At 41.9% G+C, this 71,529-nt stretch overlaps 3 protein-coding genes across 10 annotated transcripts in view; 1 reads left to right on the top strand and 2 right to left on the bottom strand.

Moving 5' to 3' along the window:
* Positions 1-5,289: 5,289 nt before the first annotated feature.
* On the top strand, positions 5,290-15,930 carry DNAJA1 (DnaJ heat shock protein family (Hsp40) member A1). 2 transcript variants are annotated; one of them, XM_049624877.1, is made up of 8 exons: positions 5,290-5,378; positions 6,285-6,779; positions 8,554-8,658; positions 9,763-9,990; positions 11,754-11,868; positions 13,299-13,414; positions 13,705-13,805; positions 14,678-15,930. In XM_049624877.1, the coding sequence occupies exons 2-8, from the start codon at positions 6,722-6,724 to the stop codon at positions 14,894-14,896; spliced, it is 942 nt and encodes a 313-aa protein (XP_049480834.1). In that variant the 5' UTR covers positions 5,290-5,378; positions 6,285-6,721; the 3' UTR covers positions 14,897-15,930. The 2 variants fall into 2 exon arrangements, with proteins under 2 accessions (XP_049480834.1, XP_049480844.1); XM_049624887.1 differs by lacking the exon at positions 5,290-5,378 and having other exon boundaries at positions 6,295-6,468; positions 6,602-6,779.
* On the bottom strand, positions 15,559-43,466 carry SMU1 (SMU1 DNA replication regulator and spliceosomal factor). The gene is made up of 12 exons (XM_049624867.1): positions 43,092-43,466; positions 39,469-39,679; positions 37,545-37,697; positions 36,416-36,526; positions 33,159-33,287; positions 31,471-31,590; positions 29,815-29,931; positions 29,067-29,194; positions 28,423-28,549; positions 26,267-26,434; positions 23,470-23,622; positions 15,559-22,219 (listed from the first exon to the last, which is right to left on the bottom strand). Exons 1-12 carry the CDS (start codon positions 43,115-43,117, stop codon positions 22,121-22,123), a joined length of 1,542 nt encoding a protein of 513 aa, XP_049480824.1. The 5' UTR covers positions 43,118-43,466; the 3' UTR covers positions 15,559-22,120.
* Positions 43,467-60,689: 17,223 nt separating this feature from the next.
* Positions 60,690-71,529, bottom strand: part of B4GALT1 (beta-1,4-galactosyltransferase 1) — a 65,677-nt gene continuing 54,837 nt past the window's right edge. For 2 of the 7 annotated variants that reach the window (XM_049624927.1, XM_049624900.1), the window contains one exon: positions 70,116-71,529. This exon is cut by the window's right edge and continues 1,550 nt beyond it. The gene's annotated coding sequence lies outside the window, so the exon portion shown is untranslated. Of the gene's footprint in view, positions 61,355-62,808; positions 64,894-70,115 lie in introns of those variants that run through there. The other 5 variants (XR_007456564.1, XR_007456568.1, XR_007456565.1 and 2 more) reach the window with 5 other exon arrangements.

Genomic DNA, 71,529 nt, shown 5'->3' on the forward strand with positions numbered 1-71,529 from the left:
TAAAAATGGGGTTGCTGTAAGGATTAAAATATGACAACATTTGTGGAAAGTTTAGCACAGTGCCTGACAGGCACTCAGATAGATAAAAGTCAGATCTTAGAGGTTATATCACCATCCTCCCTAGGATCCTCCAGTATTTTTTCAAGATGAATTTCAAACTACTAGCATAGTGCTCAAGCCCTAATGACTTGGCTTCTGCCATGCCTCTAGCTATCGCCAGCTACCTCCTTGGATACCTGTATCCTGGTCACATGGTTATGGAAAGTTATGAAGCATCCCACTGAAATAAATCATAATGGTAAAACAAGAGACCATTCATGATAACAACAAAAAGACAATGTTTAGTAACAACTTCAAGAAGAAATGATCAAGGGGTGCCTGGGTGGCTCAAGTGGTTAAGTGTCTGACTCTTGATTTTGGCTCAGGTCATGATCTCACGGTTTGTAAGATCAAGCCCCACATCGACCTCTGCACCAAAAGTGCAGAGACTACTTGGGATTGTCTCTGCCCCTCCCCCAACTTGTGCCTGCAAAAATAAACATTAAGGAAAAAAAAAAAACAGAAAAACTAGCTCACCATTTGAAGAAAAATAAAATTCAGTTACTTACAAATAAGTAATCCCCAGAGTTTACACCAAAATCAATTCCAGATAGAATGAAGACTTAAGTGTAAAAACCGGAACCATGAAAGAACTAGAAGAAAACCTGGGAGAATACATTTATAATGTTGGCTTGGTGAAAGCTTCCTAAACATAACAAATGAAGGAGTGGGGAGAGGGAGGGAGGGAGAAAGAAAAGAAAAGAAAGGCAAAAACCAAAAGAGGAAAAGCGTACTTACTTATTACAATTTTAAACCTGCATTTACGTTGACCCACCAATTTCCATTCTAGATGTCCATCTCACAGCAATACTGGCATGAGTGTCCAAAGCTATATTTGAGAATTTCTCAGCAGCACTATTTATAAAACACTGGAAATTGCCAAAATGTTTATCAGTAGGGGAATAGTTAAATTATAGTGCCTGCATACTATATACTAAGAAGTCATGGAAAATAACAAGGGGCGCCTGGGTGGCTCAGTCAGTTAAGCGTCCAACTTCGGCCCAGGTCACGATCTCATGATTCGTGAGTTCGAGCCCCGCATCGGGCTCTGTGCCGATAGCTCGGAGCCTGAAGCCTGCTTCGGATTCTGTGTCTCCCTCTCTCGCTGCCCCTCCCCTGTTCATGCTTGCACTCTGTCTCTGTCAAAAATAAATAAACTTTAAAAAAATAAATAAACAAATAAAATAAAATAAAAATAACAAGGTAAGGGACTCCTGGGTGGCTCAGTCAGTTAAGTGTCTGACTCCATTACTGCTCAGGTCATGGTCTGATGGTTGTGAGATGGAGCCCTGCATTGGGCTCCTCACTCAGCATGGAGCCTGCTTAAGACTGTCTCCCTCCTTCTCCTTCTGTCCCTCCCCCCGATTGCATGCGAATGTGTGCACACATGTTCTCTCAAAAAACAAATACATTTTTAAAAATTAATTATTTATTCTGACACGATGACAATAAATTAAGTGAAAAGTACAAGTTGCAAATAGCATGTATGATATACCATATCTTTACCAAAAAAACTCACATACTAACTTACTGCTAATCTTTTCATATTATTTTATGTAAATAAGAATGCTTAAAAGTGCTGAGTTCTTTTACTGAAAAGCTAGATTTTTCATGAAGACATATTTTTATTTTTTTTTAAATTTTTTAAAGTTTATTTATTTTGAGAGAGAAAGAGAAACAGAGCACATGAGCAGGGGAGGAGCAGAGAGAGGAGACAGAACCACAAGCGGACTCCGCACTGTCAGCTCAAAACCCAATGAGGGGCTCAAACTCACAAACCTCGAGATCATGATCTGAACTGAAACCAAGAGTCAAACACTTAACCGAATGAGACACCAGATGCCGCAGGACATATTTTTAGCATCATTAAGTTTCTATGAAGGAAAAATATTAGAACACATGTGACTACAGTTTTAAGGCTACCAAGAATTAGCCAACTTTGCTACTGGGGTGACAAATTACTAGTTCAAAGCTTCAGTTGACAGGAGAGAATTTTACACTTTTTAAATTTTTTTAAGTTTATTTATTTATTTTGAGAGACAAAACTCAAGCAGTGGAGGGGCAGAGAGAGAGAAAAAAAAAATAGAAAATCCCAAGCAGGCTCTGCATGGACATGGGGCTCAAACTCACAAAACCATGAGATCATGGCCTGAGCCAAAATCAAGAGTTGGACACTTAACCGACTAAGCCACCCAGGCACCCCTTAAGTTTAATTTTTTAAATAAATACTACAAATAAACATTCCAAAGTTACAAAATGATAAATTGTGAAATATCTCCCTCCCATTCTTCTCTCCCCAAAGGCAACCATATTACAAGTTTTGGGATATCCTTGAGAAATATTCTATACACATACAAGCAAACAAGCACATAGTTTTCCTTTTCTTAAAACCAACTTTTATACCCCCTTTTTTTTTAATTTTTTAAATGTTTTTATTTATTTTTGAAGGAAAGAGAGACAGAGCATGAGGGGGGGAAGAGCAGAACAGGGGCAGAGAGAGAGGGAGACACAGAATCTGAAGCAGGCTCCAGGCTCTGAGCTGTCAGCACAGAGCCTGACGCGGGGCTCAAACTCATGAACTGTGAGATCATGACCTGAGCCGAAGTCAGATGCTCAACCGACTGAGCCACCCAGGGCCCCCTATTTTATTCTTAATAAAGAGTTTAGCTCACTTTGCTTGCAGGTTTTAGAAGAATTTTCAATATCACATTTTATAGCCTTACGTTGACTTCCATCTTTCTCAAAGTTGTGGGAATTTCAACTGAATCCCTGAGGCTAAAGGAAACACTAAATACAGTAATATTTAAGAAACACTAGACTTAGTACTATTTATTGGGGAAACTCAAAGTGATTTAACATATATACTCTACTTATATGCTTAACCAATGTTAGATTGACAAACACATAGTTTATGCCATGGTAAAGTCGGAATTTTAGAACGAAAACACCTCAAAACATATGAACAAAATTTATTGTTACTGTTCTCTATGAATTGTTCATATTTTTACACTTGCTGGTCTCTTGATCTGGGATACCCATCTGCATGGTGCAAAGTTCAGCACCTCAATACTCCTTTACTGGCATTTAGAACACAATTCGTCCTTTTTTGTGTGATGAGGTTCTTGAAGGCAGGGAACAGAATTTAAATGATCTTTATATTACCAAACCCTAGTACTCTGCCTGGCAGTATTAGACTTTTAATAAGTGTTGGTTAAAATAAAAAAGTTTATACCAGAGCTGATAAGTCGAGAAGGTAATGACAAGACCTAAAGATTAGGTCTTGTCAGGGGCACCTGGGTGGCTCAGTTAAGCATCTGACATGGACTCAGGTCATGATCTCATGGTTCGTGGGTTTGTGCCCTGCGTGGGGCTCTGTGCTGACAGCTCAGAGCCTAGAGCCTGCTTCAGATTCGGTGTCTCCCCCCCCCCCCCCCCCCCCCCCCCCCCCCCCCCTGGCCTGGGTCCCCCTCCCAAAAAAAAAAATTAAAAAAAAAAAAAAAAAAAAGATTAGGTCTTGTCAGCCAGAGCAAAAGCACAGAGAAGTAAAGCGTTTTTGGAAAACAGCAGATAGTTTGGTGTGACTGGGTGCCCAGTTTAAACAAAAGAGTTATTAAGTCTGAAAAGGTGCTTATCAGGAGGCCTCCAGAGTCAAGTTCAAAATCCTCAGCTTAGCAAGATACATCAAAAGGGTGTTCCCCCAAATAGCTCTGAAGACTAGCCTCCGGCCACCAGCAACCTTAGCTCTGGCAGTATCCAATTACTTGCAATTTCCAAGAAGCATCACATTCTTTCACCCCTTAGCCTTCCCTTGTGCTTTGTCCTTTGCTGGGAAAGCTCTTCTCCCTTCTTTAAAACTCAGCTCAACTGCTACCTTCCCATGGACGCTTTCCCTGTTCCATCAGATTTGATATAGGAGTCTCTCCCCTGCTGACCTCTATTTTGTGGTTCCCTTAAGTCCATTGACATGTCCGGTTCCCCACTAAAGTCTACGCAACATGAACCAGGTTTCATCTTTGCATCTCCATCTTCTTTGGTTGTAGATACTCCGATGTTTGGGATTACTGAATATAACAGACTCCGTTTTCCATTATGCCCCCAGACTCATTTGAAAGCGCATATACTCACTCTACAGACTGTAAACCCAAGTTTACAGACTGGTAGGGCTTAAAATTTAGGTCAATTAAAACGACTTGTTAGCCACGCTTGCTGCCCCTCTCTAGCCAACAGGGTGAATGCCAGGCCAGGAGTCCAAGGCCCTAAGTTTGCACCAAGGCATTTCCAACATTTCCCTGTGTCCAACGTGTAGGACACAGCCAGGGCCAAGGCAAATAACATGTGTACAGGAGACAGGACTTTCACAAAGAACTCCTCCCACTTGCAACTTGATGGATTACAAGGCCACGGGCTACGCGTAAAAAGGAGCAAGATCCAAAGCCTGTGAGGTTGCCCAGAACAAGCCCAAACCCCTTTGCTCGGCATTTCTTCCCCAGCGGGCTTCCAGAATCTCAAGGCTGAGGAACAAAGCCAGTTAGAGACGCCCAAAGAGGCAAAAGAGGGGCCGGCGGGGAGGAGGAAGGGAGGGCTTTGTTCTGAGAGGTTCTCGTTCCGAACTCCGCTCCCTCACGGGGCTCTGTTCCCAAGCCCTCCACGCCATCACAGGCCGCAGCCACGGCCCCGCGCATTTGGGATTCCGGAATTGGCCGGGTACTGCACCGCTCCTAAGCAATCCCCGCTCCCGCCCAAGACTTCCGCGCTCCCCGGCCCACTGGGTGGAGGAAGGAACTCCAGAAAGTTCCACGAGCGCCAGGAACCAAGGCTCGCGCCCACCCCCACAAGGCCCTTCGGCACAGCTCCTCCCAGTCCGAGCGCCCCCGCGCCGTTGCCTAGGTAACCGCGGGGCGGTGGCAGCGGCGAAAGGGGCGGGACTTCCGTCGAGTGACGCGCCAGGACTCGGCTACAAAAGACGACGGCTGCGGCGCGCCGGGCGGAACTTTCCAGAACGCTCGCTGAAAAGCGGAGGAGCGGCGGCTGCCCGAGCTGCGCCCAGCAACGCGCTCCTTCCCGCTCCCCCACACCGGCCTCGGCCCCCTCACCGGTGAGTTTCAGCTCTCGCGCTTCCTCTCGTCCCAAGGCCGGCGCCATTGTCGGCACGGGGAAGCCGGATGGAGCCGCGGTCGGAGGCGGTTGACTCCGCGTGGGCGGGAGGGTTGTCGGTTCCTGTATTCACGATTTTCTTTTTGGGAGGGCTGGTGTGTTGCCGCAGCAGTCCTCCGCACGCGGTGAGTGGGCTCGAGATGTTTCCTGAAGCATTTTCCACTCTATTTAGCCCGAGGTCCCCAAGGACTTGGAGCCCTCAGCTTTCCAATCGACCCCCCTTCCGTGCGCGCCCCCGCGTCCCCTCTGCTCCGGCTTGCTAGGGGTGGGCGACCATTCGCGCACGCGCGGAAGGAGCCAGGGGGCGAGGGGCTGCGGAGGGAGCGGGGCGGAGGCTGCGGTGGCTTCTCCGAGCTTCTCTTTGTTGAGGGCTGGCTGGGGTTCTCCCACCCCTTCGGTCCCAGGTGGGAGGAAGAAAACCGTAACGGTCTGCACCTAACGTAGGGGGCAACCTAACGCCATGGAAACTACGCTGACTCGTGGGGGCGAGAGGTGTTCGGTAGTGAAAGTAGAGATGCTATAAGTTCTTTGATTGAGAAACACCCTTAAGGTTGCCGGGGGGAGAGCTTGCTTTGTGGTGGCTTAAAATCAGTTTCATAAACCACTCCTTTCCCTCCTCCCCCGTGTCCAAATGTTTTTTTATCTAGGGAGTGTAGGGCTTATCCGATTTACCGGAAGATAAGGATAACGTAAGAACTGAGCCTATTGGTGCTCTTTTTGATTACTGCTGTCATACTGGGAAAGAGAAACAGGAAGAATCCGGATAATAGTGGCGTTAAGTATGGAGCTTTCCTGTGGGAGAGTGGGGACCAGCTGCTACAGAGAAAGGCCTGTGAATTATTCCCCGATAATTACTAGCCGACATTTAGTAAGAATTTATCGCTGAATTACCAAAGGATTTGTTACCTTCTCTGAAGTTTAGGGAAGGCAGTGTTCTATCAGATTTGGGAAAGGGAAGATTTCTCTGCCTTAATTCTGACTTTTCCTAATTAAAATTAATAGTTGAAAGTTAAAATCGCATTTTATTTCAGGCTGTAGAAAATGGTGAAAGAAACTACTTACTATGATGTTTTGGGGGTCAAACCCAATGCCACCCAGGAAGAATTGAAAAAGGCTTACAGGAAATTGGCTTTGAAGTACCACCCTGACAAGAATCCAAATGAAGGAGAGAAGGCAAGTGATGTACTCCTACTTTTTTTTTTTCTTACGTGTTCAGTCTTAAATGTAGCTGTGTAATTCTTTGCCAGGTATATACTATTTCCATTGCAGTCTGACAATGAGTATGTGTAATACAGTGATTGTTTTTGCAACACTTTTTTTCTGAAGGGAAATTTTCTTTCTCAAACAGTTTAAACAGATTTCTCAAGCTTATGAAGTGCTCTCTGATGCGAAGAAAAGGGAATTATATGACAAAGGAGGAGAACAGGCAATTAAAGAAGGTGGAGCAGGTGGTGGTTTTGGCTCCCCCATGGACATCTTTGATATGTTTTTTGGAGGAGGAGGAAGGATGCAGAGAGAGAGGAGAGGTAAGAATAACCTAGTCCACATGCAGCAAATTAAAGTAGCCCTTTGTGAAAGTAAATTGTTGAGAAATCACCTGTTTGAAATGCTTGTTTACATGTTGGTATAAAGTTGCAAACTGACAAAGTGCCACTTTGATGTAATTTTTTAAAGTGAGATGTAACCAAAAACAGCTAAGTCAATCAAGTTCTAACAAGTGCTTGTAAAGTTCTCCAATATGTATGACATTTGGAAGGTTAGCAACCCTTAGGTAAAGGAATAGAGTATAGGAACATAGTATTCAAAACCCTTTTTAGAGATATTTGACCCCTCCCCCACCCTCCAGCCCAGTTGGAGGTGGTGGCCTTGTTCAAAGTGAGTTAAAATTCAGAAATTTAAAATTTCCTCGGGGTCATATGTAGCAAGGCATCAGAGTCAGGATTAGCTTTTATTATCTCCCAGTAGCTTACAGTCTGTTTAATCTCGCTTCAATTTAAAATATTTTAAAATATGTACCCCTAACATTTAACAAAAATGTAGTTAAGGAACTTAAAACAATTTGTAATCAAAGTTAATTACTTAGGATGATTTGTCCCACAGAAAAACAGCTGGGTTTTTTTTGTTTTGTTTTGATTTTTTAATTTTTTTAACGAATGGACTAGCAAAGTCTGACTCCCATTAAAAGGTTTTTTGGTCATGAAACTGGAGGATAAGTCACACTTCAGGAATTGTTTGCTCTCCCTTCTCTGTAGTCTCAAATCTATAAAGGTAAAGAAGGGCAGTTTTTAGCATGCCAGAATCAACTACATGGACCTGTATTTGATACAGAACCAAAGGTGGAGCTAGGAGTTAAAGGATGCAGTTAATGGTGCTTCATTGGAAACTAATAATACTCTTTAGGCATGCTCTGCAGATAAGAGTGAGGGAGGTTTTTCACTGAGGCTTAAGGCAGTACTCATTCCTGGTGGATAAAAGTCATTGTGGAAGAATCATTAGCTAGGAACTTATTAACTATTGGCAAGTGACTTCTTTGTAGCCTTTGTATCCTTATGCAATCTCTATTTTCCGTTTCACATTTTGAGGTGAGATATGGCACTGCTTTATAGCCACTGGCCACATTTAAATAAATTTCTGTATAGTAGCCATTCTTAGGTGCTAAATAGCTACATGTGATTAGTGGCTACTGTATTAGATATCATGGATATAAAACGTTTCTATTGTTGTAGGTGTATTGAATAGGACTGTATGAGAAATACAGTCTTTACTGTTGCCCCAAAAGTAAATATGCCACGCTTCAGAAAGAAGTGGAAATTAATAGCCTTCTGTAGAGACTGAATAAATATGTCTGCTTTCCTTGCGAATTTTGTTTAGTTGGAACTCTGCTGAAGGATTTTTGGATGAAGAAATGGTTGGCCATGTTCAATATAATACTAAGTGAAAGGTTTAGAGTATATTAGGACAGAAATGCAGTTTGGATTAATTTATTGTGAAACCTATTTAAATAACATCGATTTCCCAAGTGATTTTGCAGTTGAGGTTTTTGATTAGCATGGTTTATAAGATGGCCACATATATGTCCTCGGGCAGATTATTCAATGTCACCCAGTTTTCCTCAACTGAAATTACATCATAGTTCGTGGATCACGTGTGATAATGTGGCCAACTTCTATGTATGTGATAGGTGCTCAACAGATGTGTCCTGTGAGACTAGTCTTTCATTATTCTTTACTATTTTTAAAGTGCAATGAACACAAACATAAGAAATGTCTTCGATTTTTAACGAGCTGTCATTCATTCTAGGTAAAAATGTTGTGCATCAGCTCTCTGTAACCTTAGAAGATTTATATAATGGTGCAACAAGAAAACTAGCTCTGCAAAAGAATGTGATTTGCGACAAATGTGAAGGTATGGTCTTTTCACACCTTTACTATAAGTGAAAATGAGACCAAAGCTCTTCTAGATAAATAAAACTGACAGTACTCTACCTAAATCTTGGAGAGTACGAGTATGAAGAAAACCTCCTGAATCTACCACCTTTTTCCACGTGTGTGTTTTATTCCATTTTTTTTTTTTTTTAACGTTTGTTTATTATGGATGGGAGGGGTGCAAGGAGAAAGGGAGACAGGATCCGAAGCAGGCTCTGCTGTGACAGCACAGAGCCTGATGTGGGGCTTGAACTCATGAAACATGAGATCATGACCTGAGCTGAAGTTGGACCTTAACCAACTAAGCCACTCAGGGGCCCCTTGTATGTTTTAAATACAGTTGGGATCAATCTAATTTGTGGTGTCTTTTTTTTCCTCAACATTATTCAGAGTTGAACACTTCTGTTCTCTTTAAAACTCTTATGTCATTCTAATGGCTTCCCTGATTTGTAATAATGGTTTAAACAGTGTCTTCTTTTTTGGACACTTAACTGTTTAGACCAGTTTCTGGGTGAGAACATGTAATCTTAAGTTACTTGTTTGAAATAAAGGTATTTTCTAAAGAGAATACATGCTTTAAAATGTTCTCATCTCACAGATAAAGTATTCCTAAAAATTGTGCTTTGGGAGCACATGTTTAAAACAAAAATCTGGGGGCGCCTGGGTGGCTCAGTGGGTTAAGCGTCCGACCTCGGCTCAGGTCATGATCTCACGGTCTGTGAGTTCGAGCCCCACATTGGACTCTGTGCTGACAGCTCAGAGCCTGGAGCCTGCTTCAGATTCTGTGTCTCCCTCTCTCTCTGACCCTCCCCCATTCATGTTCTGTCTCTATCTCAAAAATAAATAAACATTAAAAAAAATTTAAAAATCTGAAATGGTTCTTTGGAAAGACAATAAAAATGTTATCTATTAACTGAAGCTGGTGGTGGCTATATTTTGTGAAATATAAAAAGGCTGAATCGTAGATTTTTAGGACAGCATTCCATCAAACCTTGGAAACTGTAGTGTTTAAGAACTTTGATTAATATTAAAACATTCATCATATCCAATACTAAATTCCAACATTTCTTTTTAAACCGTTTAGGCCGAGGTGGTAAGAAAGGAGCGGTAGAATGTTGTCCCAATTGCCGAGGTACTGGAATGCAAATAAGAATTCATCAGATAGGACCTGGAATGGTTCAGCAAATTCAATCTGTGTGCATGGAGTGCCAGGGCCATGGGGAACGGATCAGTCCTAAAGATAGATGTAAAAGCTGCAATGGAAGGAAGATAGTTCGAGAAAAGAAGATTCTAGAAGTTCATATTGACAAAGGTGAGTTCTGAGTCACTTCCTTATTTTGATAGAACACTGATATCAGCAAATGATTGAATAATGTTCTAAACTTAATTTTCTTCTATTAAATCATTAGATCTTCCACTTGTAACTGAAATAACTATTTCTTTGGGAACTGCTAGATTAAAGGATATGCCTTTTTTTTTTTTCTTTTTTTGTAAAGATTTTAAGTATTCTCTACACTTACCAGTGGGGCTCAAACTTGACAACCCTAAGATTGAGTCATGGGTTCCACTGACTGAACCAGCCAGGCACTCCAGGATGTGCCTTCTTTTAAGGATAGGGGGGTTTAGGTGAAGAATTCAGGGGGTCTCCTATTTTCTTGAAATTGTTCTAAACTAATGAACATGTTTTAACTGGTAAACAAGAACTTATGAACATGTAGCAATGTCTTTCAGACATGGCTAATTTAAAATGAAACTATTACATAATGTGCATACTAATACGGAATTGTCGATATGAACCTCATTGCATATTACTACGTAAATCTGCATTAACTTAAGCCTCTGTAATGTTCTTTTGTGTGATTTATGGTACTGCCCTCCTTTCACTTTTTTTCCCCTCTCTCAGTTGGTCCATGTGTAGTCAGGTTTGGATTTTTTTGCTTTGATAGAACATCCCTTTTGCTACCAACAGTGTTTTTAGGAGAGCATTAGTTGTAAGTGAAGCCATATTTGCTGCTTTTATCCATGCTTTTTACAGTAGTGGAACATCGAGCAAAACCAAGTACAGTTGAATTGCTTCACTGCTGTAACAAGACAGCAACTTGGCCTCAAGAATAAAGACAAACTGTTCGTTTTCTCCTATGTAATACTGGTATTGTGGTTTAAGTTCTTAGTTTTTTAGAGATACATCCTCACGCATTTAGATTTTGCTTCAAAAAGGGATTGGGGGAAGGGTGTCTGAGTGGCTCAGTCAGTTAAGCATCCATTTTCCTTCAGGTCATGATCTCTTACGGTTCGAGTCGTGAGTTCAAGCCCCATTTCCCCGCATCTGGCTCTGCTGACAGCTCAGAGCCAGGAGCCTGCTTCAGATTCTGTGTCTCCCTCTCTCTCTGCCCCCTCCCCTGCTCATGTTCTGTCTCAAAAATAAGCACTGAAAAGAATTTTTTTTAAATGGAGGGGGGAACATGGGTGAAGGTACTATAATACATGAAGGATTAGTCATGAAATGATCTGCTGGATCTAGTTTGATGGATCTTCATTAGAGTTTTGGCTACATAATAGAGGTTTCATATCTTTCATAATATGTAAAACAGTGGCTCTTGTTTGGGTTCCCTCAGTGATTGGTTCAGGAGACAAGCTGGATATAAGTAATGTTTATTGTTAATTATTATGGTTATGTTTGCCAGTTAACTGATTTGGTGGCAGCATGGGCTTTTTTATTTAATCCTCGAAACAGTCCTGATGAGGTAGGTGTCTGGGAAAGTTGGTATTTTGGAATGTTATGCAACTTGATTCCCCAGGGTAATCCAGCTAGCAGTAAATAGCAGCTCTGAGATTTGGAGCCTCACGTGGGTTTGCGTCTATGGTTTGTGTTCTCCCCTATGATCACTTTCTTCAGTAAGAAATTGGCCTGATTGAATCATGTGGGCATTCTTAGTCATTTCGGTAAATTTAGAATCCACAAAGACTTTGAGCATTTTTTTCCAGGCATACACAAACATGCACCGATTTCTTAATAAAGATTCTGACATTGGTTGGATGTTAAATAAGAGTGTAAAACTAATCTTTTGTTTTTAGGCATGAAAGATGGCCAGAAGATAACATTCCATGGTGAAGGAGACCAAGAACCTGGACTGGAACCAGGAGATATTATCATTGTTTTAGATCAGAAGGACCATGCTGTTTTTACTAGGTAAAAACTTACCAATTACTCAAACTGACAAATTGCATTTTTTTTAAATGTGCTTTTCATTACTCTAAAAACTTACTGGAAATACTGTAGAAAAGTGTAGTAGAGTTAGGTTATATGTGATACCTTTTCTAAAAGGCTGTTAGCCATTGTTTCAGTAGGCTACAAACAAAAAAAGATCAGATTTTGGTTTTTGGGTAAATTTAGGTAAATCGTTACCTAAAGGATATGCTTTTTTTTAAGAAGTGTTTTGTATGAATATAAATAGTCTTTGTGTAAGCAGTTAATTTGAAATGACCTAAACCTTTTGCCCCTTTTAGTCCAGAGTTTGTGATAAGTTGAGTTGCTTTTAATTGTAAATAAATGTATAGAAACTTCTCTGTAGAAAACTAAATTAGTATATAAATTGAGGTCTGTTGCTGTGAAATGATACTGTTTATGATCTTACAGTTAAGAACAAGGATTTGTTAACCCATGTGTTAAATATATAGCTATTGCTAATTTAAAGCTTTGGACGAGAGTAGGGATCCTGTAAATCTGTTGGGAATGACATCTGAAGGAACTGGTTTTGAGTTAGTGAAAAAGAACATTCCTATAAGTGTCTTAAATAATGGGAAATGCTATCAAAGTCAGGATTTTGATAGGGTCATTTGAGGTGAATCTACTAGTTTTGTTTTTGTTTGTTTAATGCTTGCTTTTGAGAGAGAGGGGGAAACAATCCTAAGCAGGGTCTGTGCTGTCCCCACAGAGCCCGATGTGGGGCTCGAACTCAGGAACTGTTGACCTGAGCTGAAATCAAGAGTCAGATGCTTAACCAACGGAGCCACCCAGGCACCCCTGAATCTACAAGTTTTATTTGGAGAGTACTCTGTGGATAAGTTATTTTACTAATATGAACTGGAAAAGAAAGTCTAAGCCCAAGGAGGAAGTGGGCTATACAAAATACAAAAGGTATTTCATAATATGCAAAGCACTATATTAGTAATTCATGTAGGTCAGTAAAAAATTCTTTTATCATTTGGAATTGGTCATCCCCATTATTTAATTTCACAGAACCTAAATCCAGGACCCAGTTGGGAGTCTGTTCTGCCTCACACTATGTCCTTTCCTTCTTAATATCAGCACTTTTTTTTTTTTTTAGCTGCAGTTGTGGGAAAATTTTTTCCCCCTTGTTAAGAAACCAGATTTAAAATTAGGTAATGGGGATGGTAAGTAGTAGAGGCTACCTAGAATGAGTGGAAAGATTCTAAAGTCTTATCCAGGAAATGGTTGGCAGGGTTCATATATTTGCTGTTTTGAGAATTGGGAGAGAGGACTTTTTTGTGAAAGATACCCTTGCTTGCTGTTAAGAAAACGGATTTGCCTGTTGTGGTACTTCTAATCACTGGTGATTTGAGAGAATTGAGTGTATGTCATATTTATGTTGATAACAGGCGAGGAGAGGATCTTTTCATGTGTATGGACATACAGCTGGTTGAAGCACTGTGCGGCTTTCAAAAGCCAATATCTACTCTAGACAACAGAACCATTGTCATTACCTCTCATCCAGGTATGATAACTTAGATGAGCTTGTCTGTTACAGTATTTTCGCGGTCTGCTGCTAGCTAGTATATAGGCACTGAGAAAACTAGTATAATTACTTGTTCAATTAAGTCTCTCCCGTGAGCTGAGCTGAAATTGTATGGTAATTGGGTTTCTTAAGGAAGCCCCTAAAAACTGAAAGGTAATTGGATTGCTTCACATATATTTATTCCTGTCAATGAGCTAGATTCCTCTTTATTTTCCCCACCTCATAAAAATGTGACTGTATTTAATAAAACTTGGCTTCTATGTTTTTAGGTCAGATTGTCAAGCATGGAGATATCAAGTGTGTGCTGAATGAAGGCATGCCAATTTATCGTAGACCATACGAAAAGGGTCGCCTAATCATCGAATTTAAGGTAAGCTATAAAGTAGCCTGGGAATACTTGACAATGATTAGCTTATTAAAATATAACAATTACATTTCTGGATGGTAAAGCACATTATAGTCTCTTGTTCAGGAAGAAATGAGCTAACACAAGGCTATAATTAGGATCTTATATTTAGTTCGGCAGAAGCACTTAGCTATTGTGAGTTTTTGGCAAAATACTACAGTACTTGGTTAATAGGATGGTTCATAAAGCAACCCCCAACCATTTTTTTTCAATCTTAAATTGGCCCTTGACCAACAAATACAGCTTTTATTAAAAACATTTTTGGGGTTGCCTGGGTGGCTTGGTCGGTTAAGTGTCCGACTTCAGCTCAGGTCATGATGTCACGGTTCATTGGTCGAGCCCCATATTGGGCTCTGCTGACAGCTCAGCCTGAAGCCTGCTTCGGATTCTGTCTCCCTGTCTCTCTGCCCCTCCCCTACTCATGCTCTGTCTCGAAAGTATACTTTTTAAGAAATTTAAAAAACATTTTTGGGAAAAGAAGGACTGCTTTTGTGAAGATGAATAGCTTTGTTTAAATCCTGTTACAAGGAATTAGTATGTTTTAGTGTGGGTTCTTACATTGGCTGAATAGAACCATAATCATCACAGTGCAGTTTTACTCCGATGAGGGTTTTTTTTTTTTTTTTTTTTAATGCCTTAAATTCTAGTTAAGGCTATACTAGCTAGATGTTTTTGTGCCTTTTAGAACATGTGTTCTAACTTGGGATTGGCAGATTCACCAAAAGATAATGTTCTCAAGTGTTTTTCTGGGGAAAATGGGTCAATGGTAATATGTCTAAGGAGCTACTTGGTTAAGTAAATCAAATGGAACTTACAGTGGAGATTTCTTTTTATAGGTAAACTTCCCTGAGAATGGCTTTCTCTCTCCTGATAAACTGTCTTTGCTGGAAAAGCTCCTACCTGAGAGGAAGGAAGTAGAAGAGACTGATGAAATGGACCAGGTAGAACTGGTGGACTTTGATCCAAATCAGGAAAGAAGGCGCCATTACAATGGAGAAGCATATGAGGATGATGAACATCACCCTAGGGGAGGTGTTCAGTGTCAGACCTCTTAATGGGGCCAGTGAAGAACACTGCTGGCATTTTATATGCAGTAGTGAACGAATGAAGGACTATAATCATAGCTCACTACTTGCTATTATTGTTTTTGTTTTAATATTCAACTATAGTAGTGTTTTAAAAGTTAAATGAAGAATAAAAAATATAAAAGCTCTGACTTTGCCCTGTATGTATGATGAATTCAGTGTGCAAGATAAGTTTAATACTTGTAAAAACTACTTTTAAAAAAATCTCCCCTGGCATTTGTTAGAGGCCCGACCTTGTAATTGATTTCAGCTCTATGTACATGAACTAGTTTAGACTGAAAATGCTAGGTAAATGTATTGACTTCAGTGTATGACCCTTAATTGTTAAGCTATGAAGTTAAAACTTGTTTAATTGGCAATCAGAAAAAGAATTTGTAGACAAGTGTTGGTCTGTAGTTCTATTAAGTGGGATTCATTGTGATGCTTCTGCATTTATTCTGTTGCCTCAACTGTTACTTAAAGATGGCATGCTGTGTAATTTGGCCTGTGGTATCAGTGGTGGAAAGGATACCTTTCTAAAGAAGGGGTTTGTCATAATCTGCTGTTTGAGGACTTGCACTTGTAGAATTGCATTCCCTTCTGCTGTGCCATCTTTTTTTTTTAATATATATATATTTAACATATATATACACACACACACACACACACACACACACACACACACCAGTCCTGGTTACACTTTTTTTCCTTCTCTTTGGACCATGATAAGCTTCAGAGTAGTGACTTCGGGAGCAGGGTAACTTAGAGTGAAGAGATATTTACACAGAAAAGTAAATTTGCATGTGTGAGCTAGGAAGGTGTTTTAGGTTTGTTACAGGCTTACTTTAAACAATTTAACTTACGCTCCGAAGTAACTGTAATTTAATGTTGGTAGTATAGCAAATTATGATGAATAGCTTTAATTGTATGTTTAAAAGTCATGTTCACAAGCTTAAATCTGGATATCAGAATTAAGCAATTCTTGAAATGTATGAATGTCTCCTTAATATACTGATTACAAAGCATTTCCAGTGTGTCACTACAGGCTTTTTTTTCCCCTAGATTAAAAGCATTGGCTTTTCACTAATTAAGATAGGTAATTTGTCATTTAACTAGTTAAATGGGTAATTGAAAATGGTACTTAACTATAGTTGAATGTTAAACAAGGGTGGGGAGTGAAAGTGGGTGAGGGGTAAGTAATGAGCCAAAAGGGTTTTTAAAAACTTTGCAAACACTAGTGTGAAAATGTGAAAGTTTTTACCCATTTATCCTGATTGTGCTGCATCTCCTGTAATCAGTAAGGTTAAACATTTCTCCAGAAGTGGCCCACATCGAAGTTTCCCTCATAGAGCACATTTGAGTTAAAAAGGAGAAACTAAAACATAGTTTTCACACTTCCAGTGTTTGTCATAGTGAAATAATTAATAACCTGTTATTTTTAGATTGTCATTTTTAGTCAGTACCATACAGCTACCCTTCTGTTTGGGTATGATGCCAGGTACGCAGGAAAACACAACAAAGTATGACCAGAAATCTTAAATTTCTCCAAAGAACCCTGAGTTGTAATACATATAACATGTTAAAAAATTGAAATCCTCATGTTTAACATCAGTCATTGAGGGCAACTATAAATTACAACCACAGTGAAATACTACTTCACACCTACTAATCCAAAATGAAAATAGGTGAAAACGTGGAGAAATTGGGACCCAGTACCTCACTGGTAGGAATGTAAAATGGTGCATCTCTTATAGAAAAGTTGAGCAGTTTCTCAAAAAGCCTACAGTTAGTAATTGACTCCTTGGCTAAGTGAGATACTTGTTGCCAGTGTTGTTTGTAAAATTCACAGTAGCCAAAGGGGGAGCAAACCCATACCCAACTAATGGACAAAATGTGATGGTACGTGTGTGAGAGGACAAATTATTGTATGTGTATGTGTACTTAAATGACCTATCAAGGCAAATTCATAGACCAGTTACCAAGGGCTAGGGGGAAGAGGAATGAATGGTTAATGCTTAATTGGTTGTGATAAAGTTTTAGATAAACAGTGATGGTTCTACAAGGTTGTGAATGTTACTAATGTAATGCTACTGAGTTATACAGTATAAAAATAAAAGAAAAATAGAAATCTGAAAAGGAAATAGTTAACCAGGAAAGGCAGAAACAGTTTGTAGTCTAAAAGCTGCCCCTGAGAACTTGGACCAAGGTCCTCTCTTACAACTCTGACCAAGTCTGCTACAGGAATGCATGTGCATCCACACAAGTGGAGTTCCTGGCCGTAGCACTAATGCTTGCTCTGATGCCTTCCCCATCCACTCATACTTGTAGGGGATAAGAATGTCCCATGAGGGTGCTAATGGAACATGGTGGCAGATCTTCCTGTATGTGAAATTAGCATCAGGTCTTTTTCTGCATATGGTACTGCTTCTCAACCTTGGCTACACTTAGTTACCTGGGAAACTTAAAAACATGTGAGCCCCACCCCCACCCCACGCCAGGATTTTAACATCATGGAGCTGGGTGTAGTAGCTTAAGCACCAAGATGTTTATCAACAGCCAAAGTTCAACACTACCAACATAGGGACATAGTCCTATTAACCATCTAGGATAATGCATTGGTAAGAGAAAGTCCAATAATGGCAGCCTTTGACACTGCAGTTAGAAGTTTGAGGCTCAGACCAGGGAGCTTCCCAGCTTAGATGTACACTTCATCACAATATCTTTTTTGAAATAATATAGGAAAAATGTGTAGGTTGTAAAAATACAGTGAATGAAACCTAACAAGCTACAGCAAAATAAAGATGCTCTTTCAAAGGCTTCTTAAGTCCTGAACAGTTATCACTTAACTGGATTATATCTACAACCTTGTGAGGCAGAACAAGAATCAAAACATCCGTTTTAGGAGTGGAGAAACTGCCCTCTAGTGTTCTGGATCTCAAAACAGCAAGGTTGATGAGCCCCAGTGCCACGACTGCAGATTCCATAGGTCAGGGACAGGACCTGAAAATTTACCTTTGATTTATTTACTGGATGACAGAACCACTGCTCTGGCCCAAGTAAGTTAACGGTAAAAACTGCAGTCCCAGTTGTCACTCAGTGCTCTTTTACTCATCTCACTTCCTGTGGCTGGGTTAGGTAAATAAATAAATTGTAATGGATTGTGGAGACACAATTCACGCATTCTTTGCCTGTTCCCAGACCTAAAGAGAAGCAGCTAACAGCCAGATTCAAAGAATAAAGAAATTGAGCTTTGGAATTGCACCTGGCTTTCAGTGTGTGCTCCATGAACAAGGTATGGGAACCTCTGGAAGTCCCTTTCTTCATGTGTATTATGGAAACCATAATAGGCTGTACTTCATAAGAGTAATTCAGAGAATTAAACAAGGCTGCTTACATAGGAAGGAAGGGCTCTTAGTACAAGTTGAAAAGCAACTGAAGAAGATAATTGTACCTGAGATTTAAAGAAAGGTTGCCTTGAAATCCCATCCTCAGATTTCAATGTATCCAGAGTCACAAATTTATTTTTTAATTTGAGAGAAGTCAATGGGGAAAGGGCAGAGAGAGCCAAACAGGCTCTGTGCTGATAGCCCAGTTGCTGACGGGCTCAAACCCACGAAACTCATGACCTGAGTGGAAATCAAGGGTTGGACACTTAACTGAGCCACCCAGGTGCCCCCAGAAATACAAATTTAACAACTGAATGGGGAATAGGGCAAATATCCTTACCCTACTGAAGGAAACTTTACTGCCGTGTATTTTAAGTTGTAAGTGCTGGAGACAAATACCAGTTGTATCTGTAGGCTGCAGCAGAGTACCTACTTTCCTAGCTACCTGATGGAACATGTTTTCGGAAGAATGCGGGTGTCCACCTCTGCCCCCACCCTGCCACACAGTTTGGATATGTTCCAGGACCCCCAGTGGAGGTCTGAAACCTAGAAGAGTCCTGAGCGCTATGCACTGTTTCTCCCTATACATACATACCTACCTATAATGCTTATAAATTTAGCACAGTAAGATTAATAGCAAAAACAAAATAGAACAATTATAAGAACATACTGTAATAAAAGGTGAATGTGATCTCAAAATAGTACTGTACTCACCGTTGTGATGATGTGAGATGAAATGCCCACATGAGATGAAGAGAGGTGAATGATTAAAGCATTATGACATGCTGTTAGGCTCCATTTGATTTTCTGATGCTAAGTCAGGAGGAGGATCATCTGCTTTTGGGCCGCAGTTGCCTGCATGTAACTGAAACCAGATGAGGGACTGCCGTATGCCATTGGTTACTGCCATCAAACTCCCATTTGCTTATCCTCTCCCGTTGATACTGGTTAAGAGGCCAACAAACATGATCTCTGCCATCTCTTTGTAAAGTGAAAAAGCAGTCCAGTGGTACCATCAGACAGACACCTCCAGCCTCTGACAGTTGGCTCCAGCCAGTGCACAGCACCCACAGCTCATCAGAGACTCCCTAGCCCAAGGATGCAGGCCAGCCAGGTTCCAGCACTGCTCTGCTTTACCCAGACCTGGAACAAGGGCACAGAGACCCCACTGTGTGCCTAGAGGGTCTAAGGCCCTCAAGCAGCTCACAGAGAGCTGGACAGTGGTACGGGCTGGCATGGGAGTCCAGAAGCCAGGGTGGCCCTTCTCTCACCTCAGCCTCAGTCCCTGGGGCCCCTCCCATAAGAAAAGCTATGTGCAGAGTAAGTGCAAATACCTTTTAGGTTTGTACAAAAGGAAGTTACAGACAGTTGCACAAGGGTTTCCTGGGAAAGGTGGAAGACTTAATTTTTTTTTACTTTTGTTATGTTAATTCATTTAAGAAAAAAGGTACATTTAATGACTCTCAATCCAGGCTTCTCTTCACCTGGTCTCCCAAGACACTGCATGCATTGCAAGAATCCCACACTGCAGTGCCTGGAAGTCTCCTTCAGCTAACTTTGACCACCAAACCCCTTTACCCACAGCTCCTGCTGGTCCTTTTATGGTCAACTTCAGGAAGCCTTTCCTAACTCCGTGGGGCTTATTATCAGGTGCCCTTCTCCTATCCCACCATTTCAATTACACCTTTTAGCTGGCATTTCTTCCCTGTTCTGACAGGAACTGGTCTTACTAAGCCACCTTCAGCACTAGGTACAAGAACAGATGTTTGATAAAATTCCAAGAAGGAGTAAGTGAACATGTGCTGACCAACTAGATTCTTGTTCTTCGTGAGCACAAAGTTACTGTTAAAAAAACAAAATTCAACTGAGTAAATTTTGAGATCCAACTGACTTACTTCAGCAGTTAATGAATCCAGCAGCATCCCATCTAACAGGAGCTCTGAAGAACTGCACAGAACAAAAGGCTTTTATACACAGAAGGGGGTGGGGAAAGGAGATCTCTAACAAGAGTGGATTGTTTCAGGCAAGGTTACCTTCCTATGGGGGCCAGAGGGGGTCTATCAGGTAGATTACCTCATAAATACTGAATTCCAGATTCACTGGTTAATGATTACAGTCCTGGGACAGGCCGAAACTGCAGTTTGGGTAGATATTAAATCTTGGCCAGTGTGGAGCTTAGCACAAGGCCAGCACAAGGGACTCCACTTTAGGCCTGTTGTTTCTCATTCTTAACAGTACTGCTCAACCATTCACAAAGTCATGGGCTAAATATAAAATCCCAATTTCTTGAAGATATTTCTAAAGGATTCTTAGCACAAGCTGTTTCCTCTTTCCACCTTAAACTTCTTACATGAAAACTTTTCACTGGGCTGTGAAACTACATTCACTTGAATTCATGGATTTATGGCTAATGTTTAACTCAAAATGGCACACACTGTCAAAAAGCTGCAGGTTTAATGGCAAAAGGAAAAAAAAGTTTTGGGAATATGACTGAGGAAGAGGGATTTCTTAGTGCTGCCAAGGATTAAATCAGCCAATATTGAGCATTACTGTGCCAGGCAAAAGATCAGGCTATATTTCACTCAAAGGCAAATTAGAACACTATAAAACTTTGTTTTTTTTAAGTTTGTTTATTTTGAGAAAGAGAGTGAGCAGGGGAGGGGCAGAGAGGGAGAGAATCCCAAGCAGGCTCTGCACTGCCAACGCAGAGCCTGATGTGGGGCTCGCACTCACGAACCGCAAGATCATGACCTGAGCTGAAACCACGAGTCGGACACTTAACCGACTGAGCCACCAAGGTGCCCCAACAATGTAAATCATTTAAACAACTTTCCCCACTCATTTGTACCTAATGAGTGCTAAACTTAAAGGAGGCATAAAAGGTCTACACAAATAAGGTCTCACTTTCTTGAAATGACACCTGGCACAGCCCCTCCAACATCAACATAAGCGCACTCAATACATCTTTGGTTCAAACATAAAAGACACCCCATTTGCAAAGTATTTTCAACAGTTTTACTGGCTTTTAACTGGTAAGGATGCACATACCTAAAAAGACTTCTCTAAATCTCAGGTCCTTTTCTAATTTTCTTCAGAACAACAGCACATTTTCAATGCCAAACCCTCAGAGATGCCAAAGCAGAATTCTCATAGTGGATCCTACAACTAAGTTCTATCCAGAAGATGAAGATGATGTTCTCTGGAGTTGGCCAGAACGCATGAGAAGGCACAGCTAAGAAGAATGAGTGGACAGTGAGGGCAATGAAATGAGATCCTATCAATACCTGGCCTTTTTACATTCAGTCTATCCTTCTAAATAGGAACTGACTTCCTGCTAGACTAGAATGTTATGTCCCACCCTCCATACTTAACTAGTAAATATGTTAACTAGATGAGCACTTATTTACATTTAAAAACAAAACCTCCAAAAAAGGTGTAAAGTTTATTAACATCTAAAAAGAATGGACCAGCAAAGAGCTACTGAATATGGGATAGTTACTTATTTACAATTTTACTGTAGGAGATACGTCTTAATCACCATTTCAAATAATCAAAGAGTATAACTCTCTTCTAGAAACAGCAGTATTTCACTCTCCAGGTAGAAGACTACTGAAAACATCAAATGACCACCCCAATTAGAAACAGATAAATGAATACCTTAAAAAAATATAAAAAGGGTAGCTGCTACTTGAACATGAATTTTCACAAAATTATTCTTGTGCCTAATTCAGACAATTGCTTAGAAAAGGTAGCCTAGAAAGAAAAAAGCAATACATGAATATTTCTTCACTTAAGTACATGCTCTCAAGCAAGTTGAAGAAAAGTGGAATTAGGGTTTCCAGAGCTTTAGAAGTCCGTCTTCACTGTAGGTTGCAATCAGATTCTGATGAGGGTGATGTGCAATACCGATCACATCCTTCTCGTGAACCTGGGAAAAGTAAAGCACTGATTTAGGGGATATAGGTCTATAAAAAAGTGACTCTGAAGAGGTTTCCAGAGCTGAATGGAAAGGAGGAAGAGTGAAGCTTCACTTCTCACCAAAGCAATCAAACCTAAGGCAGCCTTGAGGATGGCTAAAACACACATACCAAAAACTCAAATGAGGTTATCACACTGCTGGTTCGCCAATTTTTGTACTGTTTTTCATAATGTGTGAATAATGCTTTGTCCCACGTCACTTTTGCATGACAGCTGATCCTACTCCCAATCCCTATTTTGTAAATTCTAGGCCAAGACAGTAGCTAAGACCAAATGATTCCTTCAACTCCATGAACTTGTATTTTCCAGGCCCCTCAGCTGGAGAACACTCTCCACCTCATATTATTTTGCTCACACCTGAGATCTGTACTGGAGGCTTCATAGGGCAAGTGTGCCAAGAATCATGTGACGCAAGAGATTATATTCTAATATGGTATGTATATCATTTTTTGTATGTTCACCATACTATACTTCCAGGACCACAGAAAACTACATTTTCCCTGTCCCCCTTGCATTTGGGTTGTGGCCATGTGAGTGAATTCTAACCAAAAAAGAATGAGGAACAAAGTAATATAAACTACTTCCAGATGGGAGTCTTAAAAACATCTGGCATAGCCCTCCAGCTAGTTTTTCTCCTCCTGAGACCTTGGAGTCCACATGTTCCAAATGACACAGCTAAACAATGGAGGAAAACTACCAACTATCACATTGAAACAAGAAATAAACTCACGTTGTGTTAAACTACTAAAATGTGGGGATTGTTTGTTACAGCAACTGGCATTATTTACTCCTTATAGTGGCTTGTACAACACAGAACTGCTAAATACACCATAAATCAATTTGACAGGATAGTGTAAAAGTAATTTGCCTTTGAAAGGACATGGAGAGAACTAGCTATACCTGTCACTGTCTGATCCCCTTGGGGAAGATATGACTACTATAACCAGCCCTTCCTTATTCTCTGCTTTATGTACACCCATCCTATCCACTTGCTGAGGGCTCACTGAAGGATAACTTCTGAGAGGAGGTAATTCCATACCATTACTTATGGGCCCTTTATTTTATTTAGTGATAGAATTTTTACATTTTTTATACCAAAGTTCACACTTACAGCAGTCTGGAAAAGGTTTACTTCAGAGTTCAGAAAGGTACCAGTATTAATGAAATTTCTTTAGATGGCCTTAAGTCAGTAATACTCACTGTCAAAGTTCTCTCCAGTTTCCCAGTGACTGTGCTGAAACAATAGAGCACAAAGTCCTCCCCTACGCAGTAGATCCATTCACCACGGGGAGATAGGGCACAGCAAACAAAATCACCACCTTCTCTCTTACCAGAGCTGAAGCTTCTGACAATCTAGATCATACCATACCCCAAGACAAAAACAAAACATCTGGATTAGCAGCAGTTCTAAAGCAGCAGTTTTAACTGACATCCTTATACTGTTATTTTGCATTCTGGTTTTACGGTCATTGATAATTAGATCACCAATAACACTCATTGTGTGCTAAATCCTCTGGCCTGGGAAACGGTCCATGGATAAACTATCTCAAGTTAATCATGTGTCCCAAGTTACCAATCCCTGCTCTTTAGTCTATGGAGTCATTTTACCCTGAAGCAAATTCATTGCCACCCAATTTCTAAATCTATACCACGATTCTCAATGCTCTGTGGACTTACACTCTGTCATTTCCTCTATCTAAAAGAATGAGGTGCTCCCCTCATGCAAGATGGAACTCTGTCTCCAAGACCTTGCTTGCTCTATTTTACACACATCACCATAAATCAAGCTGAGAAAAACCAATCTCAAAAGGTTAGAAGGTTGGGGCGCCTGGGTGGCTGAGTCAGTTAATTGTCTGACTTCGACTCAGGTTATGATCTCACAGTTCATGAGTTCCAGCCCCACGTCAGGCTCTGTGCTGACAGCTCAGAGCCTGGAGCCTGCTTCAGATTCTGTGTCGCCCTCTCTCTCTGCCCCTCCCCCGCTCACATTCTGTCACTCTCTCCCTCAGAAATAAACATTTAAAAAATTATAAAAAAGAAAAGTTATAAGGTTACATACATATGATTCCATTTTTATACCATTTTCAAAGTGACAAAATCATAATAATGGAAAGCAGATCAATAGTTACCAGGGCTAGGGTTATGGGGGGGAAGGTTTGACTGTAAAGGTATATAGCATGTAGAAGTTCCTTTGGGGGTAGAGAAACAGTTCTGTATTCTGATTGTGGTGGTAGTTACATAAATCTACACATCTGACAAAATTTCATAGAGCTATTAACTTGTCACCTCAAAATGAATGCATTTAAAACTAACGAAATCCAAGTAAGGTTTGTATTTCAGTTCATTATATTGTATCAATGTCAACTTCCTGGTTTTGATAATTGTACTATGATTATCAAAGATGTTATCACAGGGGAAAGGGTGGGTACACAGGCACTCTTCATCCTATACAAACAGGAACGTAGGAAGTGGGCAACTATAGCTATTATGCGGGGGCCCAGTAGATACTGCAGACCAGCCATCTCAACCATGGGCTCTTTGTGTTAGTTAGTTAAGTCAGTCAATTTATTTATTTATTTAATCTCTTCACCAAACACGGGGCTTGAACTCATGACCCGGAGATCAAGAGCTGTATGCTCTTCTGACTGAGCCAGACAGGTGCCCCTCAACCATGGTTTCTAAACTACAAATGTATCAGTGACAGGGACTAATGGAATGGAGAGCGAGTTGTAGACACCAGCCCCTGGTTCTTCTCCATGCTCAGCAAGATCCCCAAGGGCCCAAGTCAACATTTCAGTAGCACAACACATTCCTAGGGCCTGAGACCTCAATCTTGACACTCCTCATGTCGTTGGCACTGCAAAAGTGAGGTTCCTTGGGAAACATGCAGGTGCCCTGATTACAAATACTTATCATGAAAGCACTGTTGCCCTTCTCCTATGAGAGTTCCACCTTAGATCATGTGGTAACTAGGAGATATCCCAAATTAGTAACCCACATACTGTATCTCCCTTAGTCAGACCGGCATTGTTATCTACAACAAAGGTTTGAATGGGCGGGTCCACTTACAAACACAGATTTTTTAAATTTTTTAATGTTTATTTATTTTGAGAGAGAGGGAGAGAGAGAGCACATGCACCAGTGGGGGAAGAGGCAGAGAGAGAGGGAGACACAGAATCCGAAGCAGGCTCCAGGCTCTGAGCTGTCAGCACACTGAGCCACCCAGGCGCCCCAGATTTTTTTAATTTAATATTTTTTTAGTAATCTCTACAGCCGATGTGTAGCTCAAACTCAAACCCAAAATTAAGAGTCACATGCTCTTCTGGCTAAGCCAGCCAGGCACCCCATGGATTTTTTTAAAAAAATAAATACAGGGGCGCCTGGGTGGCTCAGTCGGTTGGGCGTCCGACTTCAGCTCGGGTCACAATCTCGCGGTCCGTGAGTTCAAGCCCCACATCGGTCTCTGTGCTGACAGCTCAGAGCCTGGAGCCTGTTTCGGATTCTGTGTCTCCCTATCTCTCTGACCCTCCCCCGTTCATGCTCTGTCTCTCTCTGTCTCAAAAATAAATAAAGGTTAAAAACAAAATTTTTTTAAAAAAAAATAAAAAAATGAATACAGTATAGTACTATAAATGTATTTTCCCTTATGATTTTCTTAACATTTTTTCCCTAAGCATATGTTATTGTAAGAATACAATACATTGTAAGATTACAGTATATAATATTAAAACATGCAAAATATGTGTTAGTCAATTGTTATTGGTACAGCTTCCAGTCAACAGTAGGCTAGTAGTGAAGTTTTGGGGGGAGACAAAAGTAATATGCGGATTACTGTGCAGCGGGTCGGTGCTCTAACCCCTGTGTTGTTCACAGGTCGACTATATAAGGTTTTTGGAGTGATGAACCCATATTTGGTTACTGGAAGGGCCAGGACCAAGACTTAATGATTTGCAAATGACCCACAGGATCTGTGCAAGGGCACTTTCGGAGCACTCACCTGCCCCTGCATGTTCATGATGACCACTGTATTCGATCTGTTGCACACCACGAAGTGCTCTGGATTTTTAGGAAGTAGGATCACACTGTTGACAGTGATATCTGTCCCTGCAGTGCTGCCCAAAGATTTAAAGGTATTTGAACATTCTGTGGTCTTCATATTCCAGATCTATGACACAAAAATTCAAGGCATAAACATTTTTTGGGTATAAGAATGTCTAAAGTTTTGGGGTTTAAAAAAATGAAAATTTGATTACTAAAATCAAATAAAACTGACTCAAAAAAGCTTCTTGATTTTTAGTCCTATCAAATACCTAGCTTTGCCATATACATAGTAAGTAAGCTGTTACCATCTGTTTGCTGATTAATGGGTATCAACAAAAGTCACAAAGCTATTTAATAAAACCTTTTAAAACCTATCTTTTCTTACAAAATTCTCCTAATTGAACTACATATCTTTAAAATTAGCTATGTGTCAACCCTGCTACTGTCAACCGGAAAGCTAGCCTCCTCTGGACATCAAATCAAATGTGGGCTTTTAGAATTAGATGCTTGGGACCCTATCCTGCGACTGTAATTTGACAGCTCTAGGGCTGTCTAGGACATAGGCATGTCCATTTTTAAACAGCTCCACAAATGATTCCAACGTACAGCTGGAACTGCTGAACAGAAGCCACAATGTTGACACTCACACACGAGGATCCACGAAGTGGAAGCCACTCTTGGCCACGCGTATTATCTCTCCCAGCCCAGCATCTCTTTTGGTAATAGTTCCCCACCCTAATGCTTTTTTTCACCTTGCCCTTCTGGGCTATTATAAACTGAAGGGGTTAAATCAGACATCACAGTTATTGAAATCTGAGATGTGCTCAGAGAAGAAATGGACCAAATATTGCATGGCACTGTCTGGACACCACTCACTCAATGAGGTGTATGTATGTATGTATGTGTATACATTTAAAGTCTCAAAGGCATGGACTATGTTGTGTTTCCTTTGTACTTTCAACAGAACTTAGCAAAAAATGGATGTTGAATACCTATCAACAGGAGGAAATTACTGCCCCATTAACTGCCACAGTGTTTATTTTCATAATAAACATTGTTATCATCTGCCCTAATCTCCTCTCTAAAGCCTGGCTGCCTAGAAAAAAAAAATGAACATTTCAGGGATCAAGAGTTCTAAGGCTTCCAGTGTTTTCTGTCCAAAAAGTTAGTGAGATGCTTACCCAACTCACTGAAGGACTAAAGGAAAAGACCACAAAACAAAGCTAAATAGGCCACCTCCCACTGGCATTTTACAGACTGTAAGGCCCATATTCAAAGCATAAAGAGGGCAAATCCCATGACTAAAGTACTAAGAGCTCTGTATGTTTCCCCATCCGTCCTGAGAAAGACTTCTCCAATCCTCAGGTTTCTGGTTCAATTCCCAAGCCAGAACAAGCAATTTCAGAGGGTGGTGTTTTAGGTATTTGTGTTAAAATGTTTCAGTCTTCTGCCAAACTACACACTTACATAAGGCAATTTAAAAGCAGGTCCAGAATGTAAATGGAGTGTCTCAAAGATCTCCAGCAATTTTCTATTTGGATTTCTCATCGTTTCTAGGAATTGAGGCCTGCTATTAAAATAACTAAATCTCTTAAGGTACTGAAGATGCATTACTTTCAGCTGAGCACTGAGGACAATAACTATTTGAGAGAGGGCTTAGTTCCACTCTACACCTCTCCTGCCCCTCTGTAAGTGCTGTCAGGAAGGCCCCTAAATGTGGGGGCCCAGGCTGGGGCAGGGAGGCTGTGCAACAAAAAAGAGATTTATTCATCTGGTCACTAAGCACTTTATAAACTTGACTATTGTGGGTGAACCATACCTTTAACAAGACAATTTAACCACTATACATGGGGGATGACTTACATCCAGGCCTCCGTACCCTTCCTCTTTTCCTACAAATGATAAATGTTTTGATTATGTAGATTTGAAACTCCGGGTCCTTCAATAGGGATTCCCCAGAGAATATTACTATTGTCTCAGACTCACCTCATTTATGGCTAAACAGCTAGTAAAGAAGTTTACTCCATCACAGTCATCACCATTATCACCACTGAAAACTCTTCAAAGGACAAAAGCAGAAACCCCAAAATAAACCAGGAGCAAATACTTAACCTTTACAGTGCCATCAGAGGATGCACTAATAATATAATGTCCATCTTGTGTAAAAGTTGCTTCATTAACAAAGGAGGAATGGCCACGAAATTCCTTCAGGGTTTTCCCAGATTTTAAACCATGAATTCTATCACAAACAAAAGGATATGAAAAGAACAATTAATATTCTATACATTACAACTGGGACCGAATGTTGAATATACTTTCAAAGAATTATAAAAGCTCAACTTATAATATCATGGGGAGAAAGAGGATTATGCAATTAGGTATGCAATATAATTTTCATTATGTCACACAAAACCAAAACAAAAGCTAGGCACAGAGACTGCAAGAAAACATGCCAATAATACCATAGGCTTCTGTTCAGAGACAGATTTGGCTATATTTGTAATATGCCCTCTATGGTGATTCTGATGCAGGTGAGCCCAAAATCACACTTCAAGAAACACGAAACACAGCTATAAGCCCTTTCTAATCTCTCTTCTGGGTAGACTCAAATGGAGAAAATAATAATGAGGTCTCACATATCCTCACACTCTTCATATAACACCATGCTAGTGAAAACATAAGGAATCACTAGTACCTCCCTCCAGCACTTCATCATAGCAAACTCAAGTAAGGGCAGTGTAGGGACTTTTACTTACCTAATTGTCTGGTCAAAAGAGGCACTAAGGATCTGGCTGCTATCCTTAGAAAAGCTTAGACAGGTGACACCTTTACTGTGTGCTCTTTCAAATCTCCTTAAACACTGTCCACTCTGAATCTTCCATACCTTTATTAAAAAAAAAAAAAGTAAAAACTTGTAAATAGAGTGACCTACTCTAGCCTGCAGAGTCAAGCAACATGCAATGCTCAATAATGTACTAAAAAAGCATTAAAAATGCATGCTAATAGCTGAATATGTCTGCTTCACAATGTGCAATAAGTGAATCCTCTGAAATTTAAGCCTCTTTCCTTGTAAATTATTAACAAAAATTTAGACTCAAAGTTCACTTAAGCAGAGACCATTTCTGTATTTTATCTAGCCCTGGGTGTCTCACCAGCAATTAAATACAAACTACGTCTAATCAAATACAGAGCATCCTATTCCCTAAAAAAACCCAAAGTACAATACATCATATAAGGTGAGCCAGGGTGATACAGCAGAAAAGGTGTGATGAGCAGACCTGGACTGAAGTCCTAATCTATCGCTTACCAAATGTGTGACCTTAAACTGATTACTGAACCTCCCTAGGTAGAGTTTTTATTAGAATTAAACAAGAAAAAAGTAATTAGCATAAATTTCATGTTCAACAAACAATACCTATTATTAAGCTATCACATGTAAAACACTACCTCATTGCAGAGGTTTCAAAATGTCTATATGTGAAAGTTTCTGCCACTAATAAATACCTTGATTTTTCCATCTTGGGCCCCAGTTGCTAACATTTCTGTATCTCTGCTAAAACACATGCAGAGGACAGCATCATCCATCATCATAAAGTTATCCTGGGCCTGGTACTTAAGATCCTAAAGGAAACAAAGATAAGCAGTTACTAAAATAACACAAAACCCCCAGTCATTCCAGATCTCTAAACTTACTAAAAGCAGAGTAATGGATTGTGCCTACTCTAAATTTCCAAAGCAAATACTAGTGCCATGCACACAGGTTTCTAATGAACTGACAGTGCTGGGAATAAATAATTTTACACAACCTAAAGTAATACTGTAAAAAAAATTCCAACATAATACCCTACATGTTTCTGCTTACTGATCTTTTTTCTATGCAAAATCCCCCTACAATTTCATAGTGTACATTTTTTTAAGTTTATTTATTTATTTTGAGAGAGACAGAGAGCATGAGTGGGGGAAGGCGAAGAGAGGGAGGGAGAGAATCTCAAGCAGGCTCCACACTGTCCATACAGGTTGATGTGGGGCTTGAACTCATGAACTGTGAGATCATGACCCAAGCCAAAGTTGGATGTTTAAGCCATCCAAGCACCCCCATATTGTACACTTTTAATATATGTGAATTTATTTGAGACACGATGTGAAAAAGCAATGTCTTTTCCAAATTGCCAGCTACTTTTCCTAAAACCATGTATTGACTAAAATCTGCTTATTTGTGATGTTTCCTTTGTCATCCTTATTGTTCAAAATAAAGTAACTTTATTTTTTCCTAATTAAAAAGTAAGACTGTGTCATGGTTTAAAAAAAAAAGAAGCAAACTATAAGGAAACATATCAAGTAGAAAGTGAAAATCACTCATGAATTCACTATCCATGGAGTGGAAGTTAGTACTCTATGGTAAAGATTACATTTTAAACCAGTAGATATAGTCAATAAATACCTATTTAGGAAAAAAATTAAGTTGAATCTACAGCAACTTCATCCCCCTAAACAAATTCCAGATGGATCAAAAATTAATATAAAATACAAAACATGAAAAGCACTACAAGTTGCAGAAGAAAAAGATGGATAAATGTGATGACACAAAAAAATTTCAAGTCTATAAAATAAAATGATGGGCAAAGTCAAAAGACAAAAAGTCACAATTGAAAAATATTTGCCATACATATTACAGAGACTGATTTCTTCCAACTATAAAGAGTTCCTAAAAATCAGTAAGAATCCAAAAGAAAAATGGGCAAAGGATGTGAAGACTTCACAGAACAGGAAATACTCCTGGCTTCTCACATATAAAAAGATATTTAACTTCATTCATAGTAAGAGAACACACAATTAGTACAATTACTTAGACACTACTTATATAGCTAAGGTATTGCTACATACCTTATATGTAAGGTATTGCTTACATATACCTAGAAATTCCAGGAAGGTTACATAAGAAACTGATAACCCTGGCTGGTCCAAGGAAGGGAACTGACCAGCTGAGGGACAAGGGTTGGAGCAAGACTCTTTACTGAGTAACTTTTCTATTTTATAAAATGTTGTATCAGATGTATATATTATCATTTAAAAAATAAATTTATACTATAAAAATAACAGAATTAAACAAAACTAGATAATTCTCCCACTAGAAAAGTTAATATATTTTAAATACTTCACCTTTCTGATTTTTCCAGTCGTAAAGTTCCAGACTTCAATGAATCCATCAACAGACCCAGTGACCAAATACTGACCATCTGGAGAAAATCGAGCACACTCCACATGTGATTTCTGACCAAACTGTTTCAAATGAAACAATGAAACAGATGTATTTTTATCTAGTTGACCTTAAAACAATTTTCATTTTAACCTTTTGCGAAATCCTGCCCTAGCACAAAGTCATGGCTGGCCTATGTTACAGAGTATCAGAGGAGCATTTCTGTATCTGGACACAGAGAATGGATATATTTTCTCTGACCAGTTTTAGGTCTGGTTCTCAGTTGAATCTAGTTTTTTTAATGTGAAGTTGGTATTTCCAAAGCGATGTAAAAAACTATTTTAGCACAGGACTTGGAACAAATAATCCTATTAACTTAGTAAGTTTTTACCTGAAGCAGCTACTATTAGCATAACTTTCACACTCAACTTAATGAGATAATGTTGTACAAATATGGGAAAAAATCCATTTTCTTCAAAATAAATGTCTGTTTTCCTATACTACTTTGTAAACAAATTTTCCATCCTAGTTCTTTTCATGACCTTTATTTAATTGATAATGTGCGGCTGACGAACACTAGAACTAATTAAGGTGATAGAACATTTGCCTAGGTGATGTATCCTGAGCATTTACAGCAATGATGTTCCCAACAGACGAAAACTACAGAACATTAGATGACAACAGAGAAAAGCTCTATTATGAATTTCATTTTAAATGGCAAAAAAGGAAAATGTATATGAAAGAAAATCTTAGCCCAGCAGCATAATTTTAATGGATTTCTTTTTGTCTCAAGGCTTCAGGCAGGTAAATATGGTACTGCTCAAAGATATCTTTACTGCTCAAAGATATCAAAGATATTATATATTCAGAATATATATTATATATTCTGAATATATAATCCAGGAAAGATAAATTCAAAGCTAAATTCAATCCAGGAAAGATAAATTCAATATATATTCTGAATATATATTATATATTCAGAATATATAATCCAGGAAAGATAAATTCAAAGCACTAAGCCAAAGTCCCAGATTTGAGGAACATGAAATATTTTAAAATCCATGAATTCAGTAAGAGCACAAACCAAGAGAAAATGTAATATAAAGGAGATGCGAAAGTAGCAAATATGTTTGTAATTCTGGGAACTGCAGCAACTACTTGATTGTGCCTTTTCCTAGAAAAGTCTCAAATTAAAAAATTTAAAAAAACAAGAACGAGCCCTGAGATGATAAAATTATTTTCCTCAAATGCCGCACTTGCCTACTTTACAATCCACGCCTGGTACTTTGCCTGACACGTAGCAGGCAAAAACACCAATGTTGAACAGGACAAATGCACAGAAAGTTCATTGTTAGTTCCAAGCTTAACCAAAGAGCTAACCATTTTTCTAAATGAAGGCTTCCTGGGAGGAAGTGCAGGGCAGATGATGGGCCAGCTGCCAAATTTATGTCCACTTGGTTATACATCTGAGGTGTGTCACTGCCAGACCCCAGCAGGACCCCAGTGGTCACCAGCAGCAACCCTGAATGTTGTCAGAGCTGGAGAATGAGTTCTGCTCCCAAACCCAAGCTCCTGGCACAGGGCTTGGCTGAGCAAACACATGGAGTCCCCAACAAATGATTACAAAAAGGCTGAGTATCTAAGATCCTACCTTAATGTGCCTGCTCAGTTGGGTAGGAAATTTTTCTTCTTCCACATCTTTGACAGCTGCTTTGCCTCGGAACAAATCTATTGTCATGCCAGGAGGAAGCAACCCCTGGTGCTGCTGCCACTTCAGTGCCTATAGAAAAAAAAGTACAGCAATCTAACCTACAGATCTTTTAAGATCTAGTCCTGATTGCTCAAAGCCAAGCCTGAAAGGATCAGGTTAACATCCAGACCCAAATATCTTTGGCCATTCAAATATAACATAAGCTATGTGACTCTGCGTGTCACAGGAAGACAGGCTGATCTCAGTGGGGAAGGGAATTCTGAGAGCCAACAGGTCCATATTTCCGTATCTATTTTCTTACAGGTTTGACTCTTCTGTTATAAACTTCTAAGCTTATTTATTTTGAGAGAGAGAGAGCAGGAGAAGGGCAGAGAGGGAGAGAGGGAGAGAGAGAGAGAGAGAGAGAGAGAGAGAGAGAGAGAGGGAGAATCCCAAGCAGGCTCCATGCCATCCGCTAGGAGCCCAACATGGGGCTAGAACCATAAACCATGAGATCAGGACCTGAGCCAAAACCAAGAGTTGGATGCCTTAACCAACTGAGCCACCCAGGTGCCCCAACTCAACATAAACAAAATTTGGAAAACAAAAATCTCCCATAGTTCCAACATCCAAATACAGCCACCATTAGTTAGCATTTTATGTATACCTTCTAGTGTTTCCCACTTTACATGTGTTTAATTAACATAATTATACTGTAATTATATCCTATATAAAATGTTATTTTCTTCTATTTTTACCTATCAGATCATGCAATGACATACCTATCATTTATGGCTGTCAAATACACCCTTTCTGGTGAATGTTTAACAGTTTAATTAATATATTAATGGACAGTCAACTGCTACTAGTTTTTCACACAGCTAAATAATACTGCCATAAGGGCGCCTGGGTGGCTCAGTCGGTTAAACACCTGACTTCAGCTCAGGTCATGATCTCACAGTCCATGAGTTTGAGCCCCACATCGGGCTTTGTGCTGACAGTGAGGAACCTGCTTGGGATTCTCTCTCTCACCCTCTCTCTGTCCCTCCCCCACGTGTGTTTTCTCTCTCTCTCTCTCTCTCAAAATAAATAAACTTAAAAAAAAATAATAATGCCACAACGACACTTTTGAACAATAAGGCCTTTTCTATTTGGGGGATAATACTCACTTAGAATAGATTCCTCGAAGAGGAATTATTGAATCGAAAAAAGAATATGAATGGTTAAGCCTCTTGCTACACACTGACAAACTGTTTTCCCAAAAAGTTGCAACTTCAACAGTGTTTATGACTGAATATGGGAAGTGGGAAAATCATGGATTTTGGAGACAGTCCTAGGCTGTATCATTTGCCAACTCTCATTTTGACTCCCAATTTCCTCTTTGTGTTTACTGTTTACTCATGTTCTCTTCCCTCTTACCTGTTGTATTTATACTACTTTTCCTATCAATTTGTGAGCTTTTGATGTGATCCAGGTATCTGTTTACAGTTGCCAAAAAGAATGTTCTCCCAATCTAGTTTTGATTATAGCTTTAGAGATTTCTATCTTAAGTTAAACTCTTAAGTCATTAAATTTGTTTATCTTTCCCTTGGTGCCTACTCCCTAAATATAGGAAGTCCTTCCCTATCAAAAAGTTTGATACATTATTTTCTGGTTTTTCTATTTTCTTTTTCTTTTTTTCAATTTTTTAATGTTTATTTTATTTTTGAGAGAGAGACAGAGAGTGCGAGCAGGGGAGGGGCAGAGAGAGAGGGAGACACAGAATCTGAAGCAGGCTCCAGGCTCTGAGCTGTCAGCACAGAGCCCGATGCGGGGCTCAAACTCATGAACCGTGAGATCATGACCTGAGCTGAAGTCGGATGCTTAAGTGACTGAGCCACCCAGGCGCCCCTGGTTTTTCTATTTTCTGATATAACTTTCAATCTATCTGAAATTATACTGTATAAAACAGGAGAAGAATCTGATCTGACCTTTTCCCCTCATTCAAACGTGCCCCAGATTTATTGCAAAGAGGCTATTTATATCATTATTAATCACTTGCATCTTGTGCTATTTATAAACATCTCTTACTCTAGGTAGCTTTCAGTAACAACAATGCTAGTAATATTACTACTAAAAAAGAAAAAAAAAAAAATCACCAGCAGCAGCTCCCATTCACTGACTGTAAAACAAGGTGCCAGGCAGGGGTACCTTTGTGGCTTAGTTCGGTTAAGTGTCCAACTTCAGCTCAGGTCATGATCTCACAGTTTGTGAGTTCAGGCACCGCATCGGGCTCTACACTGACGGTGTAGAGCCTGCTTGGGATTCTCTCTCCCTCTCTGCCCCTTCCATATGCACGCTCTCCCTCCCTCTTTCTTTTCAAAATAAACAAAGTTAAAGGGGTGCTTGGGTGGCTCAGTTGGTTAAGCATCCGATTTCGGCTCAGGTCATGATCTCGCGGTCCGTGAGTTCAAGCCCCACATCGGGCTCTGTGCTGACAGCTCAGAGCCTGGAGCCTGTTTCAGATTCTGTGTCTCCCTCTCTCTCTGACCCTCCCCCATTCATGCTCTGTCTCTCTCTGTCTCAAAAATAAATAAACATTAAAAAAAAATGTTTTAAAAATAAACAAAGTTAAAAAAAAAAGTTTACAAGGTGCCAGACAATACAGGAAATGCTTTAAATGCATCATCTCATTTAATCCTTACTACAATACCATGATGAGTAAATGGAATCAGAAAAGTTAGAGAGGCATCTGGCTGGCTCAGTCAGTGGAGCACGCAATTCTTGATCTCGGGAGTTGTATGTTTGAGCCCCCCACGGTGGGTGCAGAGATCACTTAAAAAAAAAAAAAAAAAAAGTCCTGAAAAGTTAGGTAATGTGCCAAAAACCACATTAGCTGGTAAGTGAGAAAGCTCAGATTCTAACCAGAATAAACATTTGTTCCAATTTGCCTTTGACAGTGTCCTGGCACGATGATCAGTGACTATCCCAAATGGAATGATAAATTCTATGGTCACCCTAATTCTAACTGATGTTAGAGTTTATGCTCCAAAGTAATCTCTACTGCTTCTCCCAGAAAAGAGGAGGCTGGCATGATGGCATAGCTGTTGGTACAAGCAGCTCTACCGCTAGTCCCCAGTTCTTAGGATGTCCGACTTCTTTAGCTTGCACATACACTTTATATGAAGAACCAGTACCAGGAATTCAGGGTAATTTCAGTTCCATAGACTCTGAATTACCTGTCCCAGCAATGCCATGAGACGAGATGGAGGCACCACACTGACCTCCCCAGCTAAGGCCTGGGCAATTGCTGCTCTTCTCTTCTCTTTGCTACTTCCATCTGGGTATGCCTGAAAAAGGAGAGGGAGTAGTATTATTTCTAAGAAGCGGCCACAGGATATGAGTGTGCTTATTTAAAGACAACAGTAATAACCAAGCAGAAACACTAAAAAAAAAAAAAAAAAAAAAAAAAAAAAAAAGATAAGAACAACCTAGTTTAAGAAGGGATTAATTATATTAATTAGTTAAGATGACTTCCCAGTTCTCTCCACTTGCATTTCAAAAGTATGAGCTGAGAGAGAATTGAGGTCAGCCAATCCACACCATTATTTCCAAGAAGAGTCCAAGTAAACCACATCAAACCCAGCATTGTTTTTCCACTTTTTTGAAAAATCTGCAGAGCTGAGGATTCTTTTAGTAATTCTTTGGTAATTTACGACTCCCAGCCCAGAAGTCCTTCACCACCTCTAAGCTGAATCCTGTGATGGTAATCTAAATTTCTTTCCTTTATCCTCATGGTTTCTGTGTGTTTACCCTAACTCCCCATTATCTAGTACCTATTAAATTTTTTTTCCTCCTAGACTAGTATAAGGCTGAGTGAGAAACAATGAAACTATACATATAATGAAGTTTGGGAAAAAGAAAAGAATATGAGTCACCATGCTCTACAAGTAAGCATAACTGGCTAAGACAAAAGCACGAGCTTTCTAAGAACTACAAGAGTTGAGAGAAAACTGCCCTTGTTGGGCCAAGGGACACAAACACATAGTGAATATACTAGCAGTCAGGCAGCACTTCAGAGTCAAATAAGTACTTGGGCTAATGTGGAAATTATATAGGAATAAATCTTCTGCTTCTTTACTTATCAACATAAAACCGTCTAAAATGGGGTGTGTAGGGGAGGGAAGACCTTCAAATACTCAGAAAACTGAACAAGATTATTCTCTTTAATACATGTAAATTTCAACCAACATATATAAACAGAAAAGTATCATTTTCAAAAACTGAATCAAAATCACAAACAGCACCCAATAAAATGATAAAAAACATTACATTGTTTCTAATGTTAAAAAGAGTTTCTAGTCATACCTCACGAGGATCAAAATAAGACCTGGCCAAGAGGTTCTCCAAATGAATATACCGCTCTGGCTGTGTTTGTTTTAACATGATCATGGGATCAGTCTGTCTCAGGAGTGACCTTGCAGCCCCCAATTCACGCAACTCTATCAATTCCAGAACAACCTGGACAAAATTAAAAGAAAATGTCTGTTTTATCGCATTCTCTTAGTACTGTTTCTTTTTCAGTACAATTTCTGGTTCAGAAATGGCCTCCTAACATGATTTCCAGTATTAGGAAATGTTCCTTCCTCTTTCACTAGCATTTTCAGATGGACAACTGAAGCAATTATAAGTAGTAACTTCAGGGCACCTGGATTGCTCTGTTAAGCCTCTGACTTACAGTTCGTGAGTTCAAGTCCCATGTCAGCTGTGCTGACAGCTCAGAGCCTAGAGCCTGCTTCAGATTCTGTCTCCCTCTCTCTCTGTCCCTCCCCCACTTCCACTTGATCTCTACAGAAAAATTTAACATACATACATACATAAATAGTAACTTCAATCTTTCAACTTCCATCCTTCATTTTTATCCACCCATTTCCACTCCTCTCAGGCTTCTTGTTCCGAATATAGAAGCTGAAGAAAGCTAAAGATAAGAATATATCCATGGGCTCCAGAGAAACCTTTCTCCAGTTAGCTAAATTTTCTTTGAGGAATTACTGAACTCATGTGGACTATAAATAAACACAAACCAACTATCCTATTTTTATTTCAAACAACACTATATTCTTATTTCCAGAAAGCCCATTCTGTTACCATACAAATGTATAATAACTAATTTGTATGATCTTTGTCCCGATTTTCTGGCACGGAGCTTCTAAAAACCTGGGAATTTCCCCAGTGATAGGAATATCTTCATTATTAACGAACTCCTTGCATCACACCTGAGTTTATGCTAAGATGACAGCTCATGGAAAGGGCTGATTGCCCAAAAGACCAACCTGGTGATCAGAAGATTGAGGCTTTGAGCCAGCCCAACCTCCAAGGAATGCTGGGGAGCTAAAGGTTGAAAGAAATTTCAATAAAAACCCCAAAAGAGCTTCCTGGTTGGTGAATACATTAATAAACCAGGTGAGAGACACACTCTGATTCCACAGGGAGAGAGCATTAGAAGGCATAGAGAGCATTCAGGACCCTTCCAGATCTCTTTTATGTGTCTTCATTTGGCTGGTCCTGATCTGTATCCTTGATAATAAAACTATAATCATAAATGTAGCACTTCCCTGAGTTCTGGGACTCATTCTAGTGAATCATTAATTCTGAAGGGGTCACAGGGACCCCCAGATATGCAGCCAGCTGGTCAAGAGTGTGGGTGGCCTGAGACCCCAAAAAAGTACAGCTTGTGTCTAAAGTAAGGGCAATCTTGCAGAAGACTGAGCCTTTAACTTGCAGGGTGTATGCTAACTCTGGGTGGTTAGTGCCAGAACTAAATTGTAATATACACTAGTTGGTGTCAAAACAGTTCACTTAATGATCACTTAAAAAATAAATTTAGGAACACTTGGGTGGTTCAGTTGGTTAAGCACGACTCTTGATCTCAGCTCAGGTCATGATCTCGTAGTTCCTGAGATTAAGCCCTGCATCCAGCTTTGCACTGACAGCATGGAGCCTGCTTGGGATTCTCTCTCTCCCTCTGCTCCTACCCCACTCGCACATGCACACACATACACGCACAGTCTGTCTCTCTCTCAAAATAAATAAATAAACATAAAAAAAATAATTTTAATTTAGTATAATCTTGGCTTTTAAAAAAAAGAGGAAAAAAATACAAAGTAGCACTCAAGCCTTGACAGTGTTAGTTTTAAGGGCTGTTACAGTCCCACAGTGCTTCATAATGCTTCCCAGTGAGGGGGCCCACAAAAAACCAATTCAAGGGGACTGGCATCACCTCCCCTCTTACCTGTTCATAGAGGTCAATGAGGGTTTTGTCTGGCAATTTCAGAGATTGTATGGCCTGTAAAACAGTATCCCAATGGCCACTATTAATGTCAGCCACAAAACTCTCAATGCTGTCCACGGTATTCAGAGACACCGTAGTCTCTTCCTGTAACGTGGCTAACGCCCGATGTAAACTGTTCTCCTTCAGGTACTGCATGATAAGACGGATCACACTGGAAAAAGAAAGCAAGTCACCTAGCTCAGGAATCCTCACTCACCAAAGAGGCCACACAGTAAAGACCACCCCAGCTTATGTCTTCTATTCAACCATCCTCCTTTCACTAGTTACTTCCCACTTCTTTATCATGTAAATATAACTTTCCCAAAATCACAGAATCTAAGTTACAAGAGACCTTGAGGATCACCCAGTCCCACCTTCACCCCAGAAATCCAAGAACTAGGTTTTGGAAAGGGGAAATAATTTGTCCAGGGTCTCACAGTCAGCTAGAAAGGTACCAAGGTGACGCTTCCTTCCAAGACCCAAGATCTTTTTATTATGCCAAGTTTCTTATTAATTTGTATGATTATATTGTACACTTTTGTGAACTATTTAAACCCAGTCCAGTCATTGACACAACATACTCTAAATGCTTGTAGGATGATTTGGTCTACTTTTTTTTTAATGACAACCAAAAAATATGAATTGGAGATTTTCTCACTAGGGATTTGAACACAAATGAGAAGAACTATATACTGTATGTAAAAGCAAAACAAAGTAACACCTACCCACCACCTTTATTACCAAATTTTTAAGACATGTAAAAAAAAAAAAAAAAAACATTGTGGATTCACTTTCACAAGTAAAAGAGGAGCCAGGCAATTTCCAAATATTGAGAGAATAAGCAACCACTTTCAACATGTGACAGAAAACTTAGAAGTCATTTATAGTTAAATATAGTTATTTATAGTTAAAACTTCTTGCTCTTGGACTTAATAATAAGGAATCTGGTGAAAGATCTGTTCATACAGACTATAAAACTTCACTGTACAATGCTGTGATACACTGTTTCCCTTCTTTCTTTAAAAGCACATGTGCCTCACACTGTATTTCTACTGGACAGTGAGAATACAGTAGGTCAGACTGTCCCAGTTGGAAGGGATTTCAGACTGGAATTTAGTCAATTCCCTCTATCAGGTAGAAATAATAAACATAAAACAATGACCAATGTTTATTATGTATTTTGTCCCAAGCATTTTAGACATTGATTCATTTACTCCTCAAAACAGGCCTATGAGGTAGGTATTACCAGTATATCCATTTTATAGATGAGGATTTGACCAAGTAAAGAGATAAATGGAAAAATGAAGGTTCAATCTGACAGTGTGGCTCTTGAGCACATATCCCTGACAGGAAAGCAAACACTCTCTTCTTAAAAATTCCTCCAGAAGGAAACTGATTACTGCTACTTGTAGTAGTCTTTTCTCTCATGACCCCTTAAGAGATACTGAGGTTTAGATCACTGCTATTCTAGTACCTACTATCCTCCTTAGCACACTTCCATTTGCACTCCCAAATAAGACATGCTCCCTGTAAAGATCTATTGTGTGACATACCTCAAATCAAATTTACTTTCTTCAGACACAATGTACAACTGACTCTTGGACAACATAGGGGTTAGGGGCACTGACCCCTGTACGGTCAAAAATCTGTGTTTAACTTTCAATTCCCCCAAAACTTAACTGTTAATAGCCTGCTGTTGACCAGCCTTATTGATTGAAAATGTTACAAAGAAAATCCTAAGGAAGAGAAAATACACTTACAGTACCGTACTATAAAAAATCCTCAGATAAGTAGACCTGTGCAGTTGAAACCCACGTTATTTAAGGGCCAACTGTAATACATAAAGACGTAAAACCTTTGGCAATAGGCTGGGATTTGAATCAGAGTTCTGTCAGTTACTGTGACCTTGAGCAAGTCAGTTAACATCTCTGTGCCTGTTTCCTCATCTGTTAATAAATATACCTACCCTGTAGGGCTAGTGAAAGGGTTGACTATACTGTTTACAGTGCAACTAGCACAGAAAATACTGAATAGTAGCTATTATTGATAATAAAAACATGGTAGGGGCATCTGGCTGGCTCAGTCAGTAGAGTGTACGACTCTTGATCTCAGGGTTGTGGGTTCTAACCACACACTGGGTGTAGAGGTTACCTAAAACTAAAATCTTAATTAAAAAAGGGGGGGGCACCTGGGTGGCTCAAGCGGTTAAGGGTCTGACTTCGGCTCAGGTCACCATCTTGCAGTTCACAGGTTAGAGCCCCACATCCAGCTCTGTGCTGAAAACTCAGAGCCTGGATCCTGATTCGGATTCTGTTTCCCTCCCTCTCTGCCCCTGCCCCACTCATGCTCTTTCTCAAAAATAAACATTAAAAAAATTTTTTAATTAAGAAAATAATAATAATAAAACATGCAGCAACCCAAGGATGGGAGAATGGTCAGTGTATACTATTTACTTAGACCCCAAAGCAGGGAACCCTTTCCAACTCCTGCCCTGACTTAGTAGTTGTCTTAGTTACCAGCACTATCACTATTCTTTGCTTTGTCTCCACAACACTTATTACTATCTGTTAAGTCTCATATTTTACTTATTGTTTTTGTCTGTTGTCTGCCTTCCCTATCACTATGTACATTCTTTAAAGGCAAGGATGTTTGTGTTTTGTTCAGTGTATTCCCAGGGTCTAGAATAGTACATAGTAGACTTCAGTATTTGTTGAATGAATAAACCTCCCTTCCTCCCGTGGCAGATCTTCAGAACAAGCCCTCTCCCTTTCTTAGGCTAAGGACACAAATGTTATGTCTGCTGGTTTAATTAGTAAGTGTCGGCAAGGGCAAAGTAGAAGGTGGAGTCCTGAAGAAGTTCACTGAAGACCTTCTTCAGTCACTCATTAGCTCCCTTCCCCTCCAAGTCGATCATTCTTCTGCCCCAATCTTCAGATTCTCTCTCTTGGTCGCTACAGAGAACTCACCGACTAACCAAAACTCAGCGCCAGATAGCGTCTGATAAAACAGTTAATAGCTCATTCATTCCAAAGGCAGTAATTGAGCCTCTACGGTGTGTTAAGCTGTGGGACTAAAAGGGAAAGGAGCTCCTAGGCGCCTACACAGGTTAGTAGGGTGGCTAGAGAAACAGTGACAATACTGGGTAAGTGCTGGGCGGAGCAAAGCTGAGGGGACATGTAAGCACAGAGGAAACGAATCATACTGTTTAAGGAGGTGCGGGAGAGAAGGAAGGCTTAGAATCCAAGCTCCCTTGTGCAGGTAGTTAGACTGGAGTCCAGAACGGATGGGCAATTTGATCAGCCACAGCGCGCGCCAAGAGTCGGCGAAGGCTAGAACTCAGATCTTCAAGGCCTATCCTTCCTCCTAGCCCCGTGCAGTATCCCATGGGGCTTTAGACTTCTCATCCGCCACTTTCTTGTGGGCCCGCCTCCAAGGTAGCCAGATCCAAGAAGCATCTTTGTGGGCCAGGAAATGTCCCTCCACTCCCTAGGCTCTCAGAAGCCTCTCCCTGAGCATCTTACACCCCACACCCTTCACCTCCCGGCCCCCGCCACTTCGCCAACTTCCGCCACCGCAGGACTCACTCCGAGGACTCGATTTCGATCGACATAGCGTTATCTTCACGGGCGCACAGGCCACTCCACTCTTAGACCCAGTCGCGCAACACACCAACGAAACCTCCGGCGGCCGCCTTACACCACTTCCGCTCGACGTCCGACGTCCGCTCCGGGGACGGCATGCGCGACAGAGGGGCGTTGAGTGCGTGAGGGGCGGAGCTTCAAGCGAATGTTAGGCGTGTGTGTCTGCACGCTTGCTAAGAAAAGATTTAGCCCGGGGCGCCTGGGTGGCTCAGTCGGTTAAGCGTCCGACTTCAGCTCAGATCGCGGTCCGCGAGTTCAAGCCCCGCGTCGGGCTCTGGGCTGATGGCTCAGAGCTCAGAGCCTGGAGCCTGCTTCCGGTTCTGTGTCTCCCTCTCTCTCTGATCCTCCCCCGTTCATGCTGTGTCTCTCTCTGTCTCAAAAATAAATAAAAACGTTAAGAAAAAAAAAAGATTTATCCTCTCTCCTCCCTGGGGGATAGCTACTTAGAAGAACCGGTTTGGAAATTTTCTTTCTTTTGAGGGAAATTAGTTGACTAGGTTTCAAAATAGAATTTGCAATACCTGACTGGGAGGTGTTTTAGAATACAATCGAAACTAGCCAACATTTGCAGGAAGAGTTAATTGAGAAGAAATAAACATAGATTTAAAAGAATAATAACACTTTGAAGCTAAAACAGTTTAATCAGTCTAATTATGGAAAGTTTGGGAGACGGTTGGGATTTGTATACCCACTTCTTGGGAAGAGCTAAACTATTTACAGTATTTCCAACTAAGTATTTAGTTGAAAAGAGTTTCACTGCAGTGGTAGGTTACTGGAAAAACAATGAAACCAAATGCAAATGTTTAAGGAGATTTGAGACTCCTTTTTACAGACTTCAGACGATATACATTATTAAATTAATAGAGGCAAATGAAATGTATGGATATCAATGAAATTCATAAAGGCTGGTTTTTTTTAAATATTTTGTTGCCATTTATGTAAATTAAAAAATATTTGCAGGAAAATGATAAGTCTATGTTGTGAAAATTACACATTGAAGTGATTTATTTGGAGATTTCCTGTTGACTTTCAGTCTTATACCTTCCCCAAAGGTCTGCACACAGTTTCTCCCTTGTCACTTAAAAACCCCCCCCCCCCCCCCCCCCCCCCAAATCTTTCTCTGTTTCCCATCAACTCTTCGAGGACCTGGTCTTCAAGATCCCAAACGTCTTACAATCTAAATATTTGCCCCAACATGGGGTGAGATAGCTAGAGAGGTGTGTATGATTTCTGAGATTCTTTCACTATTCCATCCCATGACACAACATAGATTATTACAAAATCTTCCTTGAAAAGAGCCAGCTTGGGGCGCCTGGGTGGCTCAGTCGGTTGGGCGTCTGACTTCGGCTCAGGTCATGATCTCACGGTTCCTGAGTTCGAGCCCCGCGTGGGGCTCTGTGCTAACAGCTCAGAGCCTGGAGCCTGTTTCAGATTCTGTGTCTTCCTCTCTCTCTCTGCCCCTTCCCTGATCATGCTGTGTCTCTCTCCGTCTCAAAAATAAATAAACATTAAAAAATTAAAAAAAAAAAAAAAAGAAGAGAGCCAGCTCATTTTCAACAATAGAATACTCATTTTCTTCACCTAATACTTGCCATGTCGTTTTTAATTCAACTAAGGTTACTTCCCTATTTCAATTATACAAATAAGTCTTCTCTATAATTACTTAACCACATGTTTTAATCTAGTGTCCACCACACTTCTGCTTTCATTTTATTTTATTTTTTACGTTTATTTATTTTTGGGACAGAGAGAGACAGAGCATGAACGGGGGAGGGGCAGAGAGAGAGGGAGACACAGAATCGGAAGCAGGCTCCAGGCTCTGAGCCATCAGCCCAGAGCCCGACGCGGGGCTCGAACTCACAAACTGAGAGATCGTGACCTGAGCTGAAGTCGGACGCTTAACGGACTAAGCCACCCAGGCGCCCCTGCTTTCATTTTAAATGGTATGGCTTCTCTTCTTGTGACTCCTATTAAATCCAAACTTGTTCATTAAATACACATGCAAGCATCTCATTGCTTCATTATGTCTTTAGTAGTAATGGCCAACGATTTAAATATTGAAATACGTACCACTATATTTTATAACAAAATTTTCCTGTGTATGAGGCATTATATTTTTTCATTATCTATATGAGTAGATGATATTATCTATGAATTTCAGGATACCAAAGGGAATGTTACCAAATATGTGGAGGGCCTTGAGCCTAATAGTACTTAAGAAGATGTAGGGAAGATCTCCATCACAAATAATTCCAACATGACTCCAATCTCTTATTATTTTTCTTACTCCTTTTTTAACCTTAGAAAGATATTCTAGAAAATAATACTTATTTTAAAAAAGAAACATTTATGTAAAGTGAGGCAATTCCTTTGGTTTCACTTCTGTTTCTTTTTATTCAGTCAATTACAGGTACAATTAAGTTAGTTCTTTTTCCTCTAGAAAAATAGCATGTATTATAATGATCCCATTTTTATGACAACACAGGTCCACAATTCCTTCCTAAAATTCTGAAATCTAAAAAGTTGTGAAAATTAAAGGTGTTTTATAAGTCACTTGGCAGCACAGTGTGTCCTGAATTTAAATAAGGCTACTTGCAGTTTTTTAAACGTCTCTTAGTGTGAATATTCATATGCAGAAATGTTAACATTTAATTATGGAGTACTGCCTAGATCCTGCTGAGAGATATTATAAGATATACAGCATATAAACCATATTATCTTTCCAAAATATAAAAAATTCTAAATTCCAAAATATGTCTAGCCTCAGTATTTTCAGAAAAAGTGTTGTGAACCTGTCCTACCTATCTATGTATCTGTCTAATCTCCTATTATATATATATATATATATATATATATATATATATGTAAAGGCTCTTTGAAGTGAGAGTTAACATCATCCATCATCTAGGTGATAGGATTTGGACTAATATTTTATTCTCTTCATTCTTCTGCATCATTAAAATTTTTCATAAGCATGAAAAAAATTTTTTTGAATTTCAAGATGAAAAGTTACAGTAGTTAAAAGTGCAAATATCAGTTATCTGAAAAATTGACTTATATGGAAAAATTCAATCTCTGATAATTCTAATTTCAGAGAAATAAAAATTGCTTCAAAACCAAAGAAAAAAGAGACGTGTGGGGCAGTGAGGGGTGAGAGGGTGCACATAAACTGTATTCTTTCTGTACCGCTTACTGCTTAAATCCCTGGTGCCAAGAGGCCTGTTTCAAGTCAGAACTTATTTGTGGCTGTGTGTGGTTTATGCACCCACAACATCAGGTCACCAGACACGTTTCTTAAGAAATGAAATTTTATTACAGTTAGCAGCCTCATCCTTTACACCTTTTACATCCTTTACACTAAGAAGTGTGTTGGATTTTTAATCTCTGATTAACAGTCAACATCCCTCGCATCACACATGCTCTTCATCCACGTCTCCTCTATAATAACAGATTTGAAATTGGCATTTTCATTACTGTATCATAAAACTGTAATCTGTACCAGCTAGGAAGGTTTTTCCTCCCAAACTAGCTGTTTACGTAAGTCTCCTATAACCCAAGTGTATAACCCATCAATTTCCATATTCTTTTCACCCCCAAAGCATAAGATTTAAAATCTTGCTGATCTCTTATTAGCAAAATTATAAACTTTAACAGTTACTAAAGATCAATTTGTCCAGGAAATTTTCACAACACAGACAACTTCTAACCTCTAAACCAGGCAGCTGGGCAGTTGTATTCAACAGAAAGCTTCCCATATTCCCCTCAAGGCCTAGTTTACAGCCTCCTAGACCTGATTTCTGGTGAACATATGGCCTAGGGTACCACCAAGGGAAATCCCAGTCTACTGATCATGTCCCCTTTCCAGAAAGCTAGCTCTTCCCAAAAGTCCTTGTCTCCAAAGTCAATCCCCGTAATCCAGCAGAGGGCAGGCTGACCACAGAATAGCTGCCATTGAACTGATCTCGAGATGTTCAACTTGTTTTTAAGGAGGAGAGGTATAGGGGAGAGAGATCCTCATTCCAATGGGCAAATGAAATAGAAAACAAGATCAATATTTGAGTGCCAAAATGGGGTGAAAGATTTGTTCTTCCTATTAAACTAGATCAATTTGATCTGACATGGTAATAAGGCAAAGTCTAGAGAAAAATTATCATACAATTCTACCTGTGTGAGGCAGGACATGACTTACAAGTCTTCTAGCTCAACCTTCACCTTTTTAATTCCCACCTCCTCCAGAGCAGCAATTCTCCACATCATCCATAATGAAGAACCACCTTCTTCTTCCTCCTCCTCCTCCTCCTCCTCCTCCTCCTCCTCTTCCTCCTCTTCTTCTTCTTCTTCTTCTTCTTCTTCTTGTATACCTACTTGATTGAAGGTATTGAAGCCACCTGTTCCAACTTGGAGTAAAATGTGCTTTCCTGTAACTCCCAAAAAGCAAGCCTGTTCCCTTCAGAGATTGCAATGTGGCCCTGGCTCTAGAGTGAAAAGGGCAGTTCCTCAGGGGTGCATGGGTGGCTCAGTTGGTTGAGCCTCTGGCTCTTGATTTCAGCTCAAGTCATGATCCTAGGGTAGTGGGATCGAACCTTGCATTGGTCTCTGCCTTGAGCATGGATCCTGCTTAAGATTCTCTCTCTTCCCCTGTCCCCCTCCCCTGCTCTGCATTCTCTCTCTCTCTCTCTCTCAAATAAAAAATAAAAGGGCAGTTTTTCTGCATGGATTCATTTTTATCAGGGACAAAAATCTTTTCCAGAAACCCTTCCCCCTTCAGCTGATACATTGGCCAAGGTGGCAACATATGTCCGTTCTCAAACTGAGCATTTCCTGAGCATCCAAATACAATCACAGATCATCCAGCAAGAAAGAAGAGATGGAGCTAGTGGAATGACTGTTGTGTGGAGCTAGTGGTATGACAGCCAACCATATCCGCAGGGTCTGGTCTGTGAGGCTGGTAAGAGGCACTGAAGAGTCCCATCACACAGACAAGGAAGTGGAGAGGAGGAACTGAAGGGATCTACCCAGATCTCACAGTGAGTGAGTCCCAGCTTGTAAGAACTCATGCTGATTTCTGCCCCTTCCCTCCCTTCTCTGACCAACGTCCAAATCAGTGGCTGCAGATGCTGTCCTCAGTGGGCCAGCCAAGTCCAGGCTTATAGGACTAGAGAGAAGCATAAGGGGAAAGGTGCCTTCCTAGGCAGGAAAGGAAATGGGACTGACTTGGGGCAAAGAGAGTAGTTCTAGCCTGATGACATGATGCTTGGACAGGACCCGAGCTACGCATGCCTATCATGGAGGCACATTCTAAGGAAACAGCCTCACCCACAGCACCACCTAAAAGGGCAAACATAGGCAACCAGATTTTATAGCACGTGACTCCAATCTCCACCTCTGTCTGAAATGATAGGACTAGAAGTAGATACCATACCCAAGAGCAGATTTACCATAGCCTGACTGGCATCCTATGACTTAAACTGGCTCAAAAAAGATGAGTTGAGCCAGGCAGTTTTTCTCTCTGTCTCAGCATTATGACCTTGAAAATATAGAGAGATCTGTTGAAAGGTTCTAAGGGAGGGGGAACCATGAGATGAGGAAGAAAGAAGTGTGAGGCAGCTTTAGCTGAGAGAGAAAAAAGATATTCAGCTGAGGGAAGGAACACCAGTGAGTATATACGGTGAGCCTGGAGCACACACCTGAAATATGTTGAGCGGTGTTAATGAAGGAACTCTGGAGCAGTGAGCCTTGAACCCCACCTTGCTGCTGAGGATGCTGAAGAGACCTCTGAGCCCTAGAGAAACTCCATTTCCAGATTCTAAAAGGCCTGCACCATAGTGCCTGTATTTAGATGGCTAAGCTTCCATCTCTTTCTTTTAGCCAACTTCTATCCTTGAATAACTCCACCTTTGCTTGAGGTAGCTTGTGGGAGGCTTCTTGCTTGCAGAGCCTAAGCAATACACACCATTAGAATGAGAGCAGCAGTGTTGAGAGTAGTTAAGAGCCCAGACTGCCTGGGCTGGAATCCCAGCTCTGCCACTTACCAGCTATGTGACTTTAGGCAAGTTACTTAACTTCTCTGTGCCTTGTCTCTTCATCTGTAAAATAAGGATAAAGATAGTACCTACCTCAAAGGTTATGAGAATTAGGGGCACCTGGGTGGCTCAGTCAGTTAAGTGTCTGACTTCAGCTCATGTCATGGTCATGAGTTTGAGCCCCGCATGTGGCTCTATGGTGACAGCTCAGAGCCTGGAGCCTGCTTCAGATTCTGTGTCTCCCTCTCTCTCTGCCCCTCCCACACTCATGCTCTGTCTCTCTCTGTCTCAAAAATAAACATTAAAACAAAGGTTACAAGAACTAAATAAGTTAATATTTATAAAACACTTAGAGAGGATTGCCTGGCATATACTAAACACTGAATGAGTTTGCAGTTACTATTATATACTATGAAGTAAAAGCCCTTCTTTGTGTTTCTTAACGCAGTAAGAAAAGTAATGCTGAAGGTCAAAATGAGGTCTAAAACTTGTTGGGGGCATCTGGGCGGCTCAGTCGGTTGAGCCTCCAGCTCTTGATTTCAGCACAGGTCGTGATCCCAGGGTCGTGGGATTGGGCTCCACACTGGGTGTAGAGACCCTCTCTTTCTCTGTCAGCCCACTTACCCTCCCCCTTTCTAAAGTACAAAAAAGTTAAAAATTAAAAAATATACCCTTAAAATTTTAATTAATTAATTTAAAAAACTGGCTTGTTTTGGAGGGAGGGATTCTTTCCCTCTTTCATGAGATGGTGCTGTCACAGATCGGTTTGTTCCCACTCATGTGCCACCAGGTGGTGAATAGCTGGTTGCCCATAATATTCCACTTTGTCTTTTTAAAAAAATTTTTTAGTTTATTTATTTTAATGTTTATTTATTTTTGAGAGAGAGAGAGAGAGAGTGCACACACCAGCGGGGGAGGGGCAGAGAGCTCGGGAAACACAGAATCCGAGGCTCTGAGCTATCAGCATGGAACTGCACGTGGGGCTCGAACTCCCAAACTCCTGAACCGTGAGATTATGACCTGAGCCGAAGTCGGACGCCCAACCAACTGAGCCACCCAGTCGCCCCTAAAGTTTATTTCTTTAGAGAGAGAGCTTGCATGCATGCAAGAGGCACAGAGAGAGGGAGAGAGAGAGAATCCCAGGCATGCTCAGCACTGTCAGCACAGAGCCCAGTGTGGGGCCCCACACAGGACCAACGCAGGCCCAACGCAAGCCCTGAACCCATGAACCTCGAGATCATGACCGGAACCAAAACCAAGAGTCCGGCTGCTTAACCGGATGAGTCACTCAGGGGGCCCTTCCACTTTGTCTTGATGCTTGGAATCCCTGTCTGTGTCACTGCTGGCCAAGTCAGCTTCTGTGACCCAATGCCACAAGAGAGTGTGTGGCCAGCACCTCCTCTATTTATACAGAAAGGGTTCTTCCCACAAGCCTGGGGGCTTGGATGGGAGGCCAGGGTTGGAGAGCCCAGTTCCCTACACCAAAGACTTGTTAGCACTTGTGGTTTCCAGAGGCTTCCTTTAGCATGTCTTTGATCTAGTATCTGTGCAAATAGAATCAACAGGGCCAAGCCAGGATGAGCCCCGGCAGCTTCATGTACTTCCCCACAGGGACTTCCCACTGTTGTCCTTTTTTGTAAGTAACATCGCTGATCTCCTCACCCAGGCTACTTTCCTCCAACATCCAGGGACTCCTGGGCATTATACACCTGGAATACTTGGCCTTTCTTTACATCGAGGGGAAGGTTCTAGCTCCATTCCCCATATTATTCCTGCTCATAAAGTAGATCAGGATTCCCCACCATTCTCCAAATGCAATGGACACCTTTTGGGTTGTCTGGCCAACTCACAATTCTCCTTTCTTTCTGAGGTGCTCCAGCGACCCTCAGCAGCGGGCCTGCTGCAGTCACATTTCACAAGGTATTTCTCTTCCCACCATACCTAAGTGGCCCCCCTGGTGGACACCGACCCAAGCTAAGCTGATAGGATTTTCTCTCCCAAGTATTAAGGGTTGATCAAAATATTCTAGTTCCAACTGGCTGATATGCTGAGGAGTTGCAGGTGGCCACTTTCTCTGCATGAGTGGGAAGCAAAGAAAGTCAGGCTGCAGAGAAAAAAATGAAACCAGCTGCATAGAGAAAAAGATGAGAGCCACAAAGAGTGGTCTCTGGGTTTCTGATGGCTTTTTTTCCTCACCAAACTCTCTGTGGTAAAGACTATTAATATCCCATTTTACAGATGAGGGAACTGAGGCACAGAATCATGACATTATCCAGGTGTTATGACATGAGCTCCTGGATCTAGGTGTTCCTAAAAATAATACAATGTGGGGCATCCTAGTTGTGTGAGCTGGAAAAGGATCCTTTTTTGCCTCCTTAGGCTGGTTGAGTTGGGATTCTGTCACACTTGATTAAAGAGTACTGACAAAAGAGAATAGAGATGGATTCTTTATTCTCTATGTGAGATATCTCTAACTGAGATCCTTTTGGGTGGATCTAGACTTGGATGTGAGGAAGGATACCCAAGGTACAGAAAAAGAGGATGAGAATGGGTGCAGCTGCAGACAAGTTGTGGGGGGGAGCTGGAAAGGGGGGAAGCTTAACCTCAGGGTTTTTTGTGGGTTTTCTTTTTTTTTTTTCTGTGAGGAGATCAACTGAAGCACTTGCAATGGGGCAAAGATTTCAACTGAACAAAGGAATCGCTTGTAAATAGGAGAAGAAAGGCCATTTGTATCAGGTAGAGGAATCCCCAGCTGTGGTTACAGGTGGTAAACTTTATTTAGGTAAACTCATCCACCAAACTGTATATGATTTTTCTCCAGTAAGACTCAACTACAGTCCTGAGGATTAGCTGGGTGGGGTAAAAGTGGGAGATTAGGACACTAACCTGAGGCACTGAGGAGAGAGTAGTGGAAGCGATACACCTGGAGGCCAAGGCTGAAGGGGAAAGAGAGCCATGAAAGGCTGGTAGCCCCAATAATGTGGAAGACACATGCGGTGAGGGTCAGAGCATGGAAGAACTGAAGACAGGGCATGTCAGAACCTGGAACATTGGATCTTGAGACTTCTGAGGTGGAGCCCTTCTCACTGATGACAGGATTCAGGATAGGACTACAAGAGGGAGTGGATAAAGTAGAGTCAAGAAGAAAAGTTCAGGGGCGCCTGGGTGGCGCAGTCGGTTAAGCGTCCGACTTCAGCCAGGTCACGATCTCACGGTCCGTGAGTTCGAGCCCCGCGTCAGGCTCTGGGCTGATGGCTCGGAGCCTGGAGCCTGTTTCCGATTCTGTGTCTCCCTCTTTCTCTGCCCCTCCCCCGTTCATGCTCTGTCTCTCTCTGTCTCAAAAATAAATAAAAAACGTTGAAAAAAAAAAAAAAGAAGAAAAGTTCAAAGGGAAGAAGTCATGGAATGCGGGGGCTAAATATATATAAACATATAGACTTAGAACACATGCAAATATATATCAGATACACCCAGAAACATGATACAAATATGCATGCAGATATGCACGGGCACACAGCACAGGCAGGCACACACTAATTCACGGATACAGGACACAAAACAGACCTTCCCCTCACGCCTCTCAGCATACCACACTGACAGGCACACACCCAGGAATGCAGGGACACACACACACACACACACACACACACACACAGATGTGAAATGCATATACAGAGGCACATATAATCATGTGACAAACACGGAAACTTTGACACATATGCACACCACGGCACTGTGACTTAAGGGAGTAGGTTTTTCCCCTGGGTATTGTTTTTCCTGTTGAATTTGGCCCCTGTAGTACCCACGTGGCTCAGCCCCCTTTCTTAGAAAAAAGAAACCTGAAGCCTCGCCCAAGTTAGAAACAAAGGCCCTGGCACAGCTCAGCCCTGGCTCACCAACCAGGATGTATGCCCCTACCTTTGTCTCCCTGGAACTGGAGTCCTGGCTCAAATGCTGCCCCCAGAGACTCTCAGCCAATGGAAACAGAGCCTCCCCAGCCACAGGGTAGCCCTGGGACAATTGGCTCAGGCTGGGCAGACAAGCTCTGACATCCACTGCCTCTGCCTTCCCCAACCCAAGCATCTCTTTCTCAGTCAGGCCAACTTGATCCCACACAGTGGCCTACTGAGGAAAAGGATCAAAAGTGAAGAGGGGTGAGGCTGGGAAGACAGATAGGAATTAAGGCTTCACCCAGAGGAAAATGGGGAGCCGAGGAATATTATTACTAAGTGAGACACTGGCGTGTTTACATTTGCACTTTAGAGCTCTCAACACTTATATTCATACTTGGCACATAATATATATGAAAGGCCTGTAGGAGGGGTTGGGAACTGGTGACCCTAATGGTAGGGACCTCAGGAGAATCAGATCAGGTAAAAGTGAATGGAGGCTTAATCTAGGGCCAAGCATGGTACTGGAATGAGTAAAAGAAGAAATGAAAGTGACTAAGAGATGTGATAAGAAAGACTAGCTAGAGCTGGACCATGGGACTGGCAGGGCTCATGGGCTTTGACTGAGGCTAATTAAAACACCACTATGAGGCAGACATAGAAAACCACCTTGTTAATTTCACTGTCATATGGGTATAAAATATACCTATCATGAGGATAGCAAATATATATATCATCATACATTCCCAGCAGCTTACAAACATGCTCTAGTATCTCTTACTCTTAAAATGCTTGTTTGACCAACATCATTCCTCTTCACCTCCTACCTCATTTTTCTTCTTTCCTGCATAGCCACATTTCTAGAAAGATTGTCCCCAAATGCTGTTTCTACCTCCTCACCCCATTCACTCTTAACTTATTCCAATCTGACTTTCATTTCTACCATTCCACAAAGTGTGCTTATGTCAAGGTCACTGGTGACTCCCATGTTGCTAAATCCAACAAGCACATCTAGGTCCTCGTCTTGAGAATTAAAGTTCAGAAGGTTAAGTAGCTTTCACTTCTTGTAATTTGGCCCATCCGCCCCCCTACTGAGGAGAACTGGAAAATATAAAACAAATCTGCCAGAAGGCATAGAAGAGATAATAAATTAGTGTTGGGCCCACTTTTCCCCTGAGGGATATTTGTCAATGCCAAAGAGGATGACCAAAAGACAAATGGCTTTTTTGAACACAGGGCAGGGATTAGAGTTTACGAGTGGCCAGAATGGGGAGCCCTGATGAACCTCTCTTGGTTAATATACTGAAAGGCTGAACCTTAAAAATAAGGCTGAATTAGAAGTAGATAGGCCCTCCTCACAGGGCTCAGTTTCAAATAATCTCAATCCTTAAAATTGGAAAATATTAATTCTAGAATGTCAGTAACCAAGAGCCTGGCAGAAGCAAGTTTCGGTAATCCTTCCTGAAAGAAGACAACTTAGGCCTCAAATTATTGCTATAAACAATTTTTTGCACTGTGTTTTGCAAATAAAATGGCCCATGTACAGGCAATAGAGCATAAATGAAAATCAACAAAAACAAGAGACAATAGAAACAACTCCACGGGGTATCCAAATATTGGAATTATAAGACACAGACTTTAAAGTAACTATATTTACCGTATTACCATGTTCAAAGGGAAGATTGAGAGTTTCAATGGAGGACTGGGAACAATAAAAAAGAACTGAATGGAAATTTCAGAACTAAAGATCTAATAATAAGAAGAAATCATGGATAGATTTACCAATTCATTTGACAAGCTAAAGAGAAAACTCATGAAGCGGAAAATAAGTCCTTAAAAATTAGTTAGAAAAAAGTACAGGAAAATAAAAGTTTTGAAAGTACAAAAGAGAGGAATAATTCATAAAGAGGGTAATGAAAAGATCTAACAACGAGTAATTCAAATTCAAGAAAGAAGAGACAGGGGCGCCTGAGTGGCTCAGCCAGTGAAGCATCCGACTTCAGCTCAGGTAGTGATCTCTCTGTTTGTGAGTTCGAATCTCACATAGGGCTCTGTGCTGACAGCTCAGAGCCTGGAGCCTGCTTTGGATTCTGTGTCTCCTGCTTTCTCTGCCTCTTCCCTGCCCGTGCTCTGTCTCTCTCAAAACTAAGTAAACATTAAAAATAAAAATAAAAAAGAAGAAGAGACAGCAAAACTTGAAGGGTTAATGGCTGAAAACTTTCCAAAAAGGAAGGAGGCATCAAGCCAGGTATGCAAGAAGTCCTGGAAACCCAAATAGGTTAAATAAAAAGAAAACCCATGCCTAGTCACATCACAGAAAAGCCAATCAAAACCAGTGACAAAGAGAAAATCTTAAAAGCATCCAGAGGGAAAAAAGATACATAACCTTAAAAAAGAAGAAAAAAAAATTATTCTCATAAGAAACAATGAAACCAGTAGACAATGGAATTATATCTTAAAGGCACTGAAGGAATATAACTGACAAATTCAATTCTATATCCAGTGAAAATATCCTTCAAGAATAAAGGTGAGATTCTGATTCAGAAAATTATAAATAAAAACATATGAAACAATTGGAGGAATTTGAACACTGACTGAATAATTGATATTAAGGAATTTTATTATTATTTGGTTTTTTAAAAAGAGTATTATCCTTCAGTGATAGTAAATATTTACAGATGAAAAGTTTACAGATGAAACATTAGGATATCAGATATTTGCTTTGAAATAATCTGAGACTGGGTGGGGATAGGTGGAGTGAAACAAATGGAGTACATGTGGATAATTATTGAAGTTTAATTATGGGCACAGAAGTTCATTACACCGGCCTCTCTATTTTTGCACTTGTTTGGAATTTTGCGTTCTAAAAGTTTTATCCAGAAACAATGAAGGTGAAATAAAGACATTTTCAGACAAATAGAAAAAGAAAATCTGCTACCAAGTGAGCCACACTGAAAATGTTGTTCAGGCAAAAGGAAAATGATTCCAGATGGAAGCTTGAAAATGCAGAAAAGATGGGGCGCCTGGGTGGCGCAGTCGGTTAAGCGTCCGACTTCAGCCAGGTCACGATCTCGTGGTCCGTGAGTTCGAGCCCCGCGTCAGGCTCTGGGCTGATGGCTCGGAGCCTGGAGCCTGTTTCCGATTCTGTGTCTCCCTCTCTCTCTGACCCTTCCCCGTTCATGCTCTGTCTCTCTCTGTCCCAAAAATAAATAAAAAACGTTGAAAAAAAATTAAAAAAAAAAAAAGAAAATGCAGAAAAGAATGTAAGGCAATGAAAATGGTAAATATGTGGATAAACTCAGATTGATACTGACTGTAAAACAATACCAATAATAATTTCTTGTGAGGCTTAAAAAAAAATTTAATGTTTACTTTTGAGAGAGAGACAGAGCATGTGGGGGGGAAGGGCAGAGAGAGGAGACATAGAATCTGAAGCAGGTTCCAGGCTCTGAGCTATCAGCACAGAACCCAACATGGGGCTCGAACTCACAAACCATGAGATCATGACCTGAGCCAAAGTTGGACACTTAACCATCTGAGACACCCAGGTGCCCCTGTCAGGAGGTTTTAAATATAGTGAAATTGAAATGCATGACAACAACAACATAGAAGTCAAGAAGGCATAAAAGGAGTTGAAGTGTTCCAAGGTTCTTGCGTTGTTCTGGAAAAAGGTAAATTCCTATTAGTCTTCAAAAAATCAAGGATTGATTTGGTAATCCCTCTAAATAACTACTAAAAAAATAGTAAAAGAATGCATAATTTCCAAGCCAACAGAGGGGAAACATTGAAAAGTTAAAAATATATAATCAATTAAAAAAATAGGTCAAGGAAGGAGAGAAAAATGAATATAGTTGCATGTGAGACAAATAGAAAACACTTCATAAAGTGATAGATTTAGGGATGCCTGGATGGCTCAAGTGGGCGAGTGGCCAACTTGTGATTTCGGCTCAAGTCATGATCTCATGGTCACAAGATCAAGCCCGGCATCCAGCTCTGCACTGGGTGTGGCACCTGCTTAAGATTCTCTCTCTCCCTTTCCCCCTCCCTCTGTCCCTCCCTAGCTCACGCTTGTGGCCCCCGACCATCTCTCAAATACAAGGGGAAAAAAGCATTAGGTTTAGACTGAAATATATCAATAATTACTCCAAATATAAATGGAAAAAATTCTCCAGTTAAGATACAAAGATTTTTAGATTGGGTTTAAAAACAACTATATGCTATTTATAAGAGACACAGGTAAGACATAAGGATACAGAAAAGTTTAAAGGATGGAAAACTATAGAACAAGAAGATTCTAACCAAAAGAAAGCAGATGTAGCTATATCAATATCAGAGAAAGTAGGTTTGCTCAGACCTTTTAAAGTGTACAACTTAATAATTTATTTTTAGTATACTCACAAGATATGCAACTATCACCGCTATCTAATCGCCAGATGGAGTTGACTTCAAGGCAAAAGCTGTAAACCAAGAAAATATAATAATTCTAAATTTGGAAGCTTCTAATAATATAGCCTCAAAACATGAAAGGTAGGAATCAGTAGAATTACAAGAATAACCAGAAAAATGCACAATCATAGTGCAATATTTTTAACAAGTAAAGGGTATAGAAGAATTGATATCTAACATTTATTAAGGCTATGTAATATTTGAACTATACAATTAGCAAATTTGACCTAATGGGCATACACAGAATACTGTCCTCCAAAATTCTGACTACATTGTCTTTTTATGCATAGAAGAACATTTGCAAAAGTTGACCATATTCTGGGCCACAAAGGAAGAAGTCTCAATAAATTTCAAAGGATCGATATCATACTGAGGATGCTTTCTGCTTACAATGAAATTGAACTAGAAAGCCATAACAAACAAAACGTCTGATATGTTTTGAAACCCCACGTACTGATTAAAAATTTAGGAGCTTCTTGGGGGCTCCTGGGTGGCTCAGTCGGTTGAGCGTCTGACTTCAGCTCAGGTCATGATCTCACCATCCATGGGTTCGAGCCCCGCGGCGGGCTCTGTGCTGTCAGCTCAGAGCCTGGAGCCTGCTTCGGATTCTGTGTCTCCCTCTCTTTCTGCCCCTCCCCCACTTGTGCTCTGTCTCTATCTGTTTCTCAAAAATGAATAAATGTAAAAAAAAATTTTTTTTTAAGTGTAGGAGCTTCCTGGGTGTGGCTACAGTACACAAAGGGCAGGGAGAGACAGAAGAAAAAGTCAGACCACTCCAGATTGGTAAGTGGCAGTTTGAATAAGCAAGGAGATTTATTTATGAGACTTGTCTTAGGCCAGTTCAAAAGGAGTAGATTTCTGCACCCATATGCCAAATCTTAAAGTTTATGTGGAAGCTTGCTCGTGGGTTTGGGCTCTGCAACGGGCCCTGTGCTGACAGCTCAGAGCCTGGAACCTGCTTCTGATTCTGTGTCTCCCTCTGTCTCTGCCCCTACCCGACTCGTGGTCTGTCTCTGTCTCTCAAAAATAAATAAAACATTAAAAAAAAAAAGTTTATGTAGAGGCCTTATCTGGGTTTAGTCATGTATACTGTCCAGATTGTCTCAGCCAACACCTTAATTTCTCAAGGCTATGTCCTTGCAACAGCTTCCACTGTTGGAATAGTAGGCTCAAGTGTGCATTCTAAGGACAGGGGAGAGGGTGAGGAGTCTCTGATTGCCCACGTCCAACTTGTGAATCAACTGGCAGTCACATGACCATATCTCCACATATGGTAGGACATTTAAAAAGTACATTTTTTTTTAGGGCTTAGTTGTTTTTGGTGTTTTGTGTTTTTTTAGCTTTTCTTTCTTCCTTGCTCTCTTTTTTAAAGAGAGAGAGATCATGAGCAGGGGAGAGAGGCAAAGGAAGAGGGAGAGAGAAAGAATCTCAAGCAGGCTCCATGCTCATCATGGAGCTTGACACAGGACTCAATCCCACAACCCTGGGATCATGACCTGAGTCAATATCAAGAGTTGGGCACTCAACCAACTGAGCCACACAGGTACCCCTAAAATGACCCCTATGTCATCACTGGATGAAAGAAAAAAAGCCTATTGGAATTAGAAAAAAATTTTTAAGTAGAAACTATATAGTAAGAAACATGACACATAAAATTGTAAAATACAATTAAATATGTGCTTAGAGGGAAATTTATAAATGAATGTATTTAAATATATATCAAGAGCTAAGCTTTCATCTCAAACCATGAGAAGAAAAGAAAATTATACCCAAATAAAGTAGAAGAAAATTTTAAAAATTAGATCAGAAATGAATGAAATGGAAATAAAGTACAATAGAACCAAAACCAAAATGTTTTTCCTTGAACAGACTTATATATAAGATTGAAATGAAAAGGAAAAATAACTCCTTCAGAGATATGAAAACCTGAAGAGGATTTTATGAGAAGGAAAATTACCTGCCAATCTCATTTATGAATATAAATGTAAAAATCCAAAACAACAGATTAATCAACCAAATCTTGCAGTATGTAAAAAGGTTAATAGATAATGACTAAATTGGTTCTGTTCTAGGGAATGCAAGGTTGGTTTAAGATTTGAAAACCAATTCAAGCAATTCACCTCCATTAAAATAATAAGGGAGGGGTGCCTGGGTGGCTCAGTTACTTGAGTGTCCAATTCTTGATTTGGGCTCAGGTCATGATCTCACAGTTCATGAGATTGAGCCCCACATTGGGCTCTGTGCTGGCAACACAGAGTCCGCTTGGGATTCTCTCTCTCCTTCCCTCTGCCCCTCCCCCTCTGGCCCATGCACCTCTCTCTCTCTCAAAATAAATACACATTTAAAAAAAAATAAGGGAGAAAAATCACATCATCACTTTAATAGACGCTAAAAAAAATTAATAAGGGGCACCTGGGTGGCTCAGTTGGTTAGGTGACTGACTTCGGCTCAGGTCATGATCTCACAGTTTGTGAGTTCGAGCCCCACGTCAGGCTCTGTGCTGACAGCTCAGAACCTGGAGCCTGCTTCGGATTCTGTGTCTCCCCCTCTCTCTGTCCCTTCCCCTGCTCACACTCCGTGCCTGCCTCTCTGTCTCTCAATGATAAATAAACGTTAAAAGAAATTTTAAAAAAAACTTAATGAAATTCAACATCAATTCATAATTAGGGGAAATAACCTCTTAGCAAAAAAGGGACAGAGGGAATTTTCTTAATATGGTAACAAATAGCTACATAAAACTACATCAAATATCATTTTTTTTAAAGTAAGCTCTATGCCCAGCATGGGACTTAAACTCACAACCCTGAGATCAAGAGTCATATGCTCTACAGACTGAGCCAGTCAGGCGTCCCCAGCAAATATTCTCAATGGTGAATTAGTAAAGGTTTTCCTTCACATATCTGGATTTAGAACAATCAAAACATAAAGCAAATATAAGGGGGGAAAACCCTACCTCTACTACTTCTACTCAACATTGTAATGGAGGCAAGAGATAAAAGCTATAAGGATTGGAAAGGAAGACACCTCATTTGCAGATGATAAGAAAGTATACTTAGAAAATCCAAAAGAATGTAGAAAAATTATTAGAATTAATTAACAAGATTACAGAATACAGGGTCAATACACAAAAATCTATTGCATTTCCATATACCAGCAACAACAGAAAAATAAATTTTAAAAGGCTATTATTTATAACAGTATAAATATATCAAATAGCTAGGAAAAAATAATAATGTGTAAAGACCTCTAAATATAGATTTAAAAAGACCTAAGCCAAAAGAGGATTACATTGTGTTTATAGATTGGAAGCTCAATGTTTTATTTAATCTTTTTTTTATGGTGAAAAAATTAATATTTAGATTTAGCCAGCTGGACTCAGTTTAGATGATCCCAATTTTGTTGGCAACATCCAAAGCATCATAGTCAGGAGCCAGTCAAACATATTTGCCTTCTTCTCTCCATCGGGCCTCATCAGAGTGTTGACCTTGGCCATGTCAATGTCATAGAGCTTCTTCACAGCCTCTTTGATCTGGTGCTTGCTGGCCTTGATATTCACAATGACACAAGTGTGTCGTTGCCTTCTATTTTCTTTACGGGTGACTCCATAGTCAGGGGGAACTTGATGATGGCATAGTGGTCAAGTTTGTTTCTCCTGGGGGCCCTCTTTTGAGGATATTTGGGCTGCCTTCAGAGACACGGTGTCTTGGGCAGTCGGAATGTAGGTGATATGTGGATCTTTTTTTGTGATTGTGGATACCTTTCAGCACTGCTTTCTTGGCCTTCAAATCCTTTTCTTTGGCTTGGCTTTGGGAGGAGCAGGGGCTTCCTTCTTTGCCTTTGGCGCCATCTTTGTGAAAGGGGAAGGCTCAGTGTTTTAAAGGTATCAAGTCTCCTTATAGTGATCCATAGACTTAACATAATTTCAATCAGAACCTCAGTAAGTGGGGTGATGGTGGTGGTGATTTTTGGTGGAACTTGACAAGCTGATTATAAGATTTATATGGAGGGGACCTGGATGGCTCAGTCGGTCAAAAGCCCGGCTTTTGGTTTCAGCTCAGGTCATGATCTCACGGTTTGTGAGTTCAAGCCCCACAGAGCCTGCTTGGGATTCTCTCTCTCTCTCTCTCTCTCTCTCCCTCTCTCTCTCTGCCCCTCCCCCCACTCGTGCTGTCTCTGTCTCTCTCAAAATAAATAAACTTTAAAAATTTATAAAATTCATATGGAAATGCAACAGCCAAGAATAGCCAAGACACTCATGAAGAAAGGGAATAAAAGTAATTGAAAGGTATACTAAGACCATATGGTTTGCCACAGGATAGATTAATAGAGCAACACACCAGAATAGAGTCCAGAAATAGACCCTCACAGGTCAGGACATCTGCTTCATGACAAAGGTGGCACTGCAGAGCAGTGGGGGAAGGACAAATGGTGCTGGGATTATGGGATATCTGTATGAGGAAAAAAGCAATTTACCCAGTGGCCTACAATGGCTATGTGGTGAAGTCAGGTCTTTTTTTCTTTTCCTTAAGTTTGTTTGTTTGTTTAAATAGTCTCTACACCCAACATGGGGCTCAAACTCATGACCCTGAGACCAAGAGTTGCATGCTCTTCCAACTGTGCCAGCCAGGCATCCTGAGGTCAGGTCTTTGAACCCAAATATATCTGGCTTTAATGTAAGTCCATATCCTTTAAATTCTGCCAGTGGCCCAGTCACCTCCCAAAGCTGTCATGAGCCAACAGGACCAGAAGTTATGGGAAGGCTTTGTGAACTGGGGAGTGCTATGAGCACCTGTGGGAGAGGCTATATCCACTGAGATGATGACTGCCTTCCAGGTAAGTAGAGTGGCCTTGTCCCATAAGCCCTAAAGCCCCCTAAAGAGCTGGGTCTCTCTTCTCTCCTGTAAATTGCAGCTAGACTCCACGTCTCCTTTAGAAGAGTGGCCCTCTGGCGCGCTACCAGCAGGGGAACCTGAGCAGGAGGCTGACATCTCCGCACGAAGGCTCAGGGCTGGAGCTCTCCTTGGTCACAGTGAGAGGCTGAGGCTCTAATGTTCCCTTGGGGTCTTTCTCCAGCAGTGTTGGGGAGAAAACAGGAGGTAGGCCACCAGAGACCCTTGGGACAAGTTTGTGTCTCACTTTGTGAGCTGAACTTTGTGTTTTTGCAGCTTCAGTCCAGGTGGTGAGGCAGACCAAAGAAGGAAGAGCAACAGGGCTTTCCAGGAAGGCTTGCAGCAAAGGCCTAGTTCCCTCTGGACTGTGATCTATGCCCCCGGGAATGCCTCAGGACTGCCGGAAGCTGTCTTTCCTTCCACCCTCCCCCTCCCTGGTTTCCTGGATGGACAAGGGGACCTTTGTTTCTGTCCTTCAGTACTGTGTTAAGCCCCACAGCAGCAACCTCAAATGGGCAGAAGGAGCCGGGGCAATAAAACCCCCTGGAGAGTTTTCCTAGAACCATGGCTGGCAGTCTTAAAGGGACCTCACGGCCTCCGCACCCAGTTTCTGGCCTTGGTCACCCATCAAGTCAATACGGGCCTGCTAGTCCAGGGCTTCCTTAGGTCCCTCTACTGCCTGCCTCGTCCCAAAGCAAAGCACCCCCAGCAATGTCCTCACTTAAGAGTTGGTGGTGGGCCAGGGAAAGGCTTGGCAGGCCTTGTTTCCCATGAAGAAAAGCCTTGGAACAGTCTACTAGAGGGTGTGGGCAGTGAACCTGCAAGATCCAGCAGACCCAAGACGGTGAGAGAGTGCCCACAGGCCCTGGACAACAGCAGGGCCAAGCTCATCCGCCAAGCCCACCAGTCACCAAGCCCAGGGTCAGTGAGAGACAAGAGTTGAGCCCCAGCACATGAGTCCGAGACAGAGCATCCGGCTGACAGGCAGAGCCCAGGCTGGCCTCTGAGCCTGGGCTCTGACAAAACAGTCATGGTGGACAGTCATCTGTCCTCACCAGCAGGTCTTTTTCCCTTATCACAGTTTCACTGTGGCTAGGTCAGCTTCCATCCAGAGCAAATCCCATGAAACATGAAGCACTGAGGGCTGGTATCTGATAAAGTTAGACCCCAAGACCCGCTTTTTAACACTTTTGGTTCAGCCTGTCTAAAAATCATGAGTCATCAGACCAAAACACGGCCCTGGCTTCATTTAGGAAAGTGCCACTGGCTAAGAACGTCCGGGAGGATTGGGAATGGTGTGGCAGCTCCCCTCCTTTGGGGAGAGCGTGGATAGGAAGGGAGGATAGGTGCCAAGAAGGAAAAAGGAGGGCTGAGCAGAAGCCTGGGCCTCTCTCTCCACTCTCCGCCGCCGCCGGTCTCCGCAGCCTTGGGAAGATACTGTGGTGATCCCTCCTGGACACTGGGTGTTGGCCCAGGGTAGGGACAGGTACTGAGCAGTGGGATGAAAGAGCTGTACAGTCTGGGAACCAGGTTGTCACCTCCCAGAGTGATGCTTCCAGAGGCAGAAAGCAGCCCCACTTCTTCAGAGCCACGCGGCTCCTCAGCCCTTAGGGGTCTCCCTTCTTCCTTCCTTGCACCCCATGACCCGGGCCTCGTGCATCCTCGTGGGTGCGTTAACCACCCCATGTGTCTCCCAGACTGCGGCTGCACTACTGTCCCTGGTCCAGGAGCTGCTGTCATGCGGTACACCAGACTCCCAAGTCCTCTAAAACTAAGGGGGAAAAGAAAACAAAATGAAAACACACAAAATAAAAACCATGCTCTTGGGCCCAGTGCTCAGTCTACACTGCACCTGCCTTGGCAAAATGCTGTTGATGCCAGGCTCTAAGTAAGGGCCACATCTTCCCGCTGGGGTGGGGCACCACTCAGCCTGCTGCTTCCCGTTCCCACCTGTACTGCAGAGAGAGTGCTGCAGAGTCTGGATGAGTGGCTGGATTCATGGTTCAATGGCCAGAGTCCTGGACTGGGGACTCAGGAGATGTGGGTCACACACTAACTCTGTGTGACCTTGTACAAGTCACATGACCTCCCTGAGCCTCAGTTTCCCGCCATGGGGATTACTGAATGAGCACGACAGAGCAGATGGGAAAGCACGAGGTGCGCCGATAAGGGCCCACATGCAGCAGTTCACCACGTCTATCTGCAGCCCCCACGCTTCCTCCCTCACTGCCTTTGGTGAGGTTGCAAAACTACAGAGTTGGGATCTTGCAGCTGGCCTGTCTCCTATGCTGCTGTTATCAGAGAAGCCAAAATCACTTACAGAGCAACAGGACACTTTCACACAAAGGGAGCACTTTGAAGTCCCTGCCAAAAGCCCAAGTCCCTGGCTAGATAACCTCCCGTAGCTCACTCACCCAAGGTGCGGAGAGTTCCGCCTGGCAGAGCCCCGTGGAGCTGAGCAGGGTGGTGCAGGGCTGGGCACACAATTCCTGGCACCCTACCAGATAAAGATTCAAAGTTAGAGCCGTACCATGGCCTGGTATCCCCCCTCCTCTGGCACATGCCCTCCAGGCAGGGAGTTGTCCAGTACTCACATCTGGACCGGACGTGAGTCTACAATAGCTCCATGCCCAAACCTGTGTCAAAATCCAGATGTCAAGGGCCTCCCTCAGCAGCAGAGCTCCTGGATTCTGGGGCCAAAGATCCATGGGCATTGGGGGTCTCCCTCACTTCCTCCTAGGCTCACACTCTTCACAGGGTCCTGATCAGGGGTCTCGGGCCCATATTGCTCCTTAGGAGCCAGGGCACAGTGTCCCCTCCCATTCTTCTGTTCTTTGACATTTTTATTATCCAAATATAACAGGCGTGAATGTTCAATTGTACACAGGGAAGAGTGGCAACAAATGTCCTAACTTGATTTTTCTAAATCTGAGAGACTAGCTAGAGGCTCATCAGCCCAAGTTGAGCTCCTGTCCAGCCTCCATTGAGCATCACCACAGCATGCCACATCCCACCACATTGGGAACTGGGCACAGGCCTGCACCACTCCCCTGTAGGGGGAGCCCCCATCTTCCTTCCAAGTCTGGGCACTTGCAGGGAATGCAACCCCCCAGGGGACAATCCTGCTCATTCTTTCAATGGGGCCAGCACAGCGCTGTTAATAGCCCTCAGGCAACCCCTGAAACACTAAAGATGGTTACTCCTGAGGAGCCTGGCTGTACAGTCTGTGCAGAAAAGGGAAGATCATCTCTTCATTTTATTGCTCGTGCATCTGCCCCCACAAACAATTACAGAGTAATTTCTGCACTAAATTATTCATACATTTCCCTGCCATGTATGGAAAAACCATTCGGTAGTTTCCTTTTTTTCTTATACCTCTTCCCAATCGATAAATATAGATCTACTTCATCATTCTCAATGGTCACACTGTACTTAATTGCTGGGATGCACTTCATTTATTTAGCACTGTCCCCCATTGATGGTGGCTTCTAAGTGTTCAGTATTACAAGCAGTGGCAGGGTACACACTTGCATCTTAGTGCATGGCTTTGCTTTCTTCGGATAAACTCCTAGAAGCTGAATTGCAAGGTCAAGGGGTAGGTCCACTTTTAAGATTTACTTGTCTACAGTCCACTCCCAGAAAGGATGTACAATGCAGTAGCACAGGGATGGAGGTTCCCCCACCCTCACCAACACCAAGTCTAGGACCATCTCTCCCAAGTGTCCCTCCCTCCTGCCCTTCAGAACTCACTTGTGCTCTCCCTCCTGGCCCTTAGGGGCCTTCCCCTTCATCTAGACAGAATTTATCTAGGTGACTATGTTATCCCCAGGTGTAATCTGGCCCCAGCTTGTCATTTCTTCTTTTAAAAAGACTCCAGCTTGGCCCCTAGTTTCTGCCAACAGTAAATGGGAATCAAGGGGGCACTCTGGAGCAAGCGCCTCCTTGTCCCCCGGTCATGATAACCTGCCTGAGTCCAGGCTTCCCCTTCTTCCCCCAACCCCCCCTGGCAGCTTTGCATCTAGTTTCTTTAGGGAAGGATATTAGTCTTGGGCAAAGGTAGCAACTGTAAAGCCGGTTATCTGGGGCAGAGCACCAAGCTGGATTCAGCAACCAAGCTGAGTGCCCACGATTAGCAGATTCTCAGGTGGCACTCCCCACATGGCCAGCCCTTCTCACACGCGAAATCTCCAGGTGGGTGCTGGACCCCACACCACCATCCTCAGCCACCTCCAGAGCAAGATGAGGTCAAGTTTGGCCACAGGGAGCTGCCTCCTTTTTAAAAAACTGTGGTAAAGTATGCCGTCTTGGTCTTTTCAGGCTGCTGTAACAAAAATAGCATAGACTGGAGGGCTTATCAACAACAGAAATTCATTTCTCACAGTCCTGGAGGCTGGGAAGTCTAAGATTAAGGTGCTGGCAGATTTGATGTCTGGTGAGGGGCTGCTTCCTGGTTCACAGACTGCGCCTTCTTGCTCTAACCTCATGTAGCAGAAGGGATGAGGGAGCTCTCCAGGTCTCATTTACAAGGGCACTAATCCCATGCACGTGGGCTCTGTCTTCATGAGCTAACCAACCACCTCCCAAAGGCCTCAGCTCCAAATACCATCATACTGGGAATAAAGTTTCAACGTGAATGGGGGCGGGGGGGCACACTCACTCTATAGCATATATATATATATATATATATATATATATCATGGAGTTTATCATTTTAACCACTTTTAAGTACACAGTTCTGTGGCATTTAGTACATTCCTATTGTGCAACTATCACCACCATCCATCTCCAGAACTTCATTTTCTACAACTACAACTCGGTACTCATTGAACCCTAACTTCCATTCTTCCCTCTACTCACTCTCCCCTACAGCCCCTGGCAACCATCACTCAACTTTCTGTCTCTGTGAATTTGACTACTTAGGTACCTCACATAGTGGAATCACGTAATATCTGTCCCTGTGTAACTGGTTTATTTCACTTAGCATAATGTCTTCAAGGTTCATCTATGCCGTAGTATTTGTCAGAACTTCCTTTCTTTTTAAGGCTGAATGATATTCCATTTTATGTACACACCACATTTTGTTTATCCATTCATCCCTTGATAGACACTTGGGTCATCTCCACCTTTTGACTATTGTGAATAAGTCTGCTGTGAACATGCATTTACAAGTATCTGTTCAAGTCCTTGCTTTCATTTCTTTTGGGTATATATCCTGAAGTAGCAATTACTGGATCATATGGCAATTCTATGTTTAATTTTTTGAAGAATCACCATGAGATATTCCATAGGTGCTATGCCATATTATATTCCCACCAGCAGTGCACAGGCGTTGGAATTTTTCCACATGCTCAGCAATGCTAATTTTGGCTTTTTGATAACAGCCATCCTAATGGGTATAAAGTGGTATCTCAGTGTGGGTGATTTGCACAGGGCAGGCGGGCGATCCTGCTATTTTTATAAATGAAGACTCAGAGATAAAGTGACTTCCTTCAAGGTGATAAGAAGGGTTAACCTCAGGGACAAAAAGGAAACCCAAATCAAGGCACTTCCTACTGGGAGAAGGGCAGAACTATGGGGAAACCAGGGGTGGAGTCTGAGAGCAAGTCCTAAAACAGAAGAGCAAACCAAGGGCTCAGAGACGGAAGTCCACTTGCCCAGAGTTACACAGTGAATGGGAAGGCAGAAAGAGCCAGAAGTAATGATCACTGTTTACATGGCTTTTTCCTGGCCATCTTCCCAAGCCCCCTGCCTGGTGAGCTGGCACACATCTTGCTCAAAGGCAGACGTCCTTGTGGTGCCATGTCCCTGTGGTTTCTGGCCTACTGACCCTGTAACTACCCATAACAACCATGTCCCAAAGGTTTCTCTGCCTCACAGCCCGGGTACAGGTCCCTGAGCCCAGATGAAGGCAATAGCTACATTCCCTGCCCGGGGACTCTGCCAGAGAAGGAAATGAGGCTTGTCTGGCATGACTGGCTCAGCCAGACAAACCTCATTTCCTTTCTGACAGGGTAAATAAGTTCCAGTTCTAAGAAATCGGCCCCTAGGAATGTGCAAACTCTCACCTCCTGGAATAAACAAGAGGAGGGGAGACTGGAAGTGTGGTGAAGACTTGGTAACACTTAGAACTTGGGCATCTTCTCATTTCCTTGACCTCTCCCTACACACAGCTTCCCTCTGGTCACCAGCAGCAAATACTCCTACTTTCGGGAGGTTCCACTCGCATGCCTCCACAAGGACCCAGTGACCTGGGCACCACCGCCCTGCCTCCAAAAGTTATTTGTAAGTCAGTGATTTGGCATCCAGGTCACAGTCTCCCATGGAAGAAAGGTACTGTGTAGGGGGGCCTGGTGCCCACCCAGTCCACACTGCATGACTCCTGAGCTCTGCCTGGCTCAGACTTGGTCTGGTCCATGTGGAGTGGGAGATGAGACAGAGCACATCTCAAGGAAATGGCCAACCCCCAGGAGCCTGTCTGTGGCCCCCTCCCTCCTGCCATCATCCCTTCCTGGCCCCCTCAGAGCCCACCATGGGGGTTCAAGCCCCCTTCCTTCCCAGTGCTGCCATTCCAAACACCTTTGCTCAGGTGAGGCAGGGAAGGGGAGGGAAAACACCACTGGTGAGGTCCTGGGTGCCTCCAGATTTGGAGTGGTCACATCACAGCACTAGGAAGAAGCAACAGTTGGATTTGAACCCAGGCACTCTGGTCTCTCATAGGCACATGTCAGGTATGTTATGCATGTTAGTTTGTATGTATTTGTGCGGATATGTGCATCTTTGGGGACAGAAGGTGCTCCACTTCACCCAGACCTTACAGCTTGCAAAGGCAGCACTTTGTTGAAAGGACCAGAGTCTCCTGTTCAAAGGTCAGATCTGAGCCCAAGACCACCTCTGTTCAGGTCTGAGGTCCCTAGGGGTCCTTTCAGCAGTCACAAGGATGGGTGGGGATAGCCAGATAGCATTGGGGGGCTATACAGTGCTGCCCTTACTGCTCCTGTTTCCCAATTGGTCCCACGTTCACAGCTCCACCAACCTGGACAGCAAGGGTGCCCTCTCCTTCATACCGGTCTCCTTTGACACATTTCTTCCAGATGCCAAGTCAATCCAACCAGCACCTTAATACGTTGCTGGTACCTGATCCTGGGGGTGATGAGAAGGAGAAGGCACACAGGGTACTTACTGTCTCAAGTCCTTGAGTCACAACTAAGACCCTGTAGAACATCTGTTTAAATGTCCTGGGACTGAAAAGAAATCTCACTTCGTACGGTACCATTTAAGTTACTCTGCGAACACCTGTGTAAATGGCTCTGCGAAGGATCTCGGGACTCTCATGGTGATTGCCGAATACAGCAGAATGTGGCCAGAGAACTGCTAGTGGAAATTCTATTTTGAAGTGGTACTAACTACTATGTAGTAAGTTCCTGTGAGGTGCCAGTCATTATTTTAGACCCATCATCTCTTTTAAGCCTCAGAAAGTCTAGGTGCTATTATTTCCATTTTCAGGTAAGAAAATGAGGCTCGGACTGGGAAATGGCTGATTCCAGTGAGGTGTGTGGAACATAGTCAGGTGAGGGACCACCGCCACCCCCAGCCATGACCCGCCCCCTTGTGGCAGACCTCTGCTCTCCTCTGATCCTCCCAGCAGGCAGTCCCAATCATTTCCCTCCGGGCCGGAGAGCCCAAACCCCTTACTTAAATCAGAAAAGAAACCACCTGAGGTTACAAAGATAAGGTCATTTATTCACGTTATATTACTGGATTTTAAAGACAAAAATACAGTTCTGTTTTGAACACCAAGGTCAGACATTCCCCCCTCCCACTTAACAATGGTAAACGCATACATTTGCATACATGGGAGATCGAAATACACAGCACAACAGGTCTCTGGGACAGGACAGCTGCCGTACTGGCTGAGTGGGGCACCCACGCCCAGCCCTGAGGTCAGCAGAGACCCTGCCCAGACTGAGAGCCAGCACCAGCATTTCTTCTACCCTCTCGTGCCACCTCTGCCTTCTAATCTTTCCCAAAGGCCACTTCACGGGGTCACCAGCATCGGGATGGACAGAAACAGAGAAAGACACAGCACATAACAACTTCATGGTGACACCTTCCAGGTCAAGGAAATGCTCCCTGAACCCTCAGCCCTAACCTCCTCAGGGAGGAAAGAGGACCCACAGCATCTTATAAACCAGGCAAGCATCCGGGCCTAACCTTGGGCCCAAGTGGGCCCCATGAAAGCACCAGAAGGTCAGCAAGTGGGGAACAGGTGAAGCAGAAGCCCCCTTGGTTCTGAGAACGAACCATACACTTGACTATTCCAGTGGAACATGAAGGAAAGTGTAACAGGAAAACAGGAGGAAAAAAAAAAGTCAGAATTTTTTTGTAAGAGTAAAGTATAATAATAAAGAAGTTACCACTCAGGATATTTGTCTCCCTTCTTTTAAGGCACTTTGGAAAAGCCAGGATCTGGGGACAGAAGGAGAGGAGAGGTCTTCATTCTTTGTATTTCCCAAAACTCACTCTCAGGGCGGTCATTCCTGGTTCCACTGACACCCCTGTCAAGGAACGGGGGACTGACCGAACGAATACTCTTTGCATAGCCCAGCTGCTTCTGCAGTGGAAAATAATTTTTAACCAATACAAAGGCTTCTGGAAAAGAACCATGGTAGCATCCAAGATGCTCAAAGCGATAAAGGCACAGGTAAGACCAGGGCTGGGCACCAGTTTAGCCTCCACACTGAGGGCTGGCTTCCAGGAGGCCAGTGGTGGGGCTCTGGGCTGCCACCAGCTAAAGGGTCAACCCTGGGATTAGATAGCTGACTCTTTTTGCCCTTAGCTCAGGCTGGACCCGACAAGGGCAGCCAGTGGTAGGAACTGCCTTGTGCATCCCACCCCAGGCAGTCCTCGCTCTCCCCCAGGAGAGGTGGGTCTGGGGAAGACACCCCTGTGGATCAGCCTCCCTGGAGTGCGAGCACCTGCTAAAAACCTGAAGGGGACTGGGAAGCTTTAGGCACCAGAGTGGTTGTGAGGGAGTGTGGGAGGGTTCAGCTGAACTTTCTAGATCTCTAATTAAAAGGCACATTCATGCTGGAGAATGAATGAATAGTCTGTTTGACCCTGAGTGCCACAGGCA

Source organism: Panthera uncia, chromosome D4 (assembly GCF_023721935.1).
Source record: "Panthera uncia isolate 11264 chromosome D4, Puncia_PCG_1.0, whole genome shotgun sequence".
Taxonomy (NCBI): Eukaryota; Metazoa; Chordata; class Mammalia; order Carnivora; family Felidae; genus Panthera; species Panthera uncia.

Excerpts from the sequence above, each read along its gene's own strand:
- DNAJA1 (XM_049624887.1), top strand. The coding sequence starts at position 6,295 with ATGGTGAAAGAAACTACTTACTATGATGTTTTGGGGGTCAAACCCAAT. Across the intron at positions 6,780-8,553 it reads GATGCAGAGAGAGAGGAGAG|GTAAAAATGTTGTGCATCAG; the intron begins GTAAGAATAACC and ends CATTCATTCTAG. Across the intron at positions 13,806-14,677 it reads GCCTAATCATCGAATTTAAG|GTAAACTTCCCTGAGAATGG; the intron begins GTAAGCTATAAA and ends TTCTTTTTATAG.
- SMU1 (XM_049624867.1), bottom strand. The coding sequence starts at position 43,117 with ATGTCGATCGAAATCGAGTCCTCGGA. Across the intron at positions 39,680-43,091 it reads ATCGAAATCGAGTCCTCGGA|TGTGATCCGTCTTATCATGC; the intron begins GTGAGTCCTGCG and ends TTCTTTTTCCAG. Across the intron at positions 33,288-36,415 it reads TCATGGCATTGCTGGGACAG|GCACTGAAGTGGCAGCAGCA; the intron begins GTAATTCAGAGT and ends TTTTTTCTATAG.